This window comes from Lactuca virosa, chromosome 3 (assembly GCF_052849685.1).
Source record: "Lactuca virosa cultivar CGN04683 chromosome 3, Lactuca_virosa_CGN04683_v6, whole genome shotgun sequence".
Lineage (NCBI taxonomy): Eukaryota > Viridiplantae > Streptophyta > Magnoliopsida > Asterales > Asteraceae > Lactuca > Lactuca virosa.
The window spans coordinates 319,939,570-320,011,658 of NC_136428.1; positions in this window are offsets into that span (position 1 = coordinate 319,939,570).

Sequence of the window (72,089 nt, forward strand, 5' to 3'; positions counted from 1 at the left end):
AAAGAGGAAATGGTCATTTGGAGACCACAACTCATAGCAACCAAGGCTAGGACAGCCTTAGCAGCGTAAGGAACACATAAAGGGCACCCTTAATATAAGAGAAATGGCCAAGCACTTTGTGCACCAAAAGAGGATCACCACACTACTCGCCATAGGTTCATAATGCCCTTAATCGCAGCCAGTAGTAGTAAACCAAGAGGAGTACATCCTCCAAGAATCCATACAACCGAATCCGTTAACTATAGTGCTAGCTATGTGCTATTTTGACGGACTTTACGTTAGACAATACATGTTCCCACTCAATACCATAACTGCATCATGGGGATGTAGGTTGACACAATTAGCACCAGTACGATAAGATTATAGGAGTAAACCCACTTGAAACTAGCTATAAGTACTTACGAGCTCACTTTTCGTGTGCAGCAGGGTCATGTCTTCCCATGGAGACAACCAGTACCCTGACGATGCACCAGTCTTGCGAATAGACTCCGCCACTTTCCAAGCCACTGTAACAGCGGCTGTGGCAGCCGTCATGGCATACTTCAATTGCAACGACACAAGCGATGCTGGAAGCAGTGTTGGTAACTCCAACCGTAACAACAACCAAGGAAACCAACGAAGAACAACTCACCCATGCACTCAAGGACCTAAACCTAAGAACAAGAAACTAAAGTTCGGAAACGAAAAAGGAGGTAGTTCGACTCAGAGGCTTACTAAAAGGCAACAAGTGGGACCAGTCTCTACCCCTGTTAACCCTACTCCTCCCACACCAAGACAATCATACCTTGGGAACAATCCACCCTGCAACAAGTGCAAATACCATCAATGGAGAGTCTGCCAGACATTTTGTTGCAAAAGGTGCAACAAGATGGGGCGCACCTCCCGCTACTGTAGGGCCCCGACCCCATACGTCACTCCGACCCTCAACCCAGAAGTAAGTCCAGTTTGTCACCGGTGCGGTGCAACAGGACATCTCAAGGGAGATTGTCCAACAGAGAGGACTAACGAAGGAGTCGACAACTAGACAGAAGTTGATGACAAGGAACCCTACCGCAGCTTTTGGTACGTTCCACGATAAACTTAAGCATCGATCAATCACAAAGTTTTTGGTTAATTAAAAACATAATCCAAAAACTATTGTCTCGTTAGAGAAAATACTGTAAATTACGGGAAGCTAGGGATCCTTACGAATGGACCATGATGGTCCCATATGAACGTTCGTATCACCTATGATTAGGATTCCGCAAACTAAGACCGTGCGATTCCGCCTTACTTTCTGTCCCTGGGCTGAATAGTGATTGGGACAGAACCCTACAGTCAACCATCTCTAAAGATCTTAAGTATGTACGGTTAGGTCACATCCACCTATAGCGGAAGGACCTGGCGGAATTCGGATTACGAATTCCCTTGACTTATAACAGCGCATTTGTGTCACTAGAACACCTAACAAGCAGAAACGAGATAGACCCAATGGTAACAACAAAAACGAAACTAGCAACGATAAGAACACGAACACTAGAACACCTAACAAGCAGAAACGAGATAGACCCAATGGTAACAACGAAAACGAAACTAGCAACGATAAGAACATGAACACTAGAACACCTAACAAGCAAAAACGAGATAGACCCAATGGTAACAACGAAAACGAAACTAGCAACGATAAGAACACGAACACTAGAACACCTAACAAGCAGAAACGAGATAGATCCAATGGTAACAACGAAAATGAAACTAGCAACGATAAGAACACGAACACTAGAACACCTAACAAGCATAAACGAGATGGACCCAAATGGTAACAACAAAAACGAAACTAGTAACGATAAGAACACAAACACTAGAACACCTACCAAGCAGAAACGAGATGGACCTAAATGGTAACAACGAAAACAAAACTAGCAACGATAAGAACATGAACATAGAACACCGTGTCATTTCTAGCAACCAGTGCTCCTCGAATCGACGTAACAACAAGAAGTCCAATGCCATAAATTGGCAAGGACAGGCTTGATCCTCACCTTACAAACCCCGAGCACTACAAATAGACTTTCGTCCTACTCCACCGGGTAACGAAACTCTCTCAGCCGATAACGGCAAATCCCTAGCAACCAGACACCTAAGCTCTGGTGTGATAAATACCATGCCCTTCCCTAGCCCCGATAAAGATTTAAAAATCAAGGAGCAAAAGGCATTAAGGGAATCCGAAAGGCTTCCAACCTTCCTCCAGAGGTTCCTATAATCCCTTTGGAAACCTTAACCATGTGCTAAGCAGAGATGGAATCACCTCGACTCCTAGGACCACCCCAATAACCAAACACCCGATACCACTTAGCACAATCACAAGAACAGATAGTGTCTGATCGCAAGATCGACATAATAGATAAGGGAAACATCAGACCCAGTCCCTAACCACAGGGAGCACCTGTCTAACTCATAAGGGAGAAAGACGAAATTACCATAGGCACCACCGACTACGAATAAGCCAAACAAACCCATCCTCAAGGATCGATACTCCCTACCCCCGAATCGGAGACATGTTCAACCAACAACGAGGACTGACAGAGGCCGACCTACCATTAACTTGGGAAAACTATAAGAAGAAAACCCCCAAGATAATCTAAGACTCATAAGGTTAACTGCACCACTCGCAAACACAACCTTGGTGACCATAGTACCAACTCCTAAGACCCAGAATACTCTACTTCTAGGACACCAGGATTTCGATCCCTAGAAGACCATTCAAAAGGTCTTGCCAAGAAAGGGCCCGATAACTCATAGTCTCCGATTAACCAAAGGAACCAAGTTAGGACATTTCTCCTTTCATAGGCTCAGCACTCATAAGTGTAAGACCACCAAAACTCTAGAAAATTCCACCTGTCGAGGTCAAGGTAAACACGAACCCACATCCCGAAGAGAAGCATGTGTAGTGGACATTGACGAAGTTTGGATGCCCACTTATTTCTAATCAAGTATTCATATGACAACAACTACCACTCGAGCATATGAGTTGCACCCCTTAGGGCCCTATGTGGCCAGAGGTGCAGATCATCCTCTGTTGGGCTGAGGTGGAAGATACCCGACCGACAAGATGAAAAACGCCCAATAGCACACTCACTAGACCCGAGATTATTCCAGACACCACGGAAAGCATAGTCCAAACCCAAACACGACCTCAAACATCGTAACACCGACAAAGGAACTATGTAGATAACATCTTAAAACCTCGAAATCCCAAGTAGGGATCAGGGTATTATTTACGAACTCCTCTCGAGGAAGAGTAACTCGAATCAAAAGGAAAAGTGAACTAAACTCCCGATGTACCAGACCCTTCGAGATCCTCACACGAATCGGCCCGGTAGCCTACCAACTCCAATTACCCTCCGAATTTGGTAACGCACACCCTGTATTCCATGTATCGAACCTAGAAAGTGTCTATCGGACAACTCTCCTAGTCCCACTAGATAAGACTAAGGCGAACTAGAACCTCCTAATCATTGATCCGCCTATCGAGACAATGAACGGAAAAGTTAAGTAAACAAAACAAAGCCGCATCCCGATTGTGAAGGTTAGAGAGAACGCTAGGCGTGAGCCGGAATTCACTTGGGAGCGCGAAAACCAAATGAATCGAAAGTACCTTCATCTATTCCCATGTTCATGACTCTACCTTTCGAAAGAATTTCGGGACGAAATTCCCTCTAACGGGGGGATGATGTCACAACTAGCACTTTTGGCTAGGAAATTCCGTCCTCAGGTAAGTAAGGACTATTGTGAGATTTGTGCTAACACTCCTAAGTGTTCAATATGAGTTCCTAAGGACCCATAAAGTGTTAGAATGCAAATCTCTCCAAGTATAGTGAATCTCTCCCAAATCTCTCCAAGTATAGTGAATCTCTCCCAAATCTCTCCAAGTATGTGAAATCTCTCCCAAATCTCTCCAAGTATAGTGAATCTCTCCCAAATCTCTCCAAGTATGTGAAATCTCTCCCAAATCTCTCTAAGTATGCGGAATCTCTCCAAGAATAGTGAATCTCTCCCAAATCTCTCCAAGAATAGTGAATCTCTCCCAAATCTCCCTAAGTATGTGAAATCTCTCCAAGAATAGTGAATCTCTCCCAAATCTCCCTAAGTATGCGAAATCTCTCCAAGAATAGTGAATCTCTCCCAAATCTCCCTAAGTATGCGAAATCTCTCCGAGAATAGTGAATCTCTCCCAAATCTCTCCACGTATCTCAAATCTCCCTAAGTACCTTCCTTAGTCGAAAACAGCTCAAAACCGGAAGAGGAAACCCCCAAAAGGACCTCTTTGGTCCGGAACCTCTTGGTCCGGAACCCTCTTGGTCCGGACTCCTCTCGGTCCTGAACCTCTTGGCCGGAACCCTCTTAGTCCGGAATGTCTCTTAAGGAAGCCAAGAGGAAGCTCATCTCGGAAACCTCTCATCCGGATAGGTTCGCAGCTCCGGAAGATTTCTCTTGAAGCAGCTTCGGAACCTCCAGCCGGATTCGCATCCTCGGTCCGGACTCACCTGATCTCGCACCCGACTCCGGAAGTGGGCATCGACTTCGGAATCCGAGAAGAGCACTCCGGAATTGCGAGATTTGCTCCGAAACTTCACTGTTTGCTTCGGAATTTACTCCTTTGCTCCGGAAATTTCACAAGGACTTCGGATTTCGCTTCTAAGCTCCGGATTTTCATCATTTCCGGATTATTTTATCATTTTAAGGCATTTGACTCCGGAAGTTACACCAAACTCGTATTTTTCCTATCCTAAACCCCTTAGACTCCTATTTTATGCTAAAATTAATTATTTTCAACATATCCTTCATAAAAACAAATGGTTGGGATTTAGGAAAACCTTATCCTAAATCAAGAAAAGGACAAGGAAGTTGACTTTGTGAGTTGATAAAATCCTCATTTCCCATGCAAATCGCGGTATTCCATGCTTTACCCACCAAATATCCATGCATGGACCACCAGACCCCCATGCATCAAAGATTCCCTTCCTTTTCCTTATACTCCAGAGCAACGACAGTGAGGGAGTTTAGACTCCACTTTCTCGCTCACTTTCCCCATTTTCTCTCAAAACTCATCTTCAAGGCAAGAACAATGATCTTACTGGAAGGAATAATATTCTCAATTTCTCCCTGGAGTTGAAAGGTAAATTCCTCCACTCATCTAATATTTTATAATATTTCAAGATGAATCCATATTATTTTATTCATAATAATATGTGAAAAATCACCTTGAGGATAACTTTCTCCCAAGGAAGTTCTTCATCTCAGCCAAGAGTTTAAGCCTGAGATCTTCACTCCATGACTCCAGACAACTCCTCAACTAACTCAAGGTGAGCTTCATACCCCACATTTTCAATATTTTAATGTTTTTGGGGGAGAGTACAAGTCAAATCTTGCCTAAATACTTGAATAATTGCATATATACGTATGTTTGTATGTGTGTGTGAAATATTATTAAATTAATATTTTAGTAATATACTCATGAACGTAAGAATTCTCAATTTCATAAAGAACAGAGGATACTTTGTACAAAAGAGCCTCCCAACTATTGGATGTGTCCAACTTAACCCCTTTATCTATGCTTTCATGTCTAAAGATAAAAGTTATAATAGGGATCTTGATAAGTGGACACCATTTCTAGTAAATTTTCAAAAATGGAAACTTTGTGACTATTTTGCAAACTATCAGGGGGCATTTTATAAATATTCAATATAAAAGTTTGCGTCAAGAAAATACACAAATAGAGCCTTTATGACAGAAATATTCGCATGTCATGAACTGCTGTCATAAAACCTCCAAGAACATAAGTAATGTTCTATATGTCATAAAACAGAAAATGCGTGTCATAACCGGCAGTTATAAATTTATACAAATTATAACTTGACACTTTTTCTCTCTTGACTAAAATGACTTATTTTTCAATAAACAAAAAGGAACAAACACGAGCACCTAGTTAACGAGCACAATCAACGATATAGAACGAGAACGATACTTCTATTCAATGAGTACGAGTTTCATTATTTATCTAACAAAAAATGGATCTCTAACGATTGCTCAAAAGGTTGTTAATATTCTAGTCAGACAAATCTCAAAAGTACCTAAATATAAAAATATTAGTGTACGTCTAAGTCCTGTAAGGAGTTATAGCCAGAGTCTCCTGGAGGGAGAGCGGGAATTTGTGTATAGATCTATACGGGGTTGACACCCCGCACCTTCGCTGTTCGCTACAGCTAGACAGGCCAGTCTAGGGTGACAAATGTCTTTATCCAAACCGAGGGCGCCTGAGAAATGCCAAAACAGGCACTTCGTCATATTAGTATAGTTATAACGACTCACTAGAATATGTTATATTAACTGGAAATTTATGTAAGGAAAACCTCATAAATAAACTTTGGCACATTGTGTTGACTGTCCTACACGTGATAGGTGATGGTCCGCATTTGTTGTGTTGACTGTCCTTCTTCATCGCATAGAATGTCCACAATAGCCATGTTGATTCTTTCTCCTACAAGTATAGAGTCGTAATACCGCTATTTTTACAAATTAAAAAGCGTACGACTCTATGGAAAACGTTTGAAACCGAAAGTAACTAAAGGTTGAACACTACAGTCAAACCTGGGCAGTTATGTAATCATATATGGGATCAATATAGTCTGATCAACTATATTTATTTGAGATATGATCAACATATGCTTGGGAGTGATGGTGGTGTTGCAACAAACCTAAAACCTACCAACTATGAGTACAAGAGAATACTAGAATCGAACATCAAGTTTAAAATACTATAGGAGTATTTTAGGACACTATGAACCCCTCCCACACCTAAACTTTCCCCGTATATCTCGTACCTCGATTCTCGCACAAACAAGTAATTGAAATTCCTCGCCAAAACTTCTACTACCCTGTCCTGGTAAATTACAGATGGGGCAAGGAGAGACCAGAAGAAGTCCATGAGGAAAAATCCAGAAGTGGATCCTAAGGAACACCAAGGGATGAATCGTGAAAGGGTGAATTCCGATTAAGAACCCAGTAAGGATAAAAGCGCCAAGGAAACCCTTGATAAGCTTTGCCCAATTAATAGTAGATCAGAGACCCTTTCACCTTTCTTTTCACAGATACATAAACACCCGATATAGGTACTCCTGGAATAGACATACCTAGAAACAAAACGATACCCACACGAACACAAGTTGAGAAATTGGCTCCTATCCCATTTAGGGCGTATCTCCACAAAAGACAACCCGATCCACAATCAACGTGCACCGAACTCCGATAGCCAACGCCCTCACGAATCAGAAATCCGTTTAAACCACAAGTAACCCAAAGTGACTCCCGGTTTCCAACCCTCTGTCATGGAGTAAGGGAGACCATAAACAAAGCCCGATATATGGGAATGTAAATCCGATCCCCCAACAAGTAACCAGAACACCATTCCAAATGCCTTGCGAAACCCACAAGTAGGACCAGAAAACTAGGCAGACCATGTGCATTCCTTAAAAGAGGAAATGGTCATTTGGAGACCACAACTCATAGCAACCAAGGCTAGGATAGCCTTAGCAGCGTAAGGAACACAAAAAGGGCATCCTTAATATAAGAGAAATGGTCAAGCACTTTGTGCACCAAAAGAGGATCACCACACTACTCGCCATAGGTTCATAATGCCCTTAATCGCAGCCAGTAGTAGTAAACCAAGAGGAGTACATCCTCCAAGAATCCATACAACCGAACCGTTAACTATAGTGCTAGCTATGTGCTATTTTGACGGACTTTACGTTAGACAATACATTTTCCCACTCAATACCATAACTGCATCATGGGGATGTAGGTTGACACAATTAGCACCAGTACGATAAGATTATAGGAGTAAACCCACTTGAAACTAGCTATAAGTACTTACGAGCTCACTTTTCGTGTGCAGCAGGGTCATGTCTTCCCATGGAGACAACCAGTACCCTGACGATGGACCGGTCTTGCGAATAGACTCCGCCACTGTAACAGCGGCTGTGGCAGCCGTCATGGCATACTTCAATTGCAACGATACAAGCGAAGCTGGAAGCAGTGTTGGTAACTCCAACCGTAACAACAACCAAGGAAACCAATGAAGAACATCTCACCCATGCACTCAAGGACCTAAACTTAAGAACAAGAAACGAAAGTTCGGAAACGAAAAAGGAGGTAGTTCGACTCAGAGGCTTACTAAAAGGCAACAAGTGGGACCAGTCTCTACCCCTGTTAACCCTACTCCTCCCACACCAAGACAATCATACCTTGGGAACAATCCACCCTGCAACAAGTGCAAATACCATCAATGGAGAATCTGCCAGACATTTTGTTGCAAAAGGTGCAACAAGATGGGGCGCACCTCCCGCTACTGTAGGGCCCCGGCCCCATACGTCACTCCGACCCTCAACCCAGAAGTAAGTCCAGTTTGTCACCGGTGCGGTGCAACAGGACATCTCAAGGGAGATTGTCCAACAGAGAGGACTAACGAAGGAGCCGACAACTAGACAGGAGTTGACGACAAGGAACCCTACCGCAGCTTTTGGTACATTCCACGATAAACTTAAGCATCGATCAATCACAAAAGTTTTTGGTTAATTAAAAACATAATCCAAAAACTATTGTCTCGTTAGAGAAAATCCTGTAAATTACGGGAAGCTAGGGATCCTTACGAATGGACCATGATGGTCCCATATGAACGTTAGTATCACCTATGATTAGGATTCTGCAAACTAAGACCGTGCGATTCCGCCTTACTTTCTGTCCCTGGGCTGAATAGTGATTGGGACAGAACCCTACAGTCAACCATCTCTAAAGATCTTAAGTATGTACGGTTAGGTCACATGCATCTATAGCGGAAGGACCTAGCGGAATTCGGATTACGAATTCCCTTGACTTATAACAGCGCCTTTGTGTCACTAGAACACCTAACAAGCAGAAACGAGATAGACCCAATGGTAACAACGAAAACGAAACTAGCAACGATAAGAACACGAACACTAGAACACCTAACAAGCAGAAACGAGATAGACCCAATGATAACAATGAAAACGAAACTAGCAACGATAAGAACATGAATACTAGAACACCTAACAAGCAGAAACGAGATAGACCCAATGGTAACAACGAAAACGAAACTAGCAACGATAAGAACACGAACACTAGAACACCTAACAAGCAGAAACGAGATAGATCCAATGGTAACAACGAAAACGAAACTAGCAACGATAAGAACACGAACACTAGAACACCTAACAAGCATAAACGAGATGGACCCAAATGGTAACAACGAAAAAGAAACTAGTAACGATAAGAACACAAACACTAGAACACCTACCAAGCAGAAACGAGATGGACCCAAATGGTAACAACGAAAACAAAACTAGCAACGATAAGAACATGAACATAGAACACCCTGTCATTTCTAGCAACCAGTGCTCCTCGAATCGACGTAACAACAAGAAGTCCAATGCCATAAATTGGCACGGACAGGCTTGATCCTCACCTTACAAACCCCGAGCACTACAAATAGACTTTCGTCCTACTCCACCGGGTAACGAAACTCTCTCAGCCGATAACGGCAAATCCCTAGCAACCAGACACCTAAGCTCTGGTGTGATAAATACCATGCCCTTCCCTAGCCCCGATAAAGATTTAAAAATCAAGGAGCAAAAGGCATTAAGGGAATCCGAAAGGCTTCCAACCTTCCTCCAGAGGTTCCTATAATCCCTTTGGAAACCTCAACCATGTGCTAAGCAGAGATGGAATCACCTCGACTCCTAGGACCACCCCAATAACCAAACACCCGATACCACTTAGCACAGTCACAAGAACAGATAGTGTCTGATCGCAAGATCGACATAATAGATAAGGGAAACATCAGACCCAGTCCCTAACCACAGGGAGCATCTGTCTAACTCATAAGGGAGAAAGACGAAATTACCATAGGCACCACTGACTACGAATAAGCCAAACAAACCCATCCTCAAGGATCGATACTCCCTACCCCCGAATCGGAGACATGTTCAACCAACAACGAGGACTGACAGAGGCCGACCTACCATTAACTTGGGAAAACTATAAGAAGAAAACCCCCAAGATAATCTAAGACTCATAAGGTTAACTGCACCACTCGCAAACGCAACCTTGGTGACCATAGTACCAACTCCTAAGACCCAGAATACTCTACTTCTAGGACACCAGGATTTCGATCCCTAGAAGACCATTCAAAAGGTCTCGCCAAGAAAGGGCCCGATAACTCATAGTCTCCGATTAACCAAAGGAACCAAGTTAGGACATTTCTCCTTTCATAGGCTCAGCACTCATAAGTGTAAGACCACCGAAACTCTAGATAATTCCACCTGTCGAGGTCAAGGTAAACACGAACCCACATCCCGAAGAGAAGCATGTGTAGTGGACATTGACGAAGTTTGGATGCCTACTTGTTTCTAATCAAGTATTCATATGACAACAACTACCACTCGAGCATATGAGTTGCACCCCTTAGGGCCCTATGTGGCCAGAGGTGCAAATCATCCTCTGTTGGGCTGAGGTGGAAGATACCCGGCCGACAAGATGACAAACGCCCAATAGCACACTCACTAGACCCGAGATTATTCCAGACACCACGGAAAGCATAGTCCAAACCCAAACACGACCTCAAACATCGTAACACCGACAAAGGAACTATGTAGATAACATCTTAAGACCTTGAAATCCCAAGTAGGGATCAGGGTATTATTTAGGAACTCCCCTCGAAGAAGAGTAACTCGAATCAAAAGGAAAAGTGAACTAAACTCCCGATGTACCAGACCCTTCGAGATCCTCGCACGAATCGGGCCGGTAGCCTACCAACTCCAATTACCCTCCGAATTTGGTAACGCACACCCTGTATTCCATGTATCGAACCTAGAAAGTGTCTATCGGACAACTCTCCTAGTCCCACTAGATAAGACTAAGGCGAACTAGAACCTCCTAATCATTGATCCGCCTATCGAGACAATGAACGAAAAAGTTAAGTAAACAAAACAAAGCCGCATCCCGATTGTGAAGGTTCGAGAGAACGCTAGGCGTGAGCCAGAATTCACTTGGGAGCGTGAAAACCAAATGAATCGAAAGTACCTTCATCTATTCCCATATTCATGACTCTACCTTTCGAAAGAATTTCGGGACGAAATTCCCTCTAACGGGGGGATGATGTCACAACTAGCACTTTTGGCTAGGAAATTCCGTCCTCAGGTAAGTAAGGACTATTGTGACATTTGTGCTAACACTCCTAAGTGTTCAATATGAGTTCCTAAGGACCCATAAAGTGTTAGAATGCAAATCTCTCCAAGTATAGTGAATCTCTCCCAAATCTCTCCAAGTATAGTGAATCTCTCCCAAATCTCTCTAAGTATGTGAAATCTCTCCCAAATCTCTCCAAGTATAGAGAATCTCTCCAAGTATGTGAAATCTCTCCCAAATCTCTCTAAGTATGCAAAATCTCTCCAAGAATAGTGAATCTCTCCCAAATCTCCCTACGTATGTGAAATCTCTCTAAGAATAGTGAATCTCTCCCAAATCTCCCTAAGTATGCGAAATCTCTCCAAGAATAGTGAATCTCTCCCAAATCTCCCTAAGTATGAGAAATCTCTCCAAGAATAGTGAATCTCTCCCAAATCTCTCCACGTATCTCAAATCTCTCTCAAATCTCCCTAAGTACCTTCCTTAGTCGAAAACAGCTCAAAACCGGAAGAGGAAACCCCCAAAAGGACCCTTTTGGTCCGGAACCTCTTGGTCCGGAACCCTCTTGGTCCGGACTCCTCTTGGTCCTGAACCTCTTGGCCGGAACCCTCTTACTCTGGAATGTCTCTTAAGGAAGCCAAGAGGAAGCTCATCTCGGAAACCTCTCATCCGGATAGGTTCGCAGGTCCGGAAGATTTCTCTTGAAGCAGCTTCGGAACCTCCAGCCGGATTCGCATCCTCGGTCCAGACTCACCTGATCTCGCACCCGACTCCGGAAGTGGGCATCGACTTCGGAATCCGAGAAGAGCACTCCGGAATTGCGAGATTTGCTCCGAAACTTCACTGTTTGCTTCGGAATTTACTCCTTTGCTCCGGAAATTTCACAAGGACTTCGGATTTCGCTTCTAAGCTCCGGATTTTCATCATTTCCGGATGATTTTATCATTTTAAGGCATTTTGACGCCGGAAGTTACACCAAACTCGTATTTTTCCTATCCTAAACCCCTTAGACTCCTATTTTATGCTAAAATTTATTATTTTCAGCATATCCTTCATAAAAACAAATGGTTGGGATTTAGGAAAACCTTATCCTAAATCAAGAAAAGGACAAGGAAGTTGACTTTGTGAGTTGATAAAATCCTCATTTCCCATGCAAATCGCGGTATTCCATGCTTTACCCACCAAATATCCATGCATGGACCACCAGACCCCCATGCATCAAAGATTCCCTTCCTTTTCCTTATACTCCAGAGCAACGACAGTGAGGGAGTTTAGACTCCACTTTCTCGCTCATTTTCCCCATTTTCTCTCAAAACTCATCTTCAAGGCAAGAACAATGATCTTGCTGGAAAGAATACTATTATCAATTTCTCCCTGGAGTTGAAAGGTAAATTCCTCCACTCATCTAATATTTTATAATATTTCAAGATGAATCCATATTATTTTATTCATAATAATATGTGAAAAATCACCTTTAGGATAACTTTCTCCCAAGGAAGTTCTTCATCTCAGCCAAGAGTTTAAGACTGAGATCTTCACTCCATGACTCCAGACAACTCCTCAACTAACTCAAGGTGAGCTTCATACCCCACATTTTCAATATTTTAATGTTTTTGGGGGAGAGTACAAGTCAAATCTTGCCTAAATACTTGAATAATTGCATATATACGTATGTTTGTATGTGTGTGTGAAATATTATTAAATTAATATTTTAGTAATATACTCATGAATGTAAGAATTCTCAATTTCATAAAGAACAGAGGATACTTTGTACAAAATAGCCTCCCAACTATTGGATGTGTCCAACTTAACCCCTTTATCTATGCTTTCATGTCTAAAGATAAAAGTTATAATAGGGATCTTGATAAGTGGACACCATTTCTAGTAAATTTTTGAAAATGGAAACTTTGTGACTATTTTGCAAACTGTCAGGGGGCATTTTATAAATATTCAATATAAAAGTTTGCGTCAAGAAAATTCACAAATAGAGCCTTTATGACATAAATATTCGCATGTCATGAACTGCTGTCATAAAACCTCCAAGAACATAAGTAATGTTCTATATGTCATACAACAGAAAATGCGTGTCATAACCGGCAGTTATAAATTTATACAAATTATAACTTGACACTTTTTCTCTCTTGACTAAAATGACTTATTTTTCAATAAACAAAAAGGAACAAACACGAGCACCTAGTTAACGAGCACAATCAACGATATAGAACGAGAACGATACTTCTATTCAATGAGTACGAGTTTCATTATTTATCTAACAAATAATGGATCTCTAACGATTGCTCAAAAGTTTGTTAATATTCTAGTCAGACAAATCTCAAAAGTACCTAAATATAAAAATATTAGTGTACGTCTAAGTCCTGTAAGGAGTTATAGCCAGAGTCTCCAGGAGGGAGAGCGGGAATTTGTGTATAGATCTATACGGGGTTGACACCCCGCACCTTCGCTGTTCGCTACAGCTAGACATGCCAGTCTAGGGTGACAAATGTCTTTATCCAAACCGAGGGCGCCTGAGAAACGCCAAAACAGGCACTTCGTCAGATTAGTATGGTTATAACGACTCACTAGAATATGTTATATTAACTGGAAATTTATGTAAGGAAAACCTCATAAATAAACTTTGGCACATTGTGTTGACTGTCCTACACGTGATAGGTGATGGTTCGTATTTGTTGTGTTGACTGTCCTTCTTCATCGCGTAGAATGTCCACAATAGCCATGTTGATTCTTTCTCCTACAAGTATAGAGTCGTAATACCGCTATTTTTACAAATTAAAAAGCGTAGGACTCTATGGAAAACGTTTGAAACGATTTTGATAACGATAAACTTACCCACACATATACATAGTTGGAAACTAGAACTTATGATTGTTTTATAGTAGATATATAGGATTTTCTGGAGAAAACGATTTTCTACGATTTCAATAATGATAAACTAGAACTTACGAATATTTTATAGTAGAAAATATAGGATTTTCTGGGGAAAACGATTTTTCTACGATTTCGATAACGATAAACTAGAACGCACACACTCAATTTTACTCGATAAGAAGAACAAGATTTTCAACCATATTTCATTTTTGAAAATAAGGGATTTTTCATGAAACGGTTGATTGTTACTATTCAAACGAACTATTCTCGGACACAGATAGCTTTTACAAATCCCACTACTTTTCAAATCACTCCTTATGAGGATGAATAAAAGTAATGACATGCACACATATAACCATGATTTTCAAGGCAAGACTTCAAACGATTTCATAGAAAATATCGGATTTTCTGAATGTATGATAAGAACGATTCTAAACAAGTGTAAACGGTTTTATACAAAAATGCTTATGAACTCACCAACTTTTTAGTTGACGCTTTTCAAAACGACTTGTATTCTCAGGGATCTAGTAAGCAGGTAACAAGGGACGCAGATGCAAGACTTTTAGCTGTAGCTTGGATTATTTTCTGCTTATGTCTCTTTTATGTAACTCGAAGCACAAATACAAAATGTAAACAATGTAAGTTTGTTATCTCAATGTATGATGTTTGGATTGCTCTGTTTCATTTATATTCAATTGTTAGGATACTGCACAACGAAGTCACCCGCCTCCGGACGTTTCCGCCGTCTGGTCCGGGGGTGTGACACAATCTCTCTTTCTCTGGCCCAAGCGATCATGTCTTCCAGCGTCTTGCAGCTGGACCGACTCACAAACTGGCTGATATCACTCCTCAACATCTCGTGGTACCGAGCCTTCTTCATCTCCTCGTCCGCCACATACTGCGGAACCAGAAGGGCTCTCTCCCTAAACTTGGTGGTGATCTCTGCCACTTACACTGTAGTCTGTCTCAAATCCTGACACTCCCGAGCTAACTGCTGCACCTCAATCACCGGTGCAAACTCGGCCTTGAACCTGGCCGAGAAATCGCTCCATGTCATCGCGTCCAACGTGGCATCATCCCCGATAGCATGACCAACCTCCTCCCACCAATCCCGTGCTCTTTCCTTCAGAAGACAGGAGGCGAGTCGAACCTTGTCCCCCTCGGGACACCGGCTGGAACGAAAAGCGTTGGCGACATCAGCCAACCATCTACCACTAGCAATGGGGTCCCTAGCCCCATGGTAGTCTGGAGCCCCGCAAGCCCTAAACTCCCGAAATGTCAATGTACGCGCTCCCATCATGGCCATCATCTCAGTGCGGAAGGCTCCAAGCCTCTCATCCAAAATCTCCAGTATGCCCCTCCTTGACCGTGCCAAAGATCACAGGAGTCTGGTCTAGAATACTGCGCATAATCTCAGCTGATACAAACTCCCGCATCCGCTCCTCGAGCTGCTCGGTCCCTAAACCTGAGCCTGATTCCTCCCCGACACCTGGTCCATCCACCGGTCTATCTTGCATCGCCGCCATACTGAAAACATGCCATAACCAACATCGAAATACACATCACTGCTGAGGGATCACACACACACTCTACAAGTTCCCTGGTTTTATCTCGGCCCCTCTTGAATCGAGTATGGATCTTTTGCTTTTAGTAGTATGGGCCCATACTACCTTCCACATCTATCCGTACTTTCCTCAAGAGTTACCTCAACTCCACCATGTCCCTTTCACTACCACCGCTGCTCCCAGTACTAAACTCATCCTAGGCCTACCCTAGGGAAATCTCTGACCCAAACCAGTCCTCAGCTGCTGAAGGTCTCTTCGTAATGCCAATTAGCCATCACCTGAATACCATCACATGTAACGAGGCTCAGATAATCCTTCGAGTAAAGGACTCTTCCCTACAACGGTTGGACTCAAACAAGAGCTGCGCAATAGGGCCAAATCCAGCACTTTGAGATTATTCAACCCTGGTCACATGTGACTTGACGCATTCACCTAATGGCTAACTCTCATCACTCAGAGTCCCACAAAGCACAAAGCAGGCAGCATTCAGACCAAAGGAAAATCTAACCATATCATAAACAAGCAATCATATTCACATATCAGGAATCTGCACTAGCATGCGATATAAGCTCATATAATCAGGCATAACCTAAACAGGCTATCCTACCACTGTCTAACCAATACTAGCATATAGCTCAATAAGCGCATATAACAGGCACATAAGGCATCCTCCTAGATCCTTAGCCCTAAATCTAGCATGCTGATCACATAATCATAACATAACATAAACTTGTATGGGTAATTTGGGAGAACTTACTTGAGCTCGGCTGATTGCATGCACCACACCCTTTTCTTCTTTTAAACTTCTTATTCCTTTTTCGAAATCCTTTTTCCTTTCAAAGTTCTTTTTATAAAAACGATTTTCCTTTGTAAAATTTCCTTACCAAGCCCTTAGTTTAAGTTCAGTCACACCCGAGAGTGTGCCCGAATCCCTCAAACCAAGGCTCTGATACCAACTTGTAACATCCCAAAAATCATGACCAAACATTACTAAACCATAGCACTAAATCATTTCACACATACTAAAAAGGGTTATATGACCGATCAGAGTATTTTTCCCAAAACACTAATTCATTTTATCAGAGTAAACATCCCAGGCTAAACTTCTTGGTGTGTGCCATATGATCATCCTGAGCTCTTCCCTCCGCTACCGGAAGTACCTGAAACCAAAACTAAAAACCGTAAGCACGAAGCTTAGTGAGTTCCCCAACCTACCACATACCATACATATATACTGATCCATACATGTCATACATAACCCTGAGCACATAACAACATACTGGGCCCCCGCCCGCTGCATTGGGCCTCGCCCGCCATTGGACCCCGTCAGTCATCAGGCCCTGACTGGCATCAGGTCCCACCTGGCATCGAGCCCCGCTCGGTATACAGATCTGTTTCCCTTAGGCCTCGCCTGTCTCTGGGCCTCGCCCGCCATACACATACATATGATCAAATAAACATACTGAAACATACATAAACATTCCCTAACCATACCCTGATCTAAGGCCTCGCCTAACTTGGGCCCCGCCCCTGGTCTGCTACTGAAGTAGTGGAACCCCGTCCACACTCCTACTAGTAGTGAGATACGGGCCCTCACCCACACTCACATCCTTCCTATCATGGGCCTCGCCCCTGTTCTTCTAATATCGAGATATGGAACCCCATCCATACTCAGCTAGTGATGAGATACGGGACCTCGCCCACACTCATCTCCCTACCAGACACATATAAGTATCACGAAGACAACAAGTATAATATAACGCACTACATAAGAATCTTCCTCGGGAATACCCCGACATCGGACCCCCGGCCCGGAAACATACTATTATCTAACATACTTCGGGCTTACCCCGATATCTCACCCTCGGTCCGGATCCTATCATACCGACACATGCAAGAATCACAAAGACCTTTAGCATCCTAACATTCCTCGGGCCTCGCCCGACATCAGGTCGTAACCCGGAACATATATCAATAAGTGCCTAGGGATAACCCCCGGGTCTTCCTTCTATAAATAAGCATAAACATGAACATGAACATAATGGGCCGGCATTGTGGCCGTAGATCCATGCACACAGTGAGGAGACTCACCTCGCACTGCTGAAAACTCATTGAACACTTCTGACTACTAACCGGCAACTTCTGAACCGCTGACCCTTCGGCTTCCCGAACTATCAATACCCAAAATAACATTTAGACCACAATAATCCAAAAGTCAACCCTGGTCAAACTTGGTCAAAGTCAACGGTCAAAGTCAACATCCAGTCGATCTGACTTGCCGAGTTAGTCTACCAACTCGTTGAGTCTATACTCCTCTAATCCCAAAACAACCCCAACTCTACTCGTCGAGCCTAGCAAGAACTCGACGGGTTCTCCTTCAATCATTCCACTGGGACCATCTTCAACCGACTCGTCGAGTTCACCATTGAACTCGTCGAGTTTATCTTCCACATATGAATGTGTCTAGTCTGTGACTCGTCGAGTTGTATGAACAACTCGTCGAGTCCATCTTCATAAACTAAGGAGATTGCCTTAGACTTACCGAGTTCTTCCTTGAACTCGTCAAGTACGATGAACTTCATGACCATCATGGACTCGGGCCGACTGAGTCCCTTTCCAAACTCAACTCATACCCTTTAGAGAAGGGTTTTGAGGCAAGAGCTGGCCTGACTCGCCGAGTCCCCCAACTGACTCACCGAGTCTCTCTATGTTCAACACTATTCAGACAAGTTCTGAGGGTCTCAAGGCACCCAAAACATAGATCTGGACCCAACCATCTCCTAACCATGAAAAGCTACCGCCTTTTTCCTTCATTCATGGCCTTTTGAGCTAAAAAGGCCAAAAGAACACTTCATATGCTTGCATGGGGATTCCTATGGCATAAAGCTTGCACCTTTATGCTATAACAGCCCTTAATAGTGCTAGATCTGAAAACACAAGCTCTTGGGACGTCCATTCCTCTCATGCTAGGGTTCTTGGACTAAAAACCCCCAAAACGAAAAAGAAGAGAGATCTACATGCATAATGATCAAGGTGGAAACTTTCTTACCAGAAAATGGAGGAGAATGCAAGAGGTTTCTGGATCTACTAGTCTCTTCTTGAACCCCCAAGGCTTCACCTTCTTCTTCAAGCTTCACAACACTCTCGAATGTTCACAAAGGCTCACAAACTCATGGGAGGCACTAGGGCTTCGTTCTGGAGTTGAGAGAGCATCAAGGAGGCTGATGAAGGGTTATAATGTTCCTTAAATAGGGTGCAAGGCCTGCATTTAGGGTTTTCCCCAAACCTGGCCAACTCGCTGAGTCAGTCCTCTGACTCGTCGAGTAGGTCACTTAACTCGCGACGCTATCCGCGCTCCTTCTTGTCGAGTCACTCCATCTACTCGACGATTCCCTTCCTTAATTTGAGGTTTTCTTTCCTTTCTAGACCTCCTGAATTCGGGGTGTTACACATGTCTTGAGAGACAATCTCGTGAGAGATGTGAAATTGTATACACTAAAAGGTCCTAGTCCTAAGCAACTTGCTTTGAGCAATATACCTGAACATGATACCTAGTAAAGGCATGAGTGTCATGCTCAAGATGCTTCTAACATCACACTAGGAAGAGTTATTCCTGACTTCCAGATAGTATTGGATAATATATATATATATATATATATATATATATATATATATATATATATATATATATATATATATATATATGTGTGTGTGTGTGTGTGTGTGTGCTGATATAACAGGTTAAGCAATATTCCAAAAAATACAATGATATTTGTTTTAAACTTTTTCAAAAATGGAATAATACAAGGCTGAAAAGAGTCACTTTGTGTGATCTAAGAAAGTCATGTTTTATTGACTGAACACCTTTAAGCCGAAGAAATCCAATAAGGCCCACATAAATGGATCTTGTTTCTTTTGTGGAGAAATTAGACACTGGAAGAGGAACTGCTCCTCTTATCTGAAATGAAAGTTTGGAAAGACTACTACTACAGGTATCTACTAGATAGAACTTATATTTTCCATATAACACTCTAGTACTGGGTACCTAAATGTTAATATAATGTCTGTAACTTGCTTGCAGATATTTGCAGAAGAGTAACTAGCTGAGCACAAGAAAGTTAGATCTACACTCTCGGAGTTTAGTTTATTATTTATGCTTAGAATATAAATTACTTGTAATATAAAATAATGTTTGTTTTGGAACAATTCATGTTTTAAACTTAGAATGTCTAAATATATATGTCTCTGTTATTTTATTTAAATATTTGATTATTTACTTGATTGTTTTCATAACGATAATATTCATATCCTAAAATGATTAACTTGTATGTATGATTCTAAACCTCTTAATAGAATTATAAAGTAAATATCGATCCTTTCTAAATAACAAGTTCTATATGAAAACACTTTGACTTAAAATTATTTTGAATCAAAGTTATATAAGACATTGTTATCTTTATTATACAAATGCAATACATATATTCCAACTTCAAGAAAGGGATTTTTGAAGGCGAATAATGTAGTTTATTTGGCATATGTGAATCTTATTTATATATAAAGGATTCCTAATCATATTTCACGAATTTGTAGAGAAAATAACTATTAAGGAACTATATACTATGATGTATGACTTCCTTTCTAGTGAATGTCTAAGATTTAATGCAAGATACTAATCAACTTTATTAACAACTATACTAGTTATAATAATTTTTTACATGGTAAAGCATAATTGTGAAATCTTGGTTGAAGATTTCAAATATACAGTTGAGATATAATCCAATAACACCATCTAAATCTTTAAATGATAATAAAGGATAAATTAGACCTTACCAGATAAAGTTTAATTTCTAATCGGTAGAAATTATCTTCCTTTATGCTCTTGGAATTATGACTTATTCACTATTAATTGTATCTTGAATATAAACACCAAAAAATTACATATTTGTAGAATATTCTAAAACGGAATTTAGATTATAGAAACCCACAAAGAATAAGTTCTATTATTCATCTGAATGTTGAGACACCAGAAAGAAAGCTTCTAGTAACAAAGCAAGTGGGAGGCACGTGGAACTTGAAGCAGCTCAAGAACCATAGCCTAATGTAGCAACTGTTGTCACTGGTTTCAACAAGGAATTGTGGACCTTGAATAATAAGCTATTCACAAACACAAACTGTTTGCATTAATGGTGGAAATCATCTTTGAATTGAGAAATTTGGAATCTCTCATTGGTGTGTTCTTCTTGATGGTTTCTGTAAAATCCATCAACTACCAAGATGTTATATCAAATCTTGAATTTGATAAATGACTTAGAGTCATGAACATTGAGATGTAATTCATGTATAATAATCTCGTATGGGCTTGATTAATCTTCCTCTATATAACAAGGCTAGAAGGAGTAAGAGATTATTTTATAAAGAATATATACATGGATATTATAAAAATTTAGCAAAACATGTCATAAAAGGATTTTATCGTAATCATGTCATTGACTATGGTCCTTATCATACTCATGACATTGACTATGATCAAACCTTTTCACAAGTAGCTATGATTAGATCAACAAGGATATTATTTACTACAACTTCATATTTTTTAATATGAGACATAGAAAATATATTTCAAGAAAGACCATTTTTATTAATAAAACTCTACTAGAAGATATCTATATAGCTTAGCCTGGAGGTTTTCTTAATCCACATTATCCTAACCAAATGTGTAAGGCTTAAGATACATATGTGGATATAAAGAAAACATCTCAAGGTTGGAATAGTCATTTTAATATGAAGATACAAGGTATGCTTTTATATCAAAATGAAAAGAACGTAACATTTATGTTTACTAAGAACTAGTGGGAGGATAGTGATATTCCTAATCGTGTATGAATGAGACATACTTATTCTTGTGAAATAACATTCCGACTATGCATGCTTGTCTCACCTTGACTAGGAAAATATTTATAAAATGAAAGACTTAGGAATGACAAGATACATTCTTGAAAGAGGTCAAGATACAAGATTCCTTTGGAGGATTCTGTTGGGTTTTGAGCACTATAACACTCCTATGGTGCACATGCAACCCTAAATGCTTTGGATCTACATTTTCTCTATTTATACATGCATTTTGTTTTTCCAAAGCATTCACCTTAGCTGACATACAATTGAAGCTATATAATAAAACTTAGTTTGGATGCTTACCTCTTGAGTAGGGTAGAGTTCTTGGCCTTTGAAAGCTTGAGCACCTCAAGTGTGATTACTCTAATCGTTCACAAACACCAATATGCAAGAGGAGGCTTAAGAGAATAATTTACTTATCTCAATAGATGTGGCAACCAATTTTGGTTCATGGGGGGTTCTATTTATAGTGTGGCAAATGCTAGGGTTACACTTTGTAAACCCTAATGCTCCATGAATTTTCACATTCTTATGCTCCATGGGTTTAACCTCCATGGACTATCCATGGATTAACTTATTGGTTTAGCCCATCTAAATAATCATGGATCATTAGCCCACACTACAAGAATCATTTATTTACATAATCAATCCCCATATATTTAATTAGTCTCTTTTGACCACAAAATTAATTCCAAATTAATTCTTGATCAATACTAATTAAATAACATGATTTCATATTAATATATTATACTTGTAATATATTAATAAATCATAAATAACCTTATTCTCAAAAGTCCATCCAATCAAATTGCACTGATGAAGGCAACCTAAAAGGACCATGCTACAATCGGGTCAAGTACATCCCAATTATAGTTATGGGCTTAGACACCAAATCCAACAGTCTCCCACTTGGATAATTCTAATAACTATAACTGCCAATGCAACTTTAGGATCCAATTAGCAATCGTAAGCTTTCAAAAGCCGCTGTCAAACTCTGACCGAGTCAGTGACTCGTCCTTTACATAAGGAATCATATATTCCTCTGTTCTCAAGATATCTATGCGAACAAATACATGGAACATAGTCACACTTATTGTCCTGCAATTTTGTTTCCCAATTTCCGATTCGTCTGACATAGAACATAATTGAACACATCAATTTAGTTATGACCGGGCCTGACACATAAGTCAAAACAGAATCATCGAGGGGCCCAAGATATCACTTTTAATCCTCTTAGGATAAAAGGAACAGATAAAATTCGACATTATATGATTGTACTAACTACTCATTAAATCATGCACAACGATACGTTTTATAACATCAAGTTACTGATGCATTTTCATATCATCAATGCACAACTAATTCATAGTCAACAACTCATATATCTAGGTTTGAAGAATTATATGATATTATCATCTCACAATCACTCGTGATAAATTCCATGAAGTGATTCAAGTGAGAGCGGGTTGATCCAATACTCAAATCTTATTTCAGAATTACTCATGAATGGTGTAGCAAACTGTTGCTATGCCTAATGCCTTAGACAATCTACAAGCCAAGTCATGACAGTCTTCTTTCATACTTACTTCCAACATATGATCGACTGTGGATGGTTTGAATAATATTATTATTCGGGAAGTCAAAACATGCAATGTGAAACACAAGAATAATACTAATCCTATATGGCCCCAAAACTTTTGAGAGTAAATAAAAACACCTTTTATTTAATCACCATATTGATTACTCATTATTCATTGTATAAGGTTTCGATTGATCAACTTAATGCTTGAATTAAAACAATATGTATCCCATGCTCCAAGCATGCACACTATATTTACCTATGGTCCTTACTTTGTGAAATAAATCAATTTGATCTCCAATTAAACTCATTTCACAATTCCAAATCTTTAAGTGTAAGAATACCAAATTCTTGCCATTATTAGAATGTGTTAGTTCTAAACTATTATGCAAAGATTCCTTTTGTACATTCCTTTGGAGATTGTTACAAGACAATTCCATGGAGATGAAGTCTCAAATTCAAAGTACATTCCTTTGAACATCCTTCTTTGCACAAAAATTTCTTACTTACTCATATATTCTTGATATCCAACTCCCATTATGGAAACATTTCCATATTTGCCATATGACAACTCATTGTTAATAGAATCATGTATATTCATAATAATGTCAATATGGTCCATCCATTACTATACTTCCAACTATCCATAAGCAACCAATCCTTTGCGAACCTTAAATTGTCTTTGACAGTTGTTTAACCACTTTAGTCATATTTAGTTCTAGTCCTTTTTCCCTCTTAATGCCCTAGGCATTTGGAAAATTAGAACACATGAATATTATAGCATATGCAATCGACCCTATATCTGAAGCATACAGGACATGATTCATAATGTCTTACATAAAGACATGATACTTGATCATTCTTTTGCTATAATATTTTTATTTGCCATGTTCTCACAATTCGAACTATGAAGAGGGATGTAGTAATCATAATCGAATATTGAGAATGCAATTAACATTTCCATATATAGAATTTCCTTATGTCGAATCTTTTCAACATAACATTCATATATGTCTTTGACTAAATTTGATTAAAAATCTCAATCTAAGCTTTTAGAATTGAAAAATGAAGTATAAGTTCCTCTCCCTTAATTACAGCAAAACAACTTTTCAACCCTGCAACTTTGCGAATTGAAACTTTTTTTTCTATAATTAACATTGCTAACTTGCAACACTTACCATAATAATTATGCTCCTACTAGCATAATAATTATTATCTTACTAGCATAACACTTATGCTCCCACTAGATTTGACATGTATCCAAAATCAGCTGGACTTGTAGAAATCAATACTTGTTGACTTGCTTACCAAAGTTCAGATTTCTGACATGAGATGCTTCGATAAGCATTTAGCTAAGCTTCTCAAAGTCATACACCTTTCCTTAGATAGCTCACATGTGTGTCTAAACTATTTCAGAACTTACATCAATAAGTTCCGAATGTTTATACCTTTTGCCATTTCTCACAGTTCGAACTATGAAGAGGGATGCCATAATCATAATCGAATTTGAGAATGCAAATATCACAAATGTTACCTCCTTAAAATCTACTTAGTGAAAGCGTTTCCTCACAATCATTTTCATTTATTGGAGAGAAACCTTATGACACTTAGATTTTTTTATAGTGTATGTGTTCCTATCCATTTGAATTTTTCATAACCATAATCTTAAGACAAGGTTAGTGACAAATCCAAACAAATATGGACTGAACTTGTTCAATCTTAATTTCTTGCCACCTGGCAGCACAAGGATCTGCCATTGCTTCCAAGTTGTTATGCAAATAATTGAGAACTCATAGAACTCACATGCATAGTCAACTTTAACTGGAATGGCCACAGAAACAAGAATATGTCAACACGATAGGTTATAAAACTCAAGTCGTGTGCTAGTGATTAACAATAGGTTTATTCTTGATTAGTTCTTGAAACTTGTCAAGATCTTTAAGAATCCCACTGACCTCTTGACATATAAGATTCTCTTTGTCAAGAAACACTACTTGAAAAACAAATATTCAAGAGTTAGTGCGATTTCTTATCAAGACAAACACTTCACACAATTGGTCTTAGTTGGTCTTTGTTTTATCAAAAACATTACAACTTTCCAATTTCAAATGTACAAGAGTGGAAAACATTTTACTCTACATTTGCTGATATGTCACTCAATATACAATCTTGGAGTATGACTCTAAGATTTGATTTTGGAACGAAGTATGATTCATCTTAATTGATTTAACCATTTCAACAATTCTTTATTCCTCTTCTTAGCCAAACAAATGCACTAAGGCGTCCTTAGAGGATCAAATTGTGATATTGTTTTCATAATCATTAAGATGATCATAAAACACGATACTCAAATACTCTCCCATCTTTTCAGATTGGAGAAACTTTTATCTTTCTGCCGACTTTGATTCTTCTTATTTGTTCTGCTATACATTGAGACTTCTCAATGACTCAGAATTATACTTAATCTTGTAAGCATAACCATATTTACTAACTTTAGTAAACCATAACGAATAGTCTTATCATTCTTTGTGGTGGACCTAGCCAGTGCACAACCAAGTGTACCCGATCCCCTAGTCCTTCACTTGACTCACATATACATGTGAACAAGGAATTAGTCTTACTTTCCCAAAGATGAAGGTTCTCATTCATCACACAATACAAGTTGCATGATTCCAAGTTTCTATCCAACTGAAACTTGGGTGATGAGAATCTTTCCTTATTTGGTAAATTTAGACACTACCACAAACGAAAGAATCAAATCCATATTGCTAAAAATATAAACATCAATTTTCACAAATATCGTTGCAAGGAAATATAAATAAGATTAAAAAGTCAAAATTTTATTTATTTATAAAAGGTGCGGAAAAACTTTTCCTTACAATGAAATTACATATGAAAACTATGCTATTACAATTTTCTAAGAAATCTACCATAACTGATAAGCAGCAGATCAAAAATCCGATCATCGAATCTGGCGATCAAAATCCATCTTTGTACTATCAGATTCAGCTCACTCTTCTTTTAAGCTTCCTTTCTTTTCTTTGATCCTACAAAACATCAAAATGAGACCCTATCACATCATGTATTAAGAATCTCCAAATAGGAACTTAATAGAGTTAGATAGTGGACTTACCTGAAGCAAAGTCAAACCTTTTTGACTTTACCATCCTTATGGTCCTTCAAGTAGATACAATAGCTTCGCAACCAATGTCCCTTCTTTTGGAAATAGAAACAAATGGACTCCTTGGGAATGGTACACGGGACAATCTCAGACTTAGCCTTTCCCTTTCTCTCGGAAAGAGAAATTTTTCTGGACTTCCATTGTTTCCATTGTCAATGTCCATGGAAGTTTGGGAAGTGTATCTTCCAATCAAATTTGCATTACCAGTGCGCCAAATCATTGCTGATTCAGCAGTAATTAGCAAATATGTAAGATCGATAAGGGACATGTCGTGGTCTATCATATAGTAGTCTTTAACAAACTGACTATACGACTCGGGAAGTGACTGAAGAACCAAGTCAACAACCAACTTCCTCGACACAACGACTCCTAACATTCCCAGCATGTCAATGTGTGACTTCATCTCCAAGACATGTACACACACAGACCTTCCATCTTGGTGTTTACTAGCCAATAGGGCTTGAGTGACCTTGAACTTTTCAAGTCTTCGAATTTCTTGGCCATGGAGAATAATTGGAGGAGGTGGAGGAAGTGAAGTATGATATTGTGGAATATCATCTTCATGTGGAAAGCTTTTTCCAAAAGATTCGGGAAGACCATAGTTGTCTGAACTAGACATCTACAAGGGAGAAATTCAAGTTAGTTGATTTAAGTCCTTAATATAACACCCAAAACGAAATATTAAGGCTAGGACCCAACACAATATTTTACAATTGCGAAGAGGGATGCCGTAATCCAATTGTAAAATATTTGAAGGTAGGTAAATGATGATTTACCATTTTCCACCATGAAAAACAAAATAAATTATTAAGTTTTAATTGAATTTAAATTCCTAGATCCTTTGAGACTCAATGAACTTTTCAATGGCATGTTTAAATCTCAATTGTACCCTTCAAGTTTGTGACTGGGATGCCGAGGATCACAAACAAGGTGTGAATAACCATGCAAACTAGCTTGGTACACCCAATGTTACAGATCATCTAATCAATGTAGCGGTTAACCACACACGCTCCATTGATCTATGATTAACATCAAGCTACCCTTTGCCACACAATGTCAGTCCCAGATTAGTGTGTTGGTTAACCACACACGCTCCACTAACGACTTAACGGGGTGCAAAGTGCAATTTCATGGATTAGCACCATTTTCGCATTTTCCTAAAGTAACTAAGATTGGGAATTTAATAAAAGTTTAGTTACTTTATATTTATCATTATACTTTTAATGAGGAAGAATTAATGTCCTATCCTACCCGTTCGGCTAACGACCCTCCACCAGTTAAGGAAGCGGTGAGTGAGAGTGGACACCCATTAAACTGCCATTTTATAGTGTCACACCCCAAAACCGGAACGGCGGAATCGTTCGGGGGTAGAGGACGTCATGTTCAGTATCACAACAATGCATATTAGTAAACAAGCAACAACATCATCCATTGCATTAATAATATAATGTAATACAAGTGTGTTCTGTCAAGTTTAATAGACACCAAAAATATAAATCAAAATAAAAGATGAGTCTTGAACGAGCTCCATCTTCTCAAAACCTGGCATCGCTACCTGTCTACTGATGACCTGAGAATACAAGTTATTTTGAAATAGTTTATCAGCATTAAAGCTGGTGAGTTCATAAGTATTTTAGTTTCATTGTTTGTATGAAAGTGTTGGTATGTACTTGATGTATAAGTTTGTAAATGTTTGTATCTCCTAGAAAATCCTATATTTTCTACTAAACGTAGCCTTCTACCAGGGCATCAAATGAAATGTATATTTGTTTCTTGTAAAAGTGTGTATTTTCCCAAATATGACTATCATTAACCAAAAATATAGTTTTACATTACCGTTCATTGTGTGAAGGTCACAAAATGAATGTAATGGGGAAATAAATAAAGTACTGTAGTATTGTATTAAGTAACTACTGTTGTACTAATTACCTTAAACCAATTGTTATTTAAAGTAACATGTGATATGCCTGTACCATACTACCGACTAAAAACACGACGATGAAAGACGTCGGAAGAAATGACATTTTGGCACCCGTAGACTTGCAAGTCCCACTGTAGCGAGCAGCAAGGTGTAGGATAGTCAATCCAGTATAGATCTATACACAAATTCAACGCTCCCCATTTAAGGAGATTCTGGATACAAAACGATCCATGATAGGTGATGCCATGCCCCGTTACGTGGCTCACATAACTGTTGTAATGTTCTTGTATATGTATGGTGTGTACTAGCTGTATTGTATGTTCTCTCTGTCTAGTATGTATGTATGTTCTCTCTGTATGTTATTGTTTGTTTCTCATCATAGTATTCTCTATCTGTATGTTATGTTTGTTTCTCATCATAGTATTCTCTATATGTATGTTATGTTTGTTTCTCATCATAGTATTCTCTATCTGTATGTTATGTTTGTTTCTCATCATAGTATTCTCTATATGTATGTTATGTATGTTTCTCATCATAGTATTCTCTATCTGCATGTTATGTTTGTTTCTCATCATAGGATGTATTGACTCATGTATGAACTGACTCATTGTATGTTTCACTGTTCTAGTAATAGTATTGTATCTTCCTAAACTATACCTATTATAGTTTACTAGTAATGTTGTTTGTATGTATGAACATGTTTGTATACCTTTGCTACCCAGAGGTATTGAAATGGAAGAAGTAAATTTTATATCTATATACATATACATAATATATAACTAAGATTCAAACGACCTTCGGACAAATAAACGATACCCTAAGTCCACAACCAAACAAGGAACAGGAAGTAGGGTGAGCTATCAGTCCTAAGTCCTTTCAATCCTACTTATATAACTATATCTATATAGATATGCATTTGACAAAGTATAAGTTTAAAAGAGTTTAATAAAAGTATTTGACATGTAAAAGAGTTTGTAAAACAGTTTGAAGTAGTTTGTTTGATAACACAGTTTGAAAAGTAAGAAATCCACTTGTTTGGTAGTTATTAATCACATGTGATTGATATAATAACTATAATAGTTCAACTTGTATTCCCCTCATAAAAGCATTTAAAATCATTTAAAAGGTTGATTAAGGGGTATGAACTCACCTGTTGTGAGTGGTTTGGATGAACGGATGTTATAGGATGCTAAGTGTCAAGTGAAGACTTGAGCACACACAAGGATCCTAGTTAACATATAATAACACATATATGTATCCAATTAGTCATTTAACAACTAATTAATCAAGTATAGACATCCTAGGACATGAAAAACACATTGATTCAAGTGTTATAAGTACTAAGGATTGCATCTAAGGGTTGTAGGGCCTTGCATTTAAGTTTAAGGTCCAAGGGTGAACTCTTTTGGAGTTTACAGTTTTGGGACCAACTCTCATAGATTTTACGGTCGTAAACCCATGAGTTTACGGCCGCAAACCCATGGTACTTCTACCATTTTGTGTTTTGAAGTCTTATAAGCCATAAAGAAGCATCCTTACTTCAAGTCTGTGACAACCCGAAATTTATTCCGTCACTGTAACCCATTCTATTAATAAAATTTATTTTATTATTAAAGTTTTCCATTAACTTTTAAGTTAAGTAATTCATTTAGGGTTATTGTCATAATTTCCTACGTGTAGGAAATCGATAAATCACATGAAATACCCTCAAATTCTATCGGAAAAATTTATAGTTCACGACTAAGTCGGGTTACGGCCATTTAATCGGGTACAATCTTAAACTCCGTTTGATGTCGGGATTGGGTGGGTCCCCACCTAGCCGTGAACTCAACCCCATATAAGGGTTGAGTGGTCTTCATTTAAACCTTTTTCACCCACCTTGGAACTTTCTCTCTCTACTCTCTCTCTAAAAATCGAGTTTTGATCAAGAATCACCTCATTCAAGCTCCAAAATCGTAAGTAATCCTTCCTAGCTTATTGTTTACCTTGGTATGCATGCAAATTCGTGATTGAATCATCCAAAAAGTTATGTTTACGGTTGGGGAACACCTCCCAAAACCGTAAACTCCCATAAGGGGGTTTTGAAGCCCCATAACCCTTCCAAAACCCTTCTAATGCTTATCTATGACTTAGGAACTTGCATGCATGAACTTAGAACCCCAAAATCATGTCTTTTTGAGAGTAAACATGAGTTTACGGTCCATGAACATTCATGAACCGTAAACACCCTAAAAAGGGGTTTTGATGCCCCAAAACCTTTCCAATGCTTGGCTAATGACCTAGAAACTTGCATGAATGATCTTAGAACCCTAAAACATGGATTGAGAGGAGTAAACATGAGTTTATGGTTTGGGAAGGTCTCCCAAAACCGTAAACACCTCCAAATGGTGTTTAAGTGCCCTTAACACCTTGTATGGCTTACATTTGGGTCTAGAACCTTGCATGCATGACCTACAACCACCAAAACACATGGAAAATAGACAAACATGAGTTTACGGCCGTAAACCCATGTGTTTACGACCGTAAACTCCCCAAGGGTCCTTCAAGAACCGTAAACCCCATTTCCAAGGTCATTTCAAGTCCCGATCACTTCCTAAGCCCTTGAATCAACCCTAGAACCTTTCTTTGTGAAGCATAAGACCTTTGAACACCCAATAACACCATACCTCCAAAATCAAGGCGATAGAGAACTGGTCAGCACCGAAGACACCCACCGAAATCCGTCAATTCTTGGGTCTCGCTGGCTACTATCGCAGATTTATCCAAAATTTCTCCAGAATTGCCAAACCCTTAACCATTCTAACTCAGAAAGGCGTACCCTTTTGTTGGAGTGAAAAGCAAGACACTGCGTTCCAAACATTGAAACGGGCCCTATGCAGCGCACCTATCTTGTCTCTGCCCGAAGGGACAGAGGACTTCGTTGTCTATTGTGATGCATCCAATCAGGGCCTAGGTTGTATGCTCATGCAACGGGGAAAAGTCATTGCTTATGCCTCAAGACAGCTGAAAGTACACGAAGTCAACTACACGAAGCACGACCTAGAATTGGGAGCAGTGGTCTTCGCATTGAAGATATGGAGACATTATCTCTACGGAACCAAGTGCACTATCTTCACTGACCATAAAAGTCTACAGCACATCCTCGACCAGAAGGAGCTGAACATGAGACAACGGCGATGGGTTGAACTACTCAGCGATTACGAGTGTGAAATCCGCTACCATCCCGGCAAGGCCAATGTGGTAGCAGATGCCCTCATCCGGAAAGAGTACTCAGGTCGTAGAGTGAAGGCACTGACCATGACTATCCATTCCCATTTATCCACGCAAATCAAAGAGACTCAATTGGAAGCCTTAAGATCAGAGAACATGCCGGGTGAAGCCCTGAGAGGGATGGAAAAGAACCTAGAGATCAAGGGAGACGGAGTCTATTACTTTATGAACCGGATCTGGATCCCAAAGTTTGGTGGTTACCGAGAGGTTGTAATGAACGAAGCTCACAAGACCAGATACTCCGTTCACCCAGGATCGGACAAGATGTACCTCGATCTCAAAAGACTGTATTGGTGTTCGAACATGAAAGCAGAGATCGCTACCTTCGTGGGCAAGTGCCTGACTTGCGCCAAGGTGAAGGTCGAATATCAGAAACCCTCCGGTCTACGCCAACAACCAGAGATACCTGAATGGAAGTGGGAGAGGATTACTATGGATTTCATTACCAAACTACCCAAATCTCCGAGTGGGTACGACGCCATTTGGGTAATTATCGACCGACTAACCAAATCCGCTCACTTCCTTCCTATCAAGGAAAACTTCAAAATGGAGAGACTCACGCGAATCTACATCCAAGAAGTAGTCTGACTGCACGGTGTGCCTGTGTCCATTATTTCCGCTCGAGATAGCAGGTTCACTTCGAGGTTCTGGCAGTCACTACAGAAGGCTCTTGGAACTAAACTGGATATGAGCACAGCTTACCATCCTCAAACAGATGGACAGAGTGAGAGGACCATCCAAACCTTGGAAGACATGTTGAGAGCCTGCGTCATCGATTTCGGCACGTCATGGGACACTCATCTTCCTTTGGTTGAATTTTCCTACAACAACAGCTACCATACCAGCATCAAGGCTGCGCCTTTCGAAGCCATCTATGGCCGCAAGTGCAGATCCCCTCTGTGCTGGGCTGAGGTGGGCGACACGCAGCTAGTCAAGGGGCAAGTCCCTGACAGCACTCTCACTGGTCCAGAAATCATCCGCGAAACCACCGAAAAGATCGTACAAATCCGAGAACGACTTAAGGCCTCCCAAGATAGACAAAAGAGCTACGCCGATAAACGACGAAAACCCTTGGAGTTCCAGGTTGGAGACCATGTCCTGCTAAAAGTCTCACCCTGGAAAGGCCTCATACGCTTCGGAAAGCGTAGAAAGCTGAATCCAAGATACATAGGACCTTTCGAGATCATTGCTAGGATCGGTCCCGTAGCCTACAAACTCCAATTACCTCGTGAACTTAGCAATATCCACCCTGTCTTCCACGTCTTTAATCTTAAAAAGTGTCTTTCTGATGAGACCCTTGTGATCCCTTTTGATGAGATCGAGATCAACGAAAATCTAAACTTTGTGGAAGAACCAATCGAAATCATGGATCGGGAGATCAAACGAACGAAACAAAGCCGCATCCCGATAGTGAAGGTTCGCTGGAATGCCAAGCGGGGACCCGAATTCACTTGGGAGCGCGAAGATTCAATGAAACAGAAATATCCGCATCTCTTTCCAAATCCATGATTTGTAACTTAATTCTAAATTTCGGGACGAAATTTCCCTTAACGGGGGGATGATGTGACAACCCGAAATTTATTCCGTCACTGTAACCCATTCTATTAATAAAATTTATTTTATTATTAAAGTTTTCCGTTAACTTTTAAGTTAAGTAATTCATTTAGGGTTATTGTCATAATTTCCTACGTGTAGGAAATCGATAAATCACATGAAATACCCTCAAATTCTATCGGAAAAATTTATAGTTCACGACTAAGTCGGGTTACGGCCATTTAATCGGGTACAATCTTAAACTCCGTTTGATGTCGGGATTGGGTGGGTCCCCACCTAGCCGTGAACTCAACCCCATATAAGGGTTGAGTGGTCTTCATTTAAACCTTTTTCACCCACCTTGGAACTTTCTCTCTCTACTCTCTCTCTAAAAATCGAGTTTTGATCAAGAATCACCTCATTCAAGCTCCAAAATCGTAAGTAATCCTTCCTAGCTTATTGTTTACCTTGGTATGCATGCAAATTCGTGATTGAATCATCCAAAAAGTTGTGTTTACGGTTGGGGAACACCTCCCAAAACTGTAAACTCCCATAAGGGGGTTTTGAAGCCCCAAAACCCTTCCAAAACCCTTCTAATGCTTATCTATGACTTAGGAACTTGCATGCATGAACTTAGAACCCCAAAATCATGTCTTTTTGAGAGTAAACATGAGTTTACGGTCCATGAACATTCATGAGCCGTAAACACCCTAAAAAGGGGTTTTGATGCCCCAAAACCTTTCCAATGCTTGGCTAATGACCTAGAAACTTGCATGAATGATCTTAGAACCCTAAAACATGGATTGAGAGGAGTAAACATGAGTTTACGGTTTGGGAAGGTCTCCCAAAACCGTAAACACCTCCAAATGGTGTTTAAGTGCCCTTAACAGCTTGTATGGCTTACATTTGGGTCTAGAACCTTGCATGCATGACCTACAACCACCAAAACACATGGAAAATAGACAAACATGAGTTTATGGCCGTAAACCCATGTGTTTACGGCCGTAAACTCCCCAAGGGTCCTTCAAGAACCGTAAACCCCATTTCCAAGGTCATTTCAAGTCTCGATCACTTCCTAAGCCCTTGAATCAACCCTAGAACTTTTCTTTGTGAAGCATAAGACCTTTGAACACCCAATAACACCACACCCATGAGTTTATGGCCGTAAACTCATGGGGGATATGGTCTTTGGACCGTAAGCACCCTTAAGGGTTTACACTTGAGGAGTAAACTCCATATCAAGGCCTTACACTCCTTAGATGCAACCCGTATCACTCCTAACACTTGAAATAAAGTGTTTCCGCGCATCGGAGTGTATTATCTTACTTAAATTAGTGGTTCAATGTCTAATTAGATACAATTATGTATCACTTCATGTTACATAGGGTCCACGCGTGTCTTCAAGCCCTAAAGTGACACCTAGAATACTACCCGGTACACCCACATCAAGTGAGTTCATACCCCTACCTTTTTCCGAGTTTTTCATGTTTTCAGGGGGGGAATACAAGCAAAAGTACAAGGGAACTTGTACTCAAAACTTATTATTTCGTATGAAATGTTTACATGGCCAGCATGCTTTTAATACAGAAAACTGTTTAACCAATCGAATAAGAAATTAACTTGTTGAGTTAGTTTCCAAATCTGAAATCTGTAAACTTGAAAAGCTAATCATAAAATGTTATATTTTATGTTCTACAAAGGATTCATGTCAAATCATAAAACGGGATTTCGTACTATTACTTGTAAATTTGTTATTCTTAAGATTGGAGACTGTCCTTGGTAACACTCCCCCGGACTCGAGAGTGTAGGACTAATCCTGTAACCAGAATCTCCTGGAGGGGGAACGTGACTTCTGTGTATAGATCTATATGGGACTGACTACCCCGCACCTCGCTGCTACCTACAGTGGGACCGGCAGGTCTACGGGTGACAAAGTCATAAAATGATACTGGCCCTTATTACGATGCCATATCTAGTTTATTGTATGGTTATAGAACTCGCAACTTAGATAATGGAGATTTACTTTCAGTAATAATGAACCTAGTGAACTAACCTCAAAGTAATAACTGTTTTGATTACTAGAGGGTATCAGTAATACTCTTAGGAATTAGTTCACTACCTACTTATTAGTTTTATATACGTGTTAAAACTAATGTACTTTATCAAGATTAATCTAGCTTTCAAAGAAACTTCGCCTAACTAAACAAGTATGGTAGATACTTGTGCACTTCATTCTGAGTCGATAACCAATCATTAACTGTGAGGAAAATATGGGTTTTTCCTGGGATAACTTAACTTTTCATAAATAGGCTGTTTAACAAATGGATAACCGAACTCCTTTTATAAGAAAATATGGGATTTTCTTGGGAAACAACTTTTCATAAAATCCAAGGAACATTTTTCATTCACCAGAAACCAACCACTTATGAACTCACCAGCTTTATGCTGAAATTTTAATACTGCTTGTATTCTCAGGTTCTCGTTAGACAGGTACCTTGCTTACTTTTGGAGAAGACGGTGCATATAGAAGTCTCGTCTAAACTTTTGTTATAATGATGTATATATATAAACTATGTAGTTCTCCACTTTCAAACAATGTAAATGTTTTTATGTAATGTAATGGTTGTGTTTACTATGATTACTATGTTCAATGGTTGTGATACTACGCATGACGTCCTCCGCCCCGGAACGTTTCCGCCGTCGGTTTCGGGCTGTGACAGATTGGTATCAGAGCCCTTGTTTATAGTGAACTAAGTATACCAAACCTTACATGGTATACAACTATAAACACTGAGGGGCCTAAGAGCTCTAAACTAAAAGTATGCTTTTAAAATATAAGTATTTTTACAAAAAGTATACAAGTATACCCGAGTACCAGAATCCGTATCATGAGTAGATCAAAACAAAAGTATTTTTGGATGTTGAGCACTGTGGTTAAACCTGGGCAGTTATGTAATCATGTCCAGGGTCAATATATCCTGATCAACTATATTTATTCGAGACATGACCAACATGTGCTTGGGAGTGATTTTGGTGTCGCAACAGGCCTAAAACTTGCCTAGTATCCATTCAACTTAAAATAATATAGGATTATTTTAGTCAGAACCAAAATACCTCATAGAGATTCATTCCAAGTGTTACTACTCATTTCTTTTAGCAATAACTCATTTGCATTGGCAACTCTTCTTGTTTATCGCTTAATAGAACACTCTAACAATTGTTATGAGATATATCCTTGCTTCATATCTCTTGATTCGATTCCAGAAGACTTACCATCCTCTTCTTCCTGATTGTTTTAGAACAAGATGCCTCCCCGAAAGAGACATATCAGGAGGAACGACGACACTCCACCACCACCATCGCCTCCTCAATTTGATCCTGTCATGTTCCAGGCAGCTGTTACTGCTGCAGTGGCTACCGCAATGTCACAAATGAATCCTGGTGGATCTGGTGGTCAGGGAGGTGGTATGCATCCCCAAATCCAGGAAGGTGGTCAGGGACACCAAAAAGAATGTTCTTACAAGAATTTCATGAACGCAAAACCCACACCTTTCGACGGCAAAGGAGGTGTTATTGCCCTGACTCAATGGTTCGAAAAGATTGAGTCCATTTTCGAAATTTGTGCCTGTTCTGAAGCCAACAAAGTGAAATTCGTCGCTTGCACGTTCGCCAATAAAGCATTGACCTGGTGGAATGGCCGGGTCAAGTCCTTAACCTTACCAGTGGCAAATGCTATGGGTTGGGAGAGTCTAAAGGAACTTATGATAGCCGAATACTGCCCACGGGGCAAGATACAGAAACTCAAACACGAACTCTGGACCTTAAAGATGAAGGGTTCCGACATTGCTACCTACACTTCTAGGTTTGAAGACCTAGCACTCCTTTGTCCGGGAATGATCTCCCCGGAAAGCAAAAAGATTGAAAGGTTCATTTGGGGGCTGACCCAGCCAACCAAAGGAAATGTTTTGGCTGCTCGTGCAACTACGTTTGACAGTGTTAAGTGTCTAGCACAGACCCTCATTGATCATGAAGTCGAGCCCGACGAAGTGACAGCCACTCCTGAACCAGTCAAAGGGAGTGGTGAGAAAAGAAAATTTTGGAAGCAGAAAAAGGGTCAATCCTCACAGGAGCCCTCAAAGAAACAACAAACGGTAACCGTTGACGCTGCTACTACCCCTGTCGCTACTCCTGCAACTCCAGCACCTACCAGTAGGTATACTGGTACCCTTCCTTGGTGTAACAAGTGCAATTACCACCATCGTATCCTAGGTCCATGTCGTGAGATGCTCTGCAACAATTGTGGTAAAAAGGGCCACCTGGCTCGAGGCTGCAGAAACCCAGTTCAACAAACTACTCAGGCCTCTAGAGCAGGTGTTGGTCGAGCCTGCTACAACTGTGGGGAGGTTGGGCATTACAAGAGGAACTGCCCCAAGACTGCAGCAACTGACAACACTGGGAGAATTCTAACCATGGGGCAAGAAGAGGTCGTGGTTGACCCTACCATTGTGACGGGTACGTTCCTCCTCGACAACCCTTATGCATGCATTCTTTTCGATTCTGGTGCTAAAAGGAGTTTTGTTAGTCATGCATTCAAGCATTTTCTTAAACATAAATCCCAACCATTAACCGAAAAGATTACCGTCGAGATGGCTAACGGTGAGAAAGAGAGCACTAACGAGATATACGTAGGTTGTACCCTTATCTTAAACGACCATTCATTTCCCTCTGAACTTATGCCAGTCTCCATAAAAAGCTTTGATGTCATCATCAGCATCGATTGGTTGAGCCCCAATCGTGCTGATATCCTTTGTTTCGAAAAAGCTATCCGTCTCAATCTTTCCCCGGATGAAACTCTTGTAATCTACGGTGATAAACTCAGTTCAAACCTTCGCATCATTTCGTGCATCAAAGCCCAGAAACTCCTGCGAAAGGAGTGTTATGCATTCCTAGCCCACGTCATTAACAAGAAGTAGGAAGTTAAAGACCTCGAGAGCATCCCCGAAGTCTGCAACTTTCCCGATGTTTTTCCAGAAGATCTCCCAGGAATCCCTCCTGAACGCCAAGTCGAATTTCGTATCGACTTAGTCCCCGGAGCTACCCCCATAGCCAAATCTCCCTACCGATTAGCACCAGCAGAAATGCAAGAGTTATCTAGTCAACTCAATGAGCTGCTCAGCAAAGGATTCATCCGACCGAGTTCCTCACCCTGGGGAGCCCCGATCTTGTTTGTGAAAAAGAAGGATGGATCTTTTCGAATGTGTATCGATTATCGGGAGCTGAATAAGCTCACAATCAAAAACCGTTACCCTCTTCCTCGAATCGACGACCTCTGCGATCAACTTCAAGGAGCCAGCTACTTTTCAAAAATAGATTTAAGATCAAGGTACCATCAGCTACGAGTCCATGAGGGTGATGTTCCTAAAACAGCCTTTCAGACTCGATATGGTCACTACGAATTCGTAGTTATGCCCTTCGGTCTAACCAACGCACCGGCAGTATTCATGGACCTGATGAATCGGGTGTGTCGTTCTTTCCTGGACAAGTTCGTCATCGTGTTCATCGACGATATACTTGTCTACTCCAGAAGCGAGGAAGATCACAAACAACACTTGAGATCGGTGTTGGAAACATTAAGGACGGAGAAGCTTTACGCGAAATTCTCCAAGTGCGAATTCTGGATTCGTAAAGTAACCTTTCTAGGTCACGTGGTAAGCGAAGAAGGCATACACGTGGACCCCTCCAAAATCAAGGCGATAGAGAACTGGTCAGCACCGAAGACACCCACCGAAATCCGTCAATTCTTGGGTCTCGCTGGCTACTATCGCAGATTTATCCAAAATTTCTCCAGAATTGCCAAACCCTTAACCATTCTACCTCAGAAAGGCGTGCCCTTTTGTTGGAGTGAAAAGCAAGACACTGCGTTCCAAACATTGAAACGGTCCCTATGCAGCGCACCTATCTTGTCTCTGCCCGAAGGGACAGAGGACTTCGTTGTCTATTGTGATGCATCCAATCAGGGCCTAGGTTGTGTGCTCATGCAACGGGGAAAAGTCATTGCTTATGCCTCAAGACAGCTGAAAGTACACGAAGTCAACTACACGAAGCACGACCTAGAATTGGGAGCAGTGGTCTTCGCATTGAAGATATGGAGACATTATCTCTACGGAACCAAGTGCACTATCTTCACTGACCATAAAAGTCTACAGCACATCCTCGACCAGAAGGAGCTGAACATGAGACAGCGACGATGGGTTGAACTACTCAGCGATTACGAGTGTGAAATCCGCTACCATCCCGGCAAGGCCAATATGGTAGCAGATGCCCTCAGCCGGAAAGAGTACTCAGGTCGTAGAGTAAAGGCACTGACCATGACTATCCATTCCCATTTATCCACGCAAATCAAAGAGGCTCAATTGGAAGCCTTAAGATCAGAGAACATGCCGGGTGAAGCCCTGAGAGGGATGGAAAAGAACCTAGAGATCAAGGGAGACGGAGTCTATTACTTTATGAACCGGATCTGGATCCCAAAGTTTGGTGGTTACCGAGAGGTTGTAATGAACGAAGCTCACAAGACCAGATACTCCGTTCACCCAGGATCGGACAAGATGTACCTCGATCTCAAAAGACTGTATTGGTGTTCGAACATGAAAGCAGAGATCGGTACCTTCGTGGGCAAGTGCCTGACTTGCGCCAAGGTGAAGGTCGAATATCAGAAACCCTCCGGTCTACGCCAACAACCAGAGATACCTGAATGGAAGTGGGAGAGGATTAATATGGATTTCATTACCAAACTACCCAAATCTCCGAGTAGGTACGACGCCATTTGGGTAATTGTCGACCGACTAACCAAATCCGCTCACTTACTTCCTATCAAGGAAAACTTCAAAATGGAGAGACTCACGCGAATCTACATCCAAGAAGTAGTCCGACTGCACGGTGTGCCTGTGTCCATTATTTCCGATCGAGATAGCAGGTTTACTTCGAGGTTCTGGCAGTCACTACAGAAGGCTCTTGGAACTAAACTGGATATGAGCACAGCTTAACATCCTCAAACAGATGGACAGAGTGAGAGGACCATCCAAACCTTGGAAGACATGTTGAGAGCCTGCGTCATCGATTTCGGCACGTCATGGGACACTCATCTTCCTTTGGTTGAATTTTCCTACAACAACAGCTACCATACCAGCATCAAGGCTGCGCCTTTCGAAGCCCTCTATGGCCGCAAGTGCAGATCCCCTCTGTGCTGGGCTGAGGTGGGCGACACGCAGCTAGTCAAGGGGCAAGTCCCTGACAGCACTCTCACTGGTCCAGAAATCATCCGCGAAACCACCGAAAAGATCGTACAAATCCGAGAACGACTTAAGGCCTCCCAAGATAGACAAAAGAGCTACGCCGATAAACGACGAAAACCCTTGGAGTTCCAGGTTGGAGACCATGTCCTGCTAAAAGTCTCACCCTAGAAAGGCCTCATACGCTTCGGAAAGCGTAGAAAGCTGAATCCAAGATACATCGGACCTTTCGAGATCATTGCTAGGATCGGTCCCGTAGCCTACAAACTCCAATTACCTCGTGAACTTAGCAATATCCACCCTGTCTTCCACGTCTTTAATCTTAAAAAGTGTCTTTCTGATGAGACCCTTGTGATCCCTTTTGATGAGATCGAGATCAACGAAAATCTAAACTTTGTGGAAGAACCAATCGAAATCATGGATCGGGAGATCAAACGAACGAAACAAAGCCGCATCCCGATAGTGAAGGTTCGCTGGAATGCCAAGCGGGGACCCGAATTCACTTGGGAGCGCGAAGATTCAATGAAACAGAAATATCCGCATCTCTTTCCAAATCCATGATTTGTAACTTAATTCTAAATTTCGGGACGAAATTTCCCTTAACGGGGGGATGATGTGACAACCCGAAATTTATTCCGTCACTGTAACCCATTCTATTAATAAAATTTATTTTATTATTAAAGTTTTCCGTTAACTTTTAAGTTAAGTAATTCATTTAGGGTTATTGTCATAATTTCCTACGTGTAGGAAATCGATAAATCACATGAAATACCCTCAAATTCTATCGGAAAAATTTATAGTTCACGACTAAGTCGGGTTACGGCCATTTAATCGGGTACAATCTTAAACTCCGTTTGATGTCGGGATTGGGTGGGTCCCCACCTAGCCGTGAACTCAACCCCATATAAGGGTTGAGTGGTCTTCATTTAAACCTTTTTCACCCACCTTGGAACTTTCTCTCTCTACTCTCTCTCTAAAAATCGAGTTTTGATCAAGAATCACCTCATTCAAGCTCCAAAATCGTAAGTAATCCTTCCTAGCTTATTGTTTACCTTGGTATGCATGCAAATTCGTGATTGGATCATCCAAAAAGTTGTGTTTACGGTTGGGGAACACCTCCCAAAACCGTAAACTCCCATAAGGGGGTTTTGAAGCCCCAAAACCCTTCCAAAACCCTTCTAATGCTTATCTATGACTTAGGAACTTGCATGCATGAACTTAGAACCCCAAAATCATGTCTTTTTGAGAGTAAACATGAGTTTACGGTCCATGAACATTCATGAACCGTAAACACCCTAAAAAGGGGTTTTGATGCCCCAAAACCTTTCCAATGCTTGGCTAATGACCTAGAAACTTGCATGAATGATCTTAGAACCCTAAAACATGGATTGAGAGGAGTAAACATGAGTTTATGGTTTGGGAAGGTCTCCCAAAACCGTAAACAGCTCCAAATGGTGTTTAAGTGCCCTTAACAGCTTGTATGGCTTACATTTGGGTCTAGAACCTTGCATGCATGACCTACAACCACCAAAACACATGGAAAATAGACAAACATGAGTTTACGGCCGTAAACCCATGTGTTTACGACCGTAAACTCCCCAAGGGTCCTTCAAGAACTGTAAACCCCATTTCCAAGGTCATTTCAAGTCCCGATCACTTCCTAAGCCCTTGAATCAACCCTAGAACCTTTCTTTGTGAAGCATAAGACCTTTGAACACCCAATAACACCACACCCATGAGTTTACGACCGTAAACTCATGGGGGATATGGTCTTTGGACCGTAAGCACCCTTAAGGGTTTGCACTTGAGGAGTAAACTCCATATCAAGGCCTTACACTCCTTAGATGCAACCCGTATCACTCCTAACACTTGAAATAAAGTGTTTCCGCGCATCGGAGTGTATTATCTTACTTAAATTAGTGGTTCAATGTCTAATTAGATACAATTATGTATCACTTCATGTTACATAGGGTCCACGCGTGTCTTCAAGCCCTAAAGTGACACCTAGAATACTACCCGGTACACCCACATCAAGTGAGTTCATACCCCTACCTTTTTCCGAGTTTTTCATGTTTTGTGGGGGGAATACAAGCAAAAGTACAAGGGAACTTGTACTCAAAACTTATTATTTCGTATGAAATGTTTACATGACCAGCATGCTTTTAATACAGAAAACCGTTTAACCAATCGAATAAGAAATTAACTTGTTGAGTTAGTTTCCAAATCTGAAATCTGTAAACTTGAAAAGCTAATCATAAAATGTTATATTTTATGTTCTACAAAGGATTCATGTCAAATCATAAAACGGGATTTCGTACTATTACTTGTAAATTTGTTATTCTTAAGATTGGAGACTGTCCTTGGTAACACTCCCCCGGACTCGAGAGTGTAGGACTAATCCTGTAACCAGAATCTCCTGGAGGGGGAACGTGACTTCTGTGTATAGATCTATATGGGACTGACTACCCCGCACCTCGCTGCTAGCTACAGTGGGACCGGCAGGTCTACGGGTGACAAAGTCATAAAATGATACTGGCCCTTATTACGATGCCATATCTAGTTTATTGTATGGTTATAGAACTCGCAACTTAGATAATGGAGATTTACTTTTAGTAATAATGAACCTAGTGAACTAACCTCAAAGTAATAACTGTTTTGATTACTAGAGGGTATCAGTAATACTCTTAGGAATTAGTTCACTACCTACTTATTAGTTTTATATACGTGTTAAAACTAATGTACTTTATCAAGATTAATCTAGCTTTCAAAGAAACTTCGCCTAACTAAACAAGTATGGTAGATACTTGTGCACTTCATTCTGAGTCGATAACCAATCATTAACTGTGAGGAAAATATGGGTTTTTCCTGGGATAACTTAACTTTTCATAAATAGGCTGTTTAACAAATGGATAACCGAACTCCTTTTATAAGAAAATATGGGATTTTCTTGGGAAACAACTTTTCATAAAATCCAAGGAACATTTTTCATTCACCAGAAACCAACCGCTTATGAACTCACCAGCTTTATGCTGATATTTTAAAACTGTTTGTATTCTCAGGTTCTCGTTAGACAGGTACCTTGCTTACTTTTGGAGAAGACGGTGCATATAGAAGTCTCGTCTAAACTTTTGTTATAATGATGTATATATATAAACTATGTAGTTCTCCACTTTCAAACAATGTAAATGTTTTTATGTAATGTAATGGTTGTGTTTACTATGATTACTATGTTCAATGGTTGTGATACTACGCATGACGTCCTCCGCCCCGGAATGTTTCCGCCGTCGGTTTCGGGGTGTGACAAAGTCTAAGCCTTAGAAAGTGATTGTCGCATCATTTCACCCCTTTGTAGAGTTTACGGCCCATGGACCATTTCTCTATGAGTTTACGGCCGTAAACTCTAATGGTTATTGGTCTTTTTGATGTTTTAAGTCTTATACACTTCAAGGATGGGATCTAGACTAGTATCCAAGGTTTGGTAAGGGACTAGGGCACACAATGGCCCATTCATTAGGGTTTACGGTCCAAGAACATGTTTGGACCGTAAACACCTTTGATCTTGTGTTTCTTTGTGTTTTCTAGTTGATTAAGAAGTGTAACAAGCCTTATAACACACTAGGGTAAGAGTACTTACAATAAAGGAGCTTGAAAGGGTGTTAAAAGTCCAAGAACACTAGTGTGTGTTCTTGGTGTTCTTGGTGAAACTAAGAACACTTGAAGATCTACACAAATGGAATGATTTCATGGATGAAATCATGTAAGATCACTAGATTAAGTAAGATATCAACTAATTAGGGCAAGAAACACTTACAAAGTTGAAGATCAAGAAGGAAAATCGGATGCTACTTGAGAGAGAAATGAGTTTCTAGGCTTGAAATGGTAAAAAAAGTGTATAAAATGGCTAAGTGTCATATTTATACTCCTTAGAGTTTACGGCCGTAAACACCATGTTTGGGCTGTAAACTCCAAACACTTGGAGTTTTGGAACTTTATTGATGCACAATAAACCCTAGAGTATCCTCTCTCCAATTATCTCTTGAAGTACTAAGCTTTAAAACACTCACACTGACTCCAAAAAGCTTAAAAGTTAGCAGAAACAGTTATGACTTCTATTGAAGTGAATGGTTGTACAAGATAGAAATTTCGGGTTGTCACATATAGGTAGTAACCTTATACCCCCCTTATAGACCGACTTCGTGAATGAGGCCTACTAACGGTAAGACTGACTTGTCTTATACATATATATAAGTGTTAACTTTTAATATTATGAAGTATAAGGGTTGAATTTTAAACTTTAAAAATTCTAAGATTTGGAATTTAAATGTTTCAAATGTGAGACTTTACAAATTCCAAAACTTGAGGGCAAGTTTTGAAACTTGTCAAAACTCTTCGTATTCACAACTTATGAGTTTAATGTGTGTTTTGTGAAAAGTCTCTTGATAATCCATAACTTGAGGACGAGTTTTGGAGTTCATTAAAAACATTTATGAAAAGACTTTTCATGTTCCATAACTTGATGACAGGTTATGGAACTCATTAAAGAATATTTAGATCAATTCTAACAAGGAAAAATTATCATATAATATTCTATTGATCTAATCTAACTCATGTAGCAAGGCAATTCATATCAAATAATACAAATAATTAACCTATTATCTTAATATTTGACATTTGTCCTTTCATTTTCATAACATATGAGTTTAATGTCATTTTAATGAATGAGACTTTTCATTTTGCATAACTTGAGGACAAGTTATGGAGGTCATTAAAATTCATTTAGATCAATTTTCTAACAACTAAAATTATCACATAATTCATGATCTAACTGAACTCATAAATAAGATAATTTCAAGTCAACAATTTACAAGCAATTTTGTTTATCATATAAAAACAACAATTATTTTAAAACTTTGACAATTATCTTGAGGTTGGATGAGTACAAGAACTACCATATCATAAAAAACATTTCCAATGATCCAAAACAGTTTGTGGTAGTGTTCCCAATCCAAACCAGGCCAAGAAACTCGAAATTCTACAAACAGAGCCTTCAACTCGTCGAGTGCATGAACTGGACTCGGCGAGTTGCTCTTTTACTGAGTGGACTCGTCGAGTCTGTTCATGGAATCGGCGAGTTCACCAGTCAGAGGCCAAAATTTCAACTTTTTCAGCTTTGAAAAACTAGTAAGCATCAAATATAATGGAAAACAATCCTAGGCTCTGATACCACTGTTAGGTTTTGAGCACTATAACACTCCTATGGTGCACATGCAACCCTAAATGCTTTGGATCTATACTTTCTCTAATTATAGATGCATTTTTTTTCCAAAGCATTCACCGTAGCTAGCATATAGTTGAATCTATATAATAAAACTTAGTTTGGATGCTTACCTCTTGAGTAGGGTAGAGTTCTTGACCTTTGAAAGCTTGAGCACCTCAAGTGTGATGCCTCTAATGGTTTACAAACACCAATATGCAAGAGGAGGCTTAAGAGAATAAGTTACTTATCTCAATAGATGTGGCAACCAATTTTGGTTCATGGGGGGTTCTATTTATAGTGTGGCAAATGCTAGGGTTACACTTTGTAAACCCTAATGCTCCATGACCTTTCACATTCTTATGCTCCATGGGTTTAAACTCCATAGACTATCCATGGGTTAACTTATTGGTTTAGCCCATCTAAATAATCATGGATCATTGGCCCACTCTACAAGAATCATTGATTTACATAATCAATCCCCGTATATTTAATTAGGCTCTTTTGACCACAAAATTAATTCCAAATTAATTATTGATCAATACTAATGAAATAATATGATTTCATATTAATATATTATACTTTTAATATATTAATAAATCATAAATAACCTTATTCTTAAAAGTCCATCCTATCAAATTGCACTGATGAAGGCAACCCAAAAGGACCATGCTACAATCGGGTCAAGTACATCCCAGTTATAGTTATGGGCTTAGACACCAAATCCAACAGATTATTGGCCTTGTCACGTGACACCATTTTGAGTTTGTCTCAAAAGGACCTAGCATATAGGTTTGATCTAGATGAAATGATTTATATTCTTTTTGTTTGGAAAATAAATCCATTATTTATGTCATATTATGCACATGACTAGGTATATGATTATGTTATGAACATATCATGAAATAGAAGTTGAATGCATGGCCAAGTCACTGGATGACTATGAGAACATTCTAAGAGTACTTAAGAAGAACTAAGAGAATGTATATGAGATGATTAGTATAGAATAAAATATTCATGTGAAGAGTTGCATATGATTCTAATTTTGTGTAATCATATATGGGCTAAATATAACCTGATCAACTATATTTATTTGAGATATGACCAACATGTGCTTGGGAGTGATGATGGTGTTGCAACAAACCTAAAACCTACCGACTATACATGCGAGAGAACATCAGAATCTAACATCAAGTTTAAAATACTATAGGAGTATTTTAGGATACCATAAACCTCCACACCTAAACTTTCCCCGTATTTCTCATACCCCTATTCTCGCACAAACAACATAGTTGAAATTCCTCACAAAGACCTCTACTACCCTGTCGCGGTAACTTGCGGATGGGTCAAGGAGGGACCAAAAGAGGTCCATAAGGAAAACCCAGAGGTGAAGTCTAAGGAATACCAAGAGATGAATTATGAAAGGGAGGACTCCGACTATGATCCAAGCAAGGATGAAAGCGTCGAGGAAACCCTTAGCGAGCCTTACCCTACTGGGAGTAGGCAAGAGACCCTTCCACCTCTCTCTTCCTAGATAGGTAAACACCCACTATAAGTACTCATGGTGTAGACGTACCTAGTAACAAAACAATACCCACGCCAAGACAAGCTTAGTGATTGACACCTACCAGGTTCAGGGCGCATTCCCACAAAGGACAACCCAACTACCCACCTAATGGCCAACGATCCACAATCGACATGCACCGTGCTCCAATCCCCAACACCCTCACAATTCAAGAACCACCCCCATATGGGCCACCACTAACCCGATTTGACTCTCGGTTCCCTATTCTCTGTCATGGAGTAATGGAGATTGGAGGCAAGGCCCGATATATGACAATGTAAATCCGACTCCCCACGAATAACAAGAACACCACTCTAAAGCCTTATGGAACCAACAAGTAGAACTAGAGAACCGCACGAACCGTCTACACTCCATAAAGGAGGAAGTGACCACGCTGAGACAACACCCGATTACAACTGAGACTAGGAAAACCTTAGCAGAACAAAGAGCGGAAGGGGCCGCTGATGAAATGAGTAAAATGGCCGAGCACCTTGTGCACCATTTCGGTATAAGGAAATCACCACACTACTCGCCCTAGGTTTATAATATCTTAAACCGCAACCAGTAGTAGTAAGCCAAGAGAGGTACGCCCTCCAAGAACCCATGTAATTAGAATTCAATCATGGTATAGGTGGCTATACCATATCCCGATAAAACATAACATTCATGCGATGCTTAATTCTACTCTCAATTGTAAATACATCATAGGGATGTAGGTCGAAGACAACAAGAAACGTATAACAAAACATGTGATTTACATGCATAAGTTCATATCTATAATCATAGATAAGATATGACTAGAAATAACCATAGTTACTTACAAAGTTGTTTCCCATCATGCAACATAATCATGTCCACTCATGAGGACAAACGAATAGACTCCGCCGCTTTCCAAACCACTGTAACGGCTGTCGTCGTAGCTGTCATGGCATACCTCAATGCCAACAACACAAACGAAAATGGAAGCGGTGTCGATAATTTCAATCGCAATAATAACCAAGGAAACCAATGAAGGACAACTTACCAAGACACCCCAAACTCCAAACCTAATGTCATGAAGCGAAAGTTCAGGAACGAAGAAGGAGGCAGTTCGACTCAGAGGCTTACCAAAAGGCGAGAAACGGGAGCAGTCCTTACCCCTACTAACCCTACTCCTCCCACATTGAGAAAACCATATCTTGGAAACTTTCACACTGCAACAAGTGTAAATACCATCATCGGGGAGCCTGTCGGGAATATCGTTGCAGAAGGTGCAACAAGATGGGGCACATCTCCCGCTACTGTAAGGCCCCGTCCCCATGCGTCACTCCGACCCTCAACCCAGAAGTAAGTCCAGTATGTCACAAATACGGTGCAACATGACATTTCAAGAGCGATTGTCCAACAGAGATGAACGACGTAGGAGTTGACAACTAGACAGGAAGAAGCAACAAGGAACCCTACCGAGATTTTTGGTACGTTCCCATCCATAAACTTTATGCATCGAATTTTCACAAAAAGGTTTTGTTAATTAAAAACATAATCAAAAACTATTTCCTCATTCGATCAAATCGTGTAAATCACGGGGAAACTAGAGATCTTTGTGAATGGACCATGATGGTTCCATATAAACGTTAGTATCATATATATTTAGGATTCTACAAACTAAGAGTGTGTGATCTCGCCTTATTTTCGCCCTGGTCTGATTTTGATTAGGGCAGAACCACGCAGTCGATTACCTTTTTAAATCCTAAGTATGTACGGTTAGGTCACACCCACCTATAATAGAAAAACCTAGCAGAATTCAGATTACGAATTCCATTGCTTTATATCAGTGCCCTCGTGTTACTAAAACACCCAGCAAGCAAGAACAAAATAGACGCAATAGTAACAACAAAAACGAAACTAGTAGTGATAAGAACATGAACGTAGAACACCTTATCATTCCTAACAACCATTACTTCCCAATAGATGTAACATCTGTTATAATAAGGAGTCCAATGTCATCAATTGGCACGGACTGGCTTGATTCTCACTTTACCAACTTCGAGCACTGCAAAGAGACTTCTGTCTTACACAACCGAATAACAAAACTCTTCCAACCTGTAACGACAAATCCCTAGCATGCAGGCCCATGAGCTCCTATGTAAAAGATACCACGCTCTTTCCTAGCCCCAATAAATATTAAAGGCAAGAAACAAAAGACATCAAGGGAATCCGAAAGGCTTCCAACCTTCCCCCAGATATTCCCAGAATCCCTTTGGAAACCTAAACCATGTGCTAAGCGGAGTTAGAATCACCTCGACTCTTGGAACCACCCCAATAACCAAACCCCCGATACCACTTAGCACGGTCACAAAAACAGATAGTGTCTGATCACAAGAACGATATAATAAATAAGGGTAACATCGGATCAAGCCTCTAACCGTAGGAAACACCTATCTGACTCATAAGGAGGAAAGACGAATTGCCCATAGCACCACTAACTACTAACAAGTCAAACAAACTCATCCTCAAGGATCGATACTCCCTACCCCAAACCAGAGACTTGTTCAACCAACAGCAAGGAACTGGCAGAGGCCGACCCACCTTTAGCTCGGAACACCATAGGAAGAGAACTCCCAAAGTAACCTAAGACTCATAAGGTCAGCCACACCACACGCAACCTCAACCTTGGCGACAATAGTGCCAACTCTTAAGGCTAGAAAATCTACTTCTAGGACACCAGGAGCACGATCCCTAGTAAACCATTCGAAAGTCCTCGCCAGGATAGGTCCAGTAACCTACGGCCTTTGGTTACCATAAGAAATCAGTTTTGTACATTTCACATTCCACGTATTCAATGCTCATAAGTGTCTGACCACAGAATCTCTGCGAAATCCCCCTCGACGAGATCAAAGTAAACAAGAACCCACACCCCAAAAAGGAGCATGTGTAATAGACATTGGAAAAGCTTGGGATACCCACCTGCCTCTAATCGAGTACTCATATAACCACAACTACCACTCGAGCATAGGAGTTGCACCCTTTGAGGTCATGTGTGGCCGGAGGTGCAGATCCTCCTCTGTTGGGCTGAGGTGGGAGACACCCAACTGACAAGAGGACAAATGCCCAATAGCACACTCACTGGACCCGAGATTATTCGAGAAACAACGGAAAAGATAGTCCAAATCAGAGCACGACTCCAAGCATCGCGAGACCGACAAAAGAGATATGCAGATATCAGGCTAAAACCTTTGGAGTTCCAAGTAGGAAATCAAGGTACTATTAAAAGTCTTCCCTCGGAAAGGGATGATACGATGTGGAAGAAAGGTAAACTAAATCCCCGATACATCGGACAATTCAAGATCCTTGCCCGAATCAATCTGGTAGCCTACAAACTCCAACTACCCATAGGACTCAGTAATGTACACCCTGTATTCAATATGTCAAACCTAAAGAGGTGTCTATCCAAAGAAACCCTCACAGTTCTATTAGGTGAGATTGAAGTGAACGAGAAACTCCTATTCTTTGAGCAGCCAATCGAAATTATGGATAGCGAAGTTAAGCGCACGAAACAAGGTCGCATCCCCATAGTGAAGGTCAGATGGAATGCCAAGCGCGGACCAGAATTCATGAGGGAACGCGAGGATCAAATGATGCAAAAATACCCTCACCTTTCACTAGTCTGTAAGAATGACTCCTACAGAATTTCGGGACGAAATTCCCTCTAACGGGGGGATGATGTGACAACCCAAACTATTTGGACCAATCAAGGTCTAAATTGTAACCCTATTACAAGAAGAACCTTGAAAACCATGAGAGCATAAGTGCATGTATAAGGAAGTATACACTTTGAAAGTTTCACGTAAGGTAATCTCTTAGAAAAGTAAACAAGTTAAGCAAGACAAAGTGGGACAAATAAATTGAGAATTCAATCTACAATGCAATCAAACAAGGATCACATGGTGTAGACACAAGAGCTTGTAATTGTGTCACAATTTGGACACTTGAATTATAAGGGCAATATATTTGAGTTTACTATTAGCTAAGGCCATAAACACTTCCATAGGACCCACCTAAGACCATGAACTCAATCCTAGAAAGCACATTGACTGTGAACCACCATAAACCTTAAGAGAATGGCCGTGAACACCTAAAGGAAAGGAATCTAGGCCGTGAACAACTTCCAAGGAACCATTTAGGCCGTGAACCACCCAAAAGCCACTAGGCTAGACCGTGAACACCCTTAATGGACTCCCTTTGGCCATAAACTACTTCATGGAACTTTAGCTAGGCCGTGAACACCTTCCTAGGAGGCGTCTTGGGCATAAACTACTCTATGAAGTGATGTAAGGGCGTAAACACATTCAATACATCCAACTTTGGCCATGAACACTTCCCTAGGAAGCATTTGAGGCGTAAACACCTCCCTAGAAGGCATCTTGGGCGTGAACACTTAGATACTTAAGTGTTTACGGATGGTGAGTTGTAAATTACCAATTTCCCATACTAATCCCAGTAAAACATGCAAATATCTTTAGTGATAAAGCATTACCCAACAGTAAACCAAGTAGGCATCCCATCAAAGTCTCATTCCCATACAAAGGGGGCGTAAACCCCATCTCCCATTCCACCAAAAACTCAAGTCACTCTCTGTAAACTCCTCATTGTATCCCATTTATCATATTCACCTTTCTGTGAACTCATAACTTGCTCTCATACGGATTCAAGCTTCAAGCTTTAATTATTCTAAGCATTATCTGGATCCTAGTAAGTATTTCAAGTTTTGGTTAGTGATTCATATATATTATCTCGTTTAGTTCATCATATTTACACATAAAGATATATGTTAATATTCTTAGGATGTTACAAGGTTCAAAGAGGTTATCAAAACTCTTCAAGTGTTAGGACTTAAACTTCTCATCACCTCTCCAAAATCACCCACCAAATCAAACCAAGGTGAGCTTCATACCCCTATCTTTTGAGTTTTCATTGTTTTTGGGGGAGAATACAAGTCAAGGGTCTTGTGAAATCTTAGTATAATTGCTTTTTTATGCATGTATGTTATGATTTATATGCTTAAAGTTATGAACTCCATATAATGGTTCAAGAACTCGAGATTTTTAGCAAGTCTCAAGGTTTTGAACTATATATCACCAATTATATGTTAGAAATAAAAACTAGTATGTTTATGGAATATTAATCATAAATTTTTATGTCAAGAACCATAAGGATTTGCTTCAAAAATGTGCTTAAACAAGTTGTTGAACATAATATTTTAGAAGTGGGTAAAATATGGAAATAATGATATTTTCGGGACCATTTTCGGCCACATAGATATACAAGGACCATTTTGGAAAATGGGATAAAATTTAAGAATTATTGAACATCCCAATTTTTAAAGGATCAAAAATGAAATTTTTGGATAAACAAGGGCTTTTCGAACATTACTATAATTACAAGTCTAAAATGAGCAATTTAGAAGAAATGGGTCACTTTCAACAATTCACTAAGTTCTGGGCCATTTATGACACCTTTTGACAAATATGGATCTTATTTTGATACTTTACAAAAAGAAGGGCCATTTTTGCCAATATCGATAATATTGGATTATTTTTGATAAATATGACTCAATGTGGATTATTTTCCAATAAACAAAACAAAACGATATACCTAGTCAACAATGCTCAATTAATGTTACGAAACGAAAACGATATTTCTATTCAACGAGTACAACTATTGTTATTTATTTAATAGATAACAGATTTCAACTATTAGCACAAATATATGTTAGTATTCTTGTCAGACGCATCTCCAAAGTACCTATATATATATATATATATATATATATATATATATATATATATATATATATATATATATATATGTTAGTGTACGTTTAAAGTCCTGTAAAGAGTTATAACCAGAGTCTCCTGGAGAGAGAGCAGGAATTTGTGTATAGATTTATACGAGGTTGACACCCCGCAGCTTCATTGTTCGCTACAGCTAGACTGGCTAGTCTAGGGTGACAAATGTCTTTAATCGATTTGGGCGCCTGAGAAACTCCAAGCCAGGCCTCTGTGATATTAGTATGGTTATAACGGCTCACTAGAATATGATAATGTTATTTAGAAATTTATGTAGGGAAAACCTTACAAATAAATTGGCACATTATGTTGACTGCCCCTATGCATGGTAGTGATTGTCCACATTCGTTGTGTTGATCGTCCACTTGCATTGTGTGGATTGTCCAAAATTGCCTGTTGATTTCTCACACCTCTCCAGTCATAGGGTTTTAAGACCACCAAACGATTACACACACACAGAAAATATAGGATTTTCTGGGGAAAAACGATTTTATACAATTCCGAAAGATGATAAACTAAAGCACGCACATGCAACTATACTTGATTGGAAACAGGATTTACAACTATTTTATATAAGAAAATATAGGATTTTCTGGAGAAAACGATTTTATACAATTTCGAAAGACGATAAACTAAAACACACACACATGCAACTATACTTGATTGGAAACAAGACTTACAACTGTTTTGACAAGAAAACACTGGAATTTTCTGGATTTCTAAACTATCAAAAATTTCATACAAAAATGCTTATGAACTCACCAACATATTTTATGTTGACGCTTTTCAAACCACTTGTATTCTCAGGAAATCAGTAAGCAGGTTAAAGGGATGCGGATTCAGGGTTATTTTGCTGTAGTTTGGAATTTATTTACTTATGTCTCTTTTGTGTAATTTGAAGAACAAATACAATATTTAAACAATGTAAGTTTGTTATCTCAATGTATGATGTTTGGATTTGCTATCTTTCATTTATATTCAATTGTTATGATACTGCACAATGAAGTCACCCGCCTCCGAATGTTTCCGACGTCTGGTCCGGGGGTGTGACAGATTTCTAAACAAATATAGATAACTATAAATTATGATTGGATTATGACTTCATTGTGGAATGAAGAGTAAGTTTAGTTGGAATGAGGTCCAATTAAAACATAATGACACAATCTACTACAAAATAAGAATGCAATGCTTTAGAAGTTGAAGTCAAATATGATAGGACGACTGGTTTCATTGAAAAACTATGTTGATTTTGATGGGTTTTGAGCACTATAACACTCCTATGGTGCACATACAACCCTAATGCTTTGGATCTAAGTTTTCTCTAGTTATACATGCAATAAACAATTTTCCAAAGCATGAATCCTAGCTAGCATGCAATTTGACATATGAATCATAAAAACTAGTTAGAAGGTTACCTCTTGTAGTAGCTTGAATTACTTGGCCTTTAAGAACTTAGCACCTCAAGTGTGATTCTCAGCCCGCATATTTATTTCATTAATTAACTAAAAAATCTGAATGTTCAAAGTTTGAACTAGACATATTTATTTCATTAAATTTATTTTCAGGTGCCATTAAAAAAAATTATACATTTTCGGGTAATACCTGAAGTACCCAAACCCGACCCACAACTCGAATTACCCGAATTAAATTTGGGTTGGGTAATGGGTAATTTTTTTAACATGAAAACCCCAAATTACCTGAAACCCGAAAAATTTATCCGATCAACAACCCTATTTTAGGGTTATGTCAGCATAGATGCTTCATTACACGGTCGTTCTTTGGGAAGGCATATTCATTACACTGTCGTGTAATGTAACTTTGATAGTTTTACGGTTTTAAATGTACAACTTATCCATTTTTTTGAGCAACTTCGGAATAACTTCGAATACAAATTGGTGAAGGGTGATTTTAGGATAAATTATCATCCATTAGCACTTTAGAAACATTATTTATTTGAATTTGTAGGTTGTTTTAAGATTTAAACTTGTTGGATTTGCACTTTAAGCAAGTCATGTGTGGCTAACTTTCACCTTCATTTCCGGTTCTAAATTCTTAACTACTGGTTGTTTAGATTTTGACATGCACTAAATTCTATGTTTTTATATTTTAATCATTGATTTGGTTTTCATTACATACTTGATTTGTACTATTTTCACTTGATACTTACGAATTAGAAGCCTTTAGGGGTGTTTTAAGGTCCAAGAACTAGTGTATGTTCTTGGTGTTCTTCGTGTTCTTGAAGATCTAACCAAAAAGAAGTAATTTCATGGATGAAATCATGGATCTTCACTAGATAGTGTAATGAATCAACTAAACAAAGGAAGTAACACTTACATTTTGAAGATCTAGGTGAAAAACTCGATGATAGTTGAGAGAGAATCGATTTCTTGGATTGAAGGAATGAAAAGTGATTAAAAATGGCTAAGTCCCACATATATATGTGAGAGTGTGCGGCCAGGAGGGGGTGTACGGCCGCACACCCATGTGTACGGTCGTACACTCCTCATAAAGGAGTGTTTGGCCCTTTTGAAAAGTGATGAACTTATGGAACTCATTTCTAAATCCTAACTTTGAAGGTACTAGGCTTAGAACACTCAAACAGACTCTAAACCATGCTAGAAGATAGCAGAAACGAGTATGATTTTGATTGAATTGAACGGTTGTACAAGATAGAAATTTCGGGTTGTCACATCATCCCCCCGTTAGAGAGAATTTCGTCCCGAAATTAGAGTTTAAACAATTAAGCTATTACAAATAACTAAATGAAAAGATGAGGATATTTCAGTTTCATTTGATCCTCGCGCTCCCAAGTGAATTCAGGTCCCCGCTTGGCATTCCAGCGAACCTTCACTATCGGGATACGGCTTTGCTTCGTTTGATTGACCTCTCGGTTCATGATCTCTACTGGTTCTTCCACAAAGTTGAGGCTCTTGTTGATCTCGATCTCGTCGAGTGGGATTACAAGAGTCTCGTCGGACAGGCACTTTTTCAAGTTCGAGACGTGGAAAGTAGAATGTACGTTACTGAGTTCGCAAGGTAGTTTGAGTTTGTAAGCTACAGGGCCAATTCTAGCGAGAATCTCGAAAGGCCCTACGTATCTTGGATTTAGGTTTCCACGCTTTCCGAAGCGTATCAAGCCCTTCCAGGGTGAGACTTTTAATAGAACGCGGTCTCCCACCTGGAATTTCAAAGGTTTCCTTCTCTTGTCTGCGTAGCTTTTCTGTCGGTCTCTAGAGGCTTTCAATCGCTCACAAATTTGAACGATCTTCTCTGTCGTTTCCCGAATGATTTCCGGACCTGTGAGTGTGCTGTCAGGAACTCGTCCTTTAGCTAACTGAGCGTCGCCCACCATAGCCCAGCACAGAGGGGATCTGCACTTACGGCCATAGAGGGCTTTAAATGGAGCAGCCTTTATGCTCGTGTGATAACTATTGTTGTAGGAAAACTCGATAAGGGGTAAATGAGTATCCCATGCCTTCCCAAAGTCTATCACGCAGGCTCGCAACATATCTTCCAAAGTTTGAATAGTCCTCTCACTTTGTCTGTCGGTTTGCGGATGGTAGGTTGTACTCATGTCCAGCCTAGTTCCTAGAGAACTTTGTAGCGACTGCCAGAACCTCGAAGTGAATCTACTATCTCTATCAGAGATAATGGATATGGGAACACCATGTAGTCGTACGATCTCCCTAATGTATGTTCTAGTGAGTTTCTCCATCTTGACAGTTTCTTTGATAGGCAGGAAGTGTGCGGACTTTGTTAACCTGTCTACGATCACCCATATGGTATCGAGACCACCCGTTGTCTTGGGCAACTTGGTTATGAAGTCCATTGTGATCCGCTCCCACTTCCATTCAGGTATCTCCGGTTGCTGAAGTAAGCCTGATGGTTTCTGGTATTCGACCTTAACCTTGGCGCAAGTAAGGCACTTGCTCATGAAGGTAGGAATTTCTGCTTTCATGTTAGGCCACCAGTATAACTTTTTAAGATCCAGATACATCTTATCCGAACCTGGGTGGATGGAATATCGAGTATTGTGAGCTTCGGTCATGACCAAGTCTCTGAAACCACCGTGTTTCGGTGTCCAGATCTGATCGATGAGATATAAGGCTCCGCCACCCTTGACTACTAAGTTCTTATCCATCCCTCTTAGGGATTTACTTGCCACATTTCCAGGTTTCAAGGCTTCTAAATGAGCCTCCTTAATATTTGTAGACAGATGTGAATGCATAGTTATAGTCAATGATTTGACTCTACGACCAGAGTATTCTTTCCGACTTAGGGCGTCAGCTACTACGTTGGCTTTACCCGGATGATAACAAATTTCGCATTCATAATCACTGAGTAGCTCGACCCACCGTCGTTGTCTCATGTTGAGCTCCTTCTGGTCGAATATATGTTGTAGTCTTTTGTGGTCTATAAAGATAGTGCTTTTCGTATCGTACAGGTAGTGTCTCCAGATCTTCAGAGCAAACACTACTGCTCCCAACTCCAGATCATGTGTGGTATAGTTGACCTCGTGTGTCTTTAGCTGTCTTGAGGCATATGCGATGACCTTACCTCGTTGCATCAGAACACAGCCAAGCCCTTGGTTAGATGCATTGTAATAAACCACGAAGTCTTCCATCCCTTCTGGGAGGGATAGTATCGGTGTGGTGCATAAGGCTCGTTTTAGCGTTTGAAACGCTTTCTCTTGTTTCTCTTCCCAGTCAAAGGCCATGCCCTTCTGGGTCAATGTTGTAAGCGGTTTCGCAATCCGAGAGAAGTTCTGAATGAACCTGCGGTAGTAGCCAGCGAGGCCTAGAAATTGACGAATTTATGTAGGCGTCTTCGGTGTTGACCAGTTCTTAATGGCTTTTATTTTGGAAGGGTCCACGTGAATTCCCTCTTCACTAACAACGTGACCCAAGAAATCGACTCGTCGAATCCAAAACTCGCATTTAGAGAACTTCGCGTAAAGCTTCTCTTATTGCAGTGCTTCTAAGACCTGACGTAGATGTTGACTATGTTCCTCCTTACTACGAGAGTAAATAAGTATGTCATGGATGAACACAATGACGAACTGATCCAAGTAACGACGGCATACCCTATTCATTAAGTCCATGAATACTGCGGGCGCATTAGTCAATCCGAATGGCATCAGTACAAACTCGTAGTGTCCATAACGAGTTCGGAAGGCTGTCTTCGGAACATCCTCCTCAAGCACTCGTAACTAGTGATACCCGGATCTCAGATCTATCTTGGAAAAGTAATTCGCCCCTTGTAGTTGGTCAAACAAATCGTATATGCAAGGCAGAGGGTAACGATTCTTGACTGTAAGTTTGTTCCGCTCTCTGTAGTCGATGCACATACGGAACGACCCGTCTTTCTTCTTGACGAACAAGACTGGTGCTCCCCAGGGTGAGAAGCTTGGTCTAATAAAGCCCTTGCTGAGCAATTCGTTAAGTTGACCGGATAGCTCCTGCATCTCAGCTGGTGCTAGACGATAGGGCGATTTGGCTATTGGGGTAGCCCCTGGAACTAAGTCGATTTTGAACTCGACTTGACGCTGTGGTGGTAATCCTGGTAGTTATTTTGGAAAGATATCGGGAAAATCGCGTACCATTGGGATGTTCTTTATGTCCTTCGTCTCTTGGCTCACATCGACAACATGAGCAAGGAATGCGGAACATTCCTTCCGTAAGTACTTCTGGGCTTGAATGCTCGAGATAATACGAAGGTTCGTGCCTGGTTTGTCGCCATAGATAATTAGGGTTTTGCTAGACGGTAGATTAAGGCGAACGGCCTTCTCGTAACACATGATGTCGGCGCGATGAGAACTCAACCAATCCATGCCGATTATGACGTCGAAACTTTTAATTGAGACCGGCATGAGGTCGATTGGAAATGAATGGCTATCTAGTGTTAGTGTACATCCTAAGTATATGCAGCTAGTGCTTTCTGTCTTTCCGTTATCCATTTCTACAGTAAACGGTTCTTTAAGTGCACGTGATTTTTGTTTAAGCAAGTGAGCAAATTTCTGATTCACGAAACTCCTCTCCGCTCCACTATCAAACAGTATGCATGCATATGAGTTATCGAGGGGAAACGTACCAGTGACCACTGTAGGGTCGGCAACTGCTTCCTCGTGGCCTATAGCCAAAACTCTTGCCACTCCGCCGGCATTTCCTGCCTTCGGGCAGTTCCTTTTGTAGTGGCCCACCTCGCCACATCCGTAGCAAGCCTGGCCCACACCAACGCTAGGGACTTGGTTGATTGGCCTTGCCGGAGATTTGCAGAAACGGACAGTGTGCCCTTTCTTGTTGCAGTTAACGCACTGCATTTCCCGGCAGGGTCCGTTATGGTGGAAGCTGCATTTGTTGCACTTAGGCAAGCTTCCCGCATACTGCTTCATCGGCGCAGTAGCAGTAGGGGTTATCGCAACATGAACGGCCACGACCTGCTGCTTTTTGGCAGCATTCTGCGCAACGTTCTTCTTCTTGTTATCCCAGAACTTCCGCTTCTTGTCAGCGGCCTTGGAGGGTTCTGAGATGGCTAGGGTTGTTGTTGTTGACGGGGTGCGGACTCCATGGTCAATGAGCCGCTGTGCCAGCCGCTTGGCACTGTCAAAGGTAGTGGGGTTTGAAGCTAGTACATTCCCCTGAAATGGAGGCACCAGCCCCCAGACATACCTCTCAATCTTCTTTCCCTATGTAGGGACCATTGATGGAGATAGTGCCACCAGATCGTTGAATCTGGCAGTATAGGCCACTATGTCGGAGCCCTTCATGGTTAGGCTCCATAGTTCCTGTTCCTGTTCAAGTTTCTGAACTTCGCCCCTCGGGCAGTATTCCTCGATCATAAGCCCCTTAAGAGCTTCCCAGCCCATGGCATTTTCCACTATCAGAGTTAGTGACTTGACATGGCTATTCCACCATGTCAGGGCTCGGTCCGCGAAGGTGCAAGCAGCAAATTTAATGTTGCTTCATTCCGGACAGGTACAGATCTCAAAGATCGATTTCGTCTTCTCGAACCATTGCGAGAGGGCAATGATTCCGCTAGTCCCATTGAAGGACCTGGGCTTGCAATTGGTGAAGTCCTTATACGAGCACTCTCTAGAGCGCACTGGAGCATCACCTTGAGTGGAATGAACAGTTGTTCCACTCCCGCTAGTTCCACTAGCACAGAACTGAGCTAGGGCTACCGTAACAGCCGCATTCACCGTAGCTTGGATTGCCGCCGGATTGTATTGTGGAAGAGGTAGTGGTGGTGTTGGAGTTATCGGAGGGTTGCGTCTCGTCCCTCTTCGTGGAGGCATTGATCAACTAAAAGTTTACAAAGATGAAGATGACAGTAAGAATCAATTGTAAGTATAATGAGAGTGGTCCATGGACTAACTCTCCATAGTCCAACAAAACAAATGAGAGTATGCTTGATATGGATTTCCCACCAGATTAGATGATTATCAATAATATTGGCATTAATGATGTAACAAGTTCGTGGAAAAATGACCTAGAAGTAGGTCTTACATCAAACCAAAATGAGAAAATTTCGACTGCAGTAAGACCTTAAAAGACTAACAAGTTCAAAGTCTTATCATAGACATGAAACTAAAACTAGAGCTTTTACATAGACCTAAGTTATATCCAAAAGAGAGAGTTGAGTAGGCTCTATCTACGACGAGAACTACTAGAACGAGTCCTTGATTCTGCCAGATGGTGCTCCATGTCCCTCATGCGCCTTTCAAACGTTGCCTGCCGAGCTCGACGTTCCCTGACTTCGACTTGGGTTGCAGTAAGTTCTCCCAGAAGGGCTGCATTCTCGTTCTGAGTTCTTGCATGAGCAGACTCTAAATGGCGAATGCGTATGGTATTGACTCCCGCATCAGCATCAACCTCCATGATTCGGTTGATGGCCGCCCTACCCTGCTCATCAGTACGAGCAACCCTGCGGACGAGAATAGCCAGGACTCTGTCCGCTGAGCCTCCCTCGCTCAGGTTATAGAAGCTTCGATCTCCGTTGTAGGATAAGGGTTGACCCTGTTCGTGACTCCATCTGTTCAAGTTTGTTGCCCACAGAGGTGTGGGGCCTTGAAATGTTGGATGAGGGTTAGGATTTGGAATTTGAGCCACTAGGGGTAGGTTATTGACTTTGGGTTCGGAGTCAGAATCCTCCGAAAAGTTCTCTGCGAAGTCATCATCCAAAGGGATTGGATGATTCTCTTCTGGCTCATCATCGAGCCATCCTCCATTTCCTTGGTTGGGAAAGTACGGGTCGCCAGGGAGATGGAATCCAGCCATGTTATCTACGCGAGAACAGGGATAAAAGAGATAGTTAAATAGACGTACCAATTAAGATAATTATGAGATGATCCTTACTAGTTACTCCAACATTTGCGTAGTGCATACCAGTCATATGTAACCAAAACAGGATAGGCCTTCGAATAAGTGATCCTAACTCTAAGTCCACAACCAAACAAGGAACAGGAAGTAAAGCAAAGATCACAGATTCTAAGTCTATGGCACCTTAGTCACATATAATCGTAGTGTATCCACTCAGCAACCATTGACATACTAATAAAGACCTTTTTATTTTGCACATAAGTAATTATAGTAACACAAAATACTCCTATAGAATTTTAAGTTTATGTTATGTTCTACTGATTTCATTTTAGTAGTGTTGGTAAGTTTTTAGACTTGCTGCAACACCACAATCATTCCTAGGCACATGCTAATCACTTCTCGGAAAGATATAGTTGATCAGGCTATATCACTCCCCGATCTGATTATATGTCCCCAAGCCTGTTTGTGCTGTCCAATAATCATAATACTTTTGTTTTGTCCTAGTGACACTGTTTTTAGTATGAATGCAGGTGTGTATACTTCGGTTAAATATTTTATTATTTAAAAGTATAACTCTTGGTCAGAGTATTTTAATCCCGTTGTGTTTATAGTTGTATATCTTTTATGGGTTGATATACTCAATTCACTATAAACAGAGCTCTGATACCAATCTGTCACACCCCCAAACCAGAACGGCGGAAACGTTCAGGGGCGGAGGACGTCATGTACAGTATCATAACAATGCATAATAGTAAACAAGCAACAACATCATCCATTGCATTAATAATATAATTTTAATACAAGTGTGTTATGTAGTTTATAAGATACCAAAAAATGAATAATCAAAATAAAGACGAGTATTGAAAGCTCCGTCTTCTCAAAACCTGGTCGTCGGTACCTATCTACTGGTGACCTGAGAATACAAGTTATTTTGAAAGCATATATCAGCATTAAAGCTGGTGAGTTCATAAGTATTTTAGTGTCATTGTTTGTATGAAAGTGTTTGTAGATGTTTGATGTAAATGTTTGTAAGTTTCTGTAGTAAATGTTTGTATCTCCTAGAAAATCCTATATTTTCTACTTTAAATGTAGCCTTCTACCAAGACCCAAATGTTCTCTATGTTGTTTGTTTGTAAAAGTGTGTAATTTTCCCAAGTATGACTATCATTACTAAAATATAGTTTACATTACCGTTTATGTGAGAAGATCACAATGTGAATGCAATGGGAAAGTAAAGATGTACTGTAGTATTGTATATAAGTAACTACCAATGTACTAACTACCGTAAACCAATTGTTAATTAAGGTCAAATGTGATATGATTGTAACCATACTTGATTGACTGGTAAAACACGACGATCAAAAATGTCGAAATGGTATGACATTTGTCACCCGTAGACCTGCAGGTCCCACTGTAGCTAGCATCAAGGTGTAGGACGGTCAGTCCCGTATAGATCTATACACAAATTCAAGCTCTCCCTCCAGGAGACTCTGGTTACAAAACGTGACACAGCAGTAGATTGCCATGCCATGAAGTAGTGGCTCACATTAATGTTATAGTATTCTAGTGTTTGTATAGTATGTTCTAGTGTATTGTATGTTCTCTCTGTTCTAGTGTATAGTATGTTCTCTTGTATAGTGTAGTGTATGTTCTCTTAGTTTCTCGTAATAGAATGTTCTTTCTGTTTCTCATAATAGTAAGTTTGTATCGACACATGAATGAACTGACTCTTGTATGTTTCATTGTACTAGAAATAGTAAGTAGTATACCTCTAAACTATACCTATTATAGTTTACTATTAATGTTGTTTGAATGGCTGTGAATGTCTAATACACATATACATAATATATAACTAAGATTCAAACGACACTCGGACAAACAACCGGATACCCTAAGTCCACAACCAAACAAGGAATAGGAAATAAAGTGAGTTATCAGTCCTAAGTCCTTTCAACCTTACTCATATAACTATATCTATATAGACATGATCTTGACAATTTATAAGTTTATTAAAGAGTTTAACATATAAAAGAGTTTTAAACATTTGAATGGCTATAGATGACTTGATGTCAATTTTATAAAATGTTTTGAAGAGTTTGTTTGATAAACAGTTTGAAGTATATGAAATCCATTTGATTGATAGTTATTAATCACATGTGATTGATATAATAACTATAATGTTTCTACTTGTATTCTCCCCCATGAAAGCATTTAAAATCATTTAAAAGATAAGTTACGGGGTATGAACTCACCTGTAGTGAGTGATACGAATGTAAGATCGACACAGGATGCAAGGTGTCAAGTGAAAACTCGAGCACGAACGGATCCTGATAAGCATACAATGATGCATATATTGATATAATTAGTGTTTATACAACTAATTATGAAAGGAAAACACCCTAGGAACTAGGAAACACTTAGATTGAAGTGTTATAAGCACAAAGGAGTGCATAAAATGGGTGTACGGCCACACAAGTGTGTGTACGGCCAAGTGGTGTACGGCCACTTGTGTGTACGGCCAGGTGTGTACGGACAGGGAGTGTACGGCCGTACACGCCTTGAAAAACTTGCCAAAAAGTGTGGTCCAAGGCTCTATCTAGCATCATCTATGAGTTCTTGATCTTGTGTTGGACTATAACATGAGGTTTAGGCCATTTATGCACTAAACAAGGGGTGTACGGCCACATGAAGGGTGTACGGTCGTACACTCTTTGTGCTCATGCATTATATGATCTTTTAAGGCTAGAAAAGGGGTGATTCACAAGCCTAAATAGAAGATGGAAGAGATACTTACGAATTAGAAGTCTTTAAGGGTGTTTTAAGGCCCAAGAACTAGTGTGTGTTCTTGGTGTTCTTGGTGTTCTTGGTGTTCTTGAAGATCTAACCAAAAAGAAGTAATTTCATGGATGAAATCATGGATCTTCACTAGATAGTGTAATGAATCAACTAAACAAAGGAAGTAACACTTACATTTTGAAGATCTAGGTGAAAAACCCGATGATAGTTGAGAGAGAATCGATTTCTTGGCTTGAAGGAATGAAAAGTGATTAAAAATGGCTAAGTCCCACATATATATGGGAGAGTGTGCGGCCAGGAGGGGGGTGTACGGTCGCACACCCATGTGTACGGCCGTACACTCCTCATGAAGGAGTGTTTGGCCCTTTTGAAAAGTCATGAACTTATGGAACTCATTTCTAAACCCTAACTTTGAAGGTACTAGGCTTAGAACACTCAAACAGACTCTAAACCATGCTAGAAGATAGCAGAAACAAGTCTGATTTTGATTGAATTGAACGGTTGTACAAGATAGAAATTTCGGGTTGTCACAATGTTGATGCGGGAGTACTATCCGCGAGGGGAAATTCAGAAACTTGAGCAATAGCTCTGGGGTCTTACTATGGTTGGTTCAGTCATAACAACCTACACAAATCGATTTTGTGACTTAGCGATACTTTGTCCAGAAATGGTTTCTCTGGAGAGCAAAAAGATTGAGAGGTACATCTGGGGACTATCGTCCCAGATTCAGGAAAGTGTCATTGCTTCTAGGCTTGTTACCTTTGAATGTGCCAAAGAGTTGGCACAGTCCCTTATTGACCACGGAAACCGTCAAAACTCTGTGGTTGTTGTCCCAGAACAACCCAAGGGACACAACAACAACAGCAAGAAGAAAGGTTGGAATAAGAGGAAGGGCAAATCTTCTCAGGAACCCTCAAAGAAGCAACAATTAGTGGCAGTCCATGCTGCTACTGTACCTGCTTTTATTCCTACTAACCCTGCACCAGCTAAGCCTTACGCTGGTAATCTCCCCAAATGCAACAAGTGCAATTTTCACCACAATGGAAATTGCTGGGAAATGCAGTGTCGTAACTGCAACAGAAAAGGGCATACTACCCGATTCTGTAGATCACCACCCCAACCGATTAACCAAGTACATGTCGTTGGAGTAGGTCAAGTATGCTATCAATGCGGTGATGTAGGGCATTTCAAAAGAGATTATCCGAAAGCTGAAAATGCTGGTGGAGTTGGGAGGATTCTAGCATTGGGTCACGAAGAAGTGGTGGCAGACCATGCGGTGGTCACGGGTACGTTTCTTCTCAACAACACTTATGCATGTATTCTATTTGATTGTGGTGCTGAGAAGAGCTTCGTGAGCCATAATTTCAAACACCTGCTAAATCAAAACTCCCAACCACTAAATGAAACTTTCACAATCGAGATGACTAACGGGAAATTTGAATCCACCGACGATATATACATAGGATGTACCCTTACCTTGAATAACTTTTCTTTCCCAATAGACCTTATGACGGTCTCTATCAAAAGTTTCGACGTCATAATAGGTATGGATTGGTTGTGCCCTAACCATGTTGACATCCTATGCTATGAAAGAGCTATTCGCCTGAACTTGCCAACTAACGAAACTCTTATTATCTACGGCGATAAACCCGGAACGAACCTTCAGATCATTTCTTGCATCAAGGCACAGAAGTACCTTCGCAAGGAGTACTGTGCTTTCTTGGCTCACGTGGTAGACAAAAAGCAAGAAGTGAAAGACATCGTGAGAATTCCTGAGGTCTGCAACTTTCCCGACATCTTTCCCGACGACCTTCCAGGAGTGCCTCCCGAACGACAAGTCAAATTCAGAATCGACTTAATCCCTAATCTCCCCATCGTCTTGCACCTTCTGAAATGCAGGAATTATCCAGCCAGCTAAACGAACTCCTTAGCAAGGGTTTCATAAGACCAAGCTTCTCACCCTGGGGAGCATCGGTTTTGTTCGTGAAGAAAAAGGATGGAACATTCTGTATGTGCATAGACTACCGCGAGCTGAATAAACTTACCATCAAGAATCGATATCCTCTGCCTCGCATTGACCATCTGTTTGACAACTTCAAGGTGCGAGCTACTTCTCGGAAATAGACTTAAGATCTGGGTATCACCAGTTACGGATTTTGGAGGAGGACATTCCCAAAACCGCGTTCAGAACTCGTTATGGTCATTACAAGTTTGTAGTGACGCCATTCGGATTGAAGAATGCACCTGTTGTGTTCATGGACTTAATGAACAGAGTGTGTCGTCCATTCCTGGACAAATTCGTCATAGTCTTCATTGACGACATCCTTATCTACTCAATAAGTGAAGAGGAACATGGCCAACATCTTCGTCAAGTATTGCAAACTCTTAGAACAGAGAAACTCTATGTGAAGTTCTCAAAGTGCGAGTTTTGGATCAGGAAGGTTGATTTCCTAGGTCACGTGGTCAGTTCAGAAAGAATACACGTGGATCCTTCCAAAATAAAGGCAATTGAGAACTGGTCAGCACCTAAAACACCTACAGAAATCCGTCAATTCTTAGGTGTTGCTGGCTACTATCGCAGATTCATCCAGAATTTCTCCTGAATTGCTAAACCTCTTACCACCCTGACGCAAAAGGGTGTAACTTTTAGTTGGGGAGAGAAACAAGAAACAGTGTTCCAAACGCTGAAGCGATCTCTGTGCAGTGCACCGATCCAATCTCTTCCTGAAGGGACAGAGGATTTCGTAGTATACTGTGATGCTTCTAATCAAGGGCTTGGGTGTGTTCTTATTCAAAGAGGAAAGGTTATATCCTATGCCTCAAGACAGCTTAAGACACATGAGGTTAACTATACAACACATGACCTTGAACTAGGAGCAGTGGTATTTGCTCTGAAGATCTGGAGACATTATTTGTATGGCACGAAATGCATAATATTCACGGACCATAAAAGTCTTCAGCATATCTTCGATCAGAAAGAGCTAAACATGAGACAATGACGGTGGGTGGAGCTACTGAACGACTACGAATGTGAGATTCTTTATCACTCTGGTAAAGTTAACGTAGTAGCTGACGCTAGGCTTGTCGAAAAAACCCGTTCTACCCACCCGACCCGTTCCGAATTCGGGTAGAATGGGTCGGGTAGAACGGGTAACGGGTATGAACATTCGGGTAATAGGTTAACCCGATAATAATATAGGTCGGGTTTTAGGTATGAATATTTATTTTTGGGTATACCCGAATACCCGAATTCGTTTTTAAATAATACCAAATATACAATGCAGTCACGTACGCACACTTCAAATAAAACAAAACCCTTCGTTTCCTTCTTATGAACGACGACTCGACAGTCGACACAAACTTGCAAAGGGAATACGACACTGAAGCTGAAGTCCTGAACCGTCATCACAATTCTCAGTTTCTCACTATCGCACGGAATGGAATTAAAAAAGTACATAACATATTATAATGATTTTTATTGTTATTATATGTGTACTTGTTAATTGTATGGAGTATTTTCCTACCCGATTCTTTATTAAACCAACCAACATGTAAAAATAAAAAAATAATTATCAATAAGTGTCATTTAAGAAATTTTCGGGTATACCCGATAATTACCCGACCCAACCTCAAACCCGAAAACCCGAAACCCGAAAACCCGAATTGCAATATAGGCCGGGTATCGGGTATTATTTTCTTAAGGAAATACCCGTTCTACCCGACCCGTTCTACCCGAAACCCGAAAATTTTACCCGTTCGACACCCCTAGCTGACACCCTTAGCATAAAAGAATACTTGGGACGCCAAGTAAAGTCGTTGACCATGACAATCCATTCACATCCGTCCACACATATCAGACAGACTCAACTCGAGGCCTTAAAACCCGAAAACATGGCAGGTGAAACCCTAAGAGGAATGGATAAGAACTTCGAAGTCAGTGATGATGGAGTCTATTGTTTCATGAACCGGATCTGGACACCAAAGTTCAGTGGTTACAAAGACGTGGTTATGAACGAAGCACACAAAACCCGATACTCCATAAATCCAGGTTCAGACAAGATGTACCTGGACCTCAAGAAACTATACTAGTGGCCTAACATGAAGGCAGAAATCGCTACCTTTGTGAGCAAGTGCCTTACTTGTGCCAAAGTTAAGGTAGAGTACCAGAAACCTTCAGGTTTATTGCAACAACCTGAAATCCATGAATGGAAGTGGGAGAGGATTACGATGGAATTCATAACTAAGTTACCCAAGACATCGGGTGGTTATGATACTATTTGGGTAATCGTCGATAGATTAACCAAATCCGCACACTTCTTACCAATAAAAGAAACCGACAAGATGGAGAAACTAACAAGAACTTACCTCAAGGAGATCGTTAGACTGCATGGTGTGCCAATATCTATTATTTCAAACCGAGATAGTAGATTCACCTCTCGTTTCTGGCAGTCTTTACAAAAATATTTGGGAACTAGGCTGGACATGAGTACAGCCTACCATACACAAACCGATGGACAAAGTGAGAGGACAATTCAAACTTTAGAAGACATGTTGCGAGCTTGCGTGATAGACTTTGGAAAGGCATGGGATACTCACTTACCCCTTGTCAAATTCTCTTACAATAACAGTTATCACACTAGCATAAAGGCTGCTCCTTTCGAAGCCCTCTATGGCCGCAAGTGCAGATCACCTCTGTGCTGGGATGAAGTGGGTGACACGCAGCTAGCTAGAAGTCAAGTTCCTGACAATACTCTTACTGGTCCGAAAATCATTCACGAAACTACATAGAAAATCGTACAAATCCGGGAGCGACTTAAAGCTTCTAGAGATAGACAGAAAAGCTACGCTGACAAAAGAATAAAACCTTTGGAATTCCAGGTTGGTGACAGCGTCATGTTGAAGGTCTCACCCTGGAAGGGCATGATACGCTTTGGAAAGCGTGACAAGCTGAATCCAAGGTACATAGGACCATTCGAGATTCTTCTTAGAATCGGTCAAGTAGCTTACAAACTCCGACTACCCCAATAACTAAGTAACATACATCCCATCTTCCACGTCTCTAACTTGAAAATTCGTTTATCCGACGAGACTCTTGTTATCCCACTCGATGAGATCGAGGTAAACGAGAATCTCAACTTCGTGGAAGAACCCATAGAGATTTTAGATAGGGAAGTAAAGAGAACCAAACAAAGCCGTATCCCGATAGTGAAGGTTCGCTGGAATGCAAAAAGGGGACATGAATTCACTTCGGAGCGGGAGGATCAAATGCAACAGAAGTATCCACATCTTTTTCCCTAGTCTTTCTGTATCTCTTTAATCCAAATTTCGGGATGAAATTCTCTCTAATGGGGGGATAATATAACATCATGTTATTTTTCTATCTCGTAAAGCCAATCAATCCCATCAAAATTCAGACTTGTTTCTGTTAACTTGTAGCTTTGTTAAGGGTCTGTTTGAGAGTTCTAAGCCTAGTACACTCAAGGATTGTGTGTTAGGAAGTATTAACTTGAGATCATTGAGTTGCAATTGAGCCGGAAACACTTTCACAAAGACTTCACGGCCGCAAACTAGGGTTTACGGCCATGAACCCATGATGGTCGTGAACTCCTCATCATAAGTATGGTGTTCCTTCATTATTCTTCATTTCTCACATCTTCAAATCTGGAACTCTCAAAACTCTCTCAAGTATCACCAAGAACACTCTCCTTTTTCTTCAAAATCGTAAGTGATTCTACCATATTCATTTGATATCCTTCTTATTCACAAGAAACTCTTTGATTTCATCCATGAATTCAACACTTTTGGTTTAGATCTTCAAATCATCATCCTTTACACCAAGAACACACACTTGTTCTTGGGCCGTAAACTCCCTAAAGACTTCCAAAAAGTGATTAACTCTTCTATCATCTTGTTATACATTAGTAACACTTGATTCCAACCAAGAACCAAACACCCAAATGCATGATCTTCAAGAGTTCATGGCCGTGAACCCTTCATCCATGGCCATGAACCCTTCATAAGATCTTGAGGTGGTCGTAAACCCTTCATAAGATCTTGAGGTGGCCTTAAACCTTTCATGAGAACAAGTCTTGGCCGTAAACACTTCATGTGTGTGGCCGTAAACACCTCTATGGCCGTAAACACTTATAGTGTGGTCGTGAACTCCTTTCTTTCAATCACATGTGATTGTAACACTTCATTTCAAGTGTTTCCTAACACCTAAGGTTGTTTACCTTACATGACTAGTTGTTATACACACTAATTATACACATATATGTGTCATTATATGCTTAATAGGATCCATTTGTGTTCAAGACGTCACATGGCATTCTTAGCATCCTATATCGATCTTTCATTCGAATCACTCACTACAGGTGAGTTCATACCCCCGTATTTTCATAGTTTTTACTGTTTTAGGGGGGGGGGGGGGAACACAAGTCTAACACAAAGATTTTGTGTTATAAACAAATGGTTTCAAAATATCTTATCAAAATTGATTTCAGTTATCATCAAATCAATTGGTTTCAAAGATTGTGTTAAAATGACATCAAGTCAACAAATGTATTTCGAAATATTAAATTTCTTTTAAATGATTTTATAAACTTATATTTTTCCCCAGAATTCATATATATATATATATATATATATATATATATATATATATATTTATTTATTTATATAAATAAGGTTTAAAAGGCTTAGGACTGATAACTCACTTTGGTTCCTTTTCCTTGTTTGGATGTGGGCCTATAGTATTGGTTATTTGTCCGAATGTCGTTTAAATTTTACTTATATATAATTGTATATGTATATAAATATAAAAGCTATTTCATTCAGTTTAGATACCATTTGTAACATGTTGAGCGAAGGGTTGCATTCATGAACACTTAGTATCAATTTAGTAAGTACAAATAAATTATAATAGGTATAATTTATGATTCATAGAACATTAATTCACGATTCAAGTATACTAAAGTACATTGTTTTACAAAAACAAGGGTTTGACTCAAAACTAAAACAAGAGTATACATCTTTCATATACTAATTCAGGGGCATACTATCAATCATTCATTTTAGAATGATTAGGTTTTCATAACTATTATACATGTAACGTCTATATGCTTTTTATGAGTCATTTGGTTCAGGTTATTTAGTTCATTTAAACAACATAGTTAAAGTCCTGAAATTATAACCAGAATCTCCAGTAGGGGATCGAAACAATGTGTGTATAGATCTATATTGGGATTGACAACCCCGCACTCAGACTGCTAGCTATAGTCAGGCATACACGCCTACGAGTGACAGTTGTTATCAACAGTTTTTGACGCCTTCAAAACATTGGGTCAGGCCATCTAGTCACATTATGGTTATAATAACTCATTAAAAAGATATTAACAATACGTTAGTGTATAATTAACTAAACATAAGTACATTTTCAAAGTACTAGTTTACAAGATACAATTTACAGTATTACATTACAGTTTACAATAACATGTGGGGGAACCAGGCACACTCACAGTTACAAGATTTACATAAAGGAATACAAATACAAAACATTGGTTTACAACAGAACGGTTTTATGAGATTAAAACTACTTTTCACATATACAGCAGAAAATATAGGATTTTCTGGAACAGTTTACATATTCAAGAAACAGAAAACATACTTTCAAACATAAATACTTATGCACTCACTCAACTTTATGTTGATACTCTCTTTTCAAATTACTTGTATTCTCAGGGAATCAGTAGACAGGTACAACCCAAGCTTTTGAGAAGATGGAGCTATTTTGAGTCATGTCTTCTTCTTTTGTATAACTATTTTGGTTTCAATAAACAGTGATTGAACACATGTAAATACTTATACTTTCTAAATACAATGGTTGTTTGTACTTTGATTACTATGATGCATGTGTTGTGATACTACAAATGAAGTCATCCACCCCCTGACGTTTCCGCCGTTTGGTTTGGGG